Here is a 72,089-nt window from a genome sequence, read left to right as displayed (position 1 = left end):
TCTAGCCAATAAAGAAAGAACTGATTTCTAACCTAGATCCAAGGTTTCTTCATTGGAATTTCAACAACAACAGGGTATGTATGTATGTATGTATGTATGTATGTATGTATGTATGTATGTATGTATGTATGTATGTGTATGTATGTATGTATGTATGTATGTATGTATGAATGTATGTATGTATGTGTGTATGTATGTATGTTTTATGTATGCATTCTCATGCATATAGTTGCATATCTAGACATGTTCATATATATTTAAATTACAAACTTCTGGAAAGTTTTACAGATTTTTGCAGTTCCAGTGATGGATTGGATCTGTAAAAATCGGGAGAATAGTTCTCACGTGTAGAAGATATAAAATATTTACCACAAGTCATCACGTGACAAATTATCCATCCATCCATCTATCCATCTATCTATCTATCTATCTATCTATCTATCTATCTATCTATCTATCTATCTATCTGTCTGTCTGTCTGTCTATCTATCTGTCTGTCTGTCTGTCTGTCTGTCTGTCTGTCTGTCTATCGGCGTGAATGATGGGGAATGTTAGAGAAGATTGAAAAGTTGTCTGCATTGTTGAATGTGAGCGTTGTTGTATGAATCGAAGACTTGCGCATGCCCTGATATGATTTTGTTGCTTAATGATTATATGGAAGATGCGTGCAACATTTGTAGTTATGTTTAGGCCGAAAAGTGAGTTGAACCAGATGACTTTCCTTTTTTTTTTACTATTGGCTTGTGACGTGTTAGATATGTACTGTATTGTGCGTGTGAAAACACTTGCTTTTACGGCTTCAATGTAGAATAAAGATCAAATATCATAGTCGGATGGAATAAAATTTCTGGCGTATGTTGTTAGGTTTTTATTATCGATGTTGGACATTAATATATATATATATATATATATATATATATATAATATATATATATATATATATATATATATATATATATATATATATAATACATGCATAGAGGCATGCTTACATACATTTATACATATACACATGCACACGCGCACACACACATACATATGGGTAAATAATGGCGGGTAGTAAGAAGAGAGATGAGGTATTTCATATTTCATCCCAAGATTCAACTTCACAGCCAGTGATATAATAGTTTTCCCTTTTTTTTTTTAAACAGACGACAATTTCGTGTTCAAGCATTCGCAATAACCGTTAATAAATTGCATGTTTTTTTCATTTTATTTCATAATAATGGCCGACGCATTTAATTGCGATAAACATATTTCATGTCATTTAATCACAGAATGTGTGCACTCGACGCAGTCTATAAAACAATGTTTTATTATTATTATTATTATTGTTGTTGTTATCATCATTATTATTATTTCGCTAGCTCATGCTAATTTAGTTAGCAGGTATTTTTTCTTGAGGTCTGGTGACACCAAGTCTCCTCAGATCTCAAGAATCTTTCTTAGGATTCTTTTCTGCAGATCGACAATGCGAGCTTCAATTCCAATCTCTTTCAGTCTTTTAGGTGACAATTTTGGGGTTTTGTGCCAAGTGCACCAGTTACTACAGGAATAATTGTTGTCTTCGTCTTCCACAGACTCCTCAGCTCTCTGGCTAGATCCTGACATTTCTCTTTTTTTTTTTTTTTTTTTCAGTTTCTTTAATATCTGCTATCGAAAGGAATTGCAAAATCTATGATCGAACAGTTTGTTTATTTTGTCCTCTATAATCATATCTGGTCTTCATGCTTTATTACTATAGTCAGTCTTAATGGGGATGTCCACAAGATCCAGTAACTTTCATTTTCTATCCTATCCTCTGGTTCGTGTTCATAACCATTTTTCTGTTCCTTTGAAACCACACATTCGGCTAACATCCCATACACTCTTTTACCTACATAGTCATGTCTGTGCTTAGACATTAATATTTTTATTATTATTATTATTATTATTATTATTATTATTATTATTATTATTTTATTATTATTATATTGTTGTTGTTATCATCATTATTATTATTTCGCTAGCTCATGCTAATTTAGTTAGCAGGTATTTTTTCTTGAGGTCTGGTGACACCAAGTCTCCTCAGATCTCAAGAATCTTTCTTAGGATTCTTTTCTGCAGATCGACAATGCGAGCTTCAATTCCAATCTCTTTCAGTCTTTTAGGTGACAATTTTGGGGTTTTGTGCCAAGTGCACCAGTTACTACAGGAATAATTGTTGTCTTCGTCTTCCACAGACTCCTCAGCTCTCTGGCTAGATCCTGACATTTCTCTTTTTTTTTTTTTTTTTTCAGTTTCTTTAATATCTGCTATCGAAAGGAATTGCAAAATCTATGATCGAACAGTTTGTTTATTTTGTCCTCTATAATCATATCTGGTCTTCATGCTTTATTACTATAGTCAGTCTTAATGGGGATGTCCCACAAGATCCAGTAACTTTCATTTTCTATCCTATCCTCTGGTTCGTGTTCATAACCATTTTTCTGTTCCTTTGAAACCACACATTCGGCTAACATCCCATACACTCTTTTACCTACATAGTCATGTCTGTGCTTAGACATTAATATTTTTATTATTATTATTATTATTATTATTATTATTATTATTATTATTATTATTATTATTATTAGTATTAGTATTATTATTATTAAGGCGGCGAGCTGGTAGAATCGTTAGCACACTGAACGAAATGCTTAACGCCCGCCGCGTCGTTCTGAGTTCAAATTCAGCGGAGGTTGACTTTGCCTTTCATCCTTTCAGAGTCTATAAAATAAGTACCAGTTGAACACTGGGGTCAAGGTAATCGACTCATCCCCGCCTCCCCCCCAAAAAAAAAATTGTGATAAAAATTTGAAATAATGATAATTATTGTTATTATTATTTCTCTTTATCACAAATTTTGTTGGTGCTCCTGGAGTCTTGTATGCGTAGTGGGCTTACTACCTGCAGCCTTTGTATTTCGAAAGTTTCGCCGTTTCTTTTAGAGAAACGCTGTCATCTGTTTGTATTGATACATCGATTAGAAAGCATTTTTTCTTCATGATCTCTGACAACTATATCCGGCTTATTGGCCTTAATTTCTCTATCTGTGTGTATTAGTATATCCCAGAGTATGGTTACTTTCTCATTTTCTATGACCTTTTCTGGCGTGTGCCTTTACCATCTTTTTTCTGTTGTTATTCCATAGTGTTGGCATAGATTCCAGCGTATATAGGTCCCAACTCTGTCGTGTCTGTGAATATATTCCTTCTTAGCCAGGACTGGATCTCGATTAGAAAACAGTTCTTTCTCTATTGGCAAGAAATCTTGAAATAAACTGCATAATGACATACATACATACATACATACATACATACATACATACATAAAATGTAAGCACAGCAGACCTGATATAATGATTTGGGATAGAGAAGAGAAACTGGGAACAGTTGTGGAAATTAGCTGCCCAGTGGATGTTAACATAAAGCTGAAGATCAGTGAAAAACAGAACACTTATGCTGAACTATTGAGAAATCTGCAGTTACTCAATCCAGATTACAAGTTCAAATTTATACCTATCATTATTAGGACCCTGGGACATGTAACACACTGCCTAAATGCCAATCTTGAAAAATTAGGCTTCTCAAAACCAGAAATGAGAAAGCTAACTCGAAGACTACTGATCCAATCCATCACTGGAACTGTAAAAATCTGTAAAACTTTCCAGAAATTTATCATTTAAATGTATATATGAGCATGTCTAGATATGCAACAATATGCATAAGAATATATGCATAAAACAAAAAATACTAATCTGCACATATATACATACATAACCTGTTGTTGATGTTGAAATTCCAATGAAGGAACCTTGGATCTAGGTTAGAAACCGGTTCTTTCTCTATTGGCAAGAAATCTTGAAATAAAACTGAATAATGGCATACATACGTACATACATAAATACATACAAATATACATACATATACACACACGCACACATATATAATACATCCATACAAATACACACAAATATATTATCACACACAAATTTACATACAAGGAGTGCCGTTAAACATTTGAACCTAACTATGAACCCCTCGGAAGTTATCCAAACTTAGGTTTTTATTATGCCCTATTAGATAACAATACGCTGTTTTTATAGACTGCGTCGAGTGCACACATTCTGTGATTAAATGACATGAAATACGTTTATCACAATTAAATGTGTCGGCCATTATTACGAAATAAAATGAAAAAACATGCAATTTATTAACGGTTATTGCGAATGCCTGAACACGAAATTGTCGTCTGTTTAAAGAAAAGGGAAAAGTGTTATATCAGTGGCTGTGAAGTTGAATCTTGGGATGAAATATGAAATACCTCATCTCTTTTCTTACTACCCGCCATTATTTGACTATATATATATTTGCCTATATATATATATATTTATATATATATTGGAGTTAGAGGTTAGACAACCATCTAAGGGATAATAATTATCCAATATACTACTAGAGGGATACCTATTTATATTCAAAGGCTTAGTGTTGCAAGGCAATAGTACAATTGAATAATAGGCATAAGTAGAGGTAAATAAGAGTTTATCCAGAATTTATATAAGGCAAAGAAGAAAATGGAGAAAAGATTCAATTGACAAAGATCAGTAAGATTTATTTACTATAATCATAGGAATAAATAAATAAATAAATAAATATAGCTCCACTCTTACAGTTGCTTCTACTTTGGGGATCCAGTATGCTACAATTGACATATATAAAAATTGAACTCCAAAGCTTCATCAGAGAGTCATATATACATATACATATATATATATATATATATATATATATATATCTATATATATATATTATATATATATATATATATATATATATACTATATATATATTTATATTTATATACATATATATATTATATATATATATATATATATATATATATATAATATATATATAATATATATATTTATATTTATATATATATATATATATATATATATACATACATATGTACGTACGTCGTACGTACATAGTACATACGTACGTGCGTACGTACATACATACATACATACATACATACATACATACATACATACATACATACATACATACATACATACATACAATACATACATACATACATACATACATACATACATACATACATACATACATACATACATACATACACCATGCGTTTTGTTGATGTTTGAGCATATGCATATTACCAGTTTCGAGCGTAAAATTATTCTCTGAAGTTGAAAATTCACCATGATATATGTTCATTTGCATACATTTTTCACTTATATCTTTGTTCGTATATTATTGTTGATCATGCCATGCCATGAATATGTGTTATACATATGTCTGTAGCTAAGAATTCTAGCATGAGTTCCTTGGGTATATGTCTGTAATTTATCCAAGTTGGATAGGTAGAAAGCTGGGTAGGGGTCATGTTCGAAGTTTCAAAGTTTATATTGTTGTTTGTGTGTGCAAAAGGTGTAGCCTTTATCCCTATTGTTCAACATGTTTGTTGTTGATGTTATGATAATTAAATTCTCTGTTACAGAGGTTGCAATTACTGACTAGTCCCCAATATTTGTTAGCCTTAGGTACGGTGCACCAATTTATATGGGGGTTGTTCACACCTCTCTCTTTAAGGGGCCAAACCATGTAGTATAAATATGCTACATGTGCATGTCTTTTATTCTTGTCTTTAAACGAAACCAAGTGTTGCGTATGTCTTTCCTTGAAGATATTTCCATTCATTCCAATCCAGATTTCAGTGTTCCATTCGTACAAGTGATGCTAGCCTTGTACACCAGTTCTTTTTCCAGGCAACTTTATTCAGGAGACAGTTGTCGGTTTGTCTTAGACTGCGGCCATGCTGGGGCACCGCCTTGAAGATTCTTAGTCGAACGAATTGACTCTAGTCCTTTTTTAAGCCTGGTATTTATTTTTGCCGAACTTCTAAGTTATTGCGATGTAAACACACCAACAACTGTGGTCAAGTGGCGGTTGTAAGACAAACACTGACATAAAGACACACATACACACGCGCGCGCGCACACTCACTTACAAATACACACAGATACACACAAGCACACAATGAACACACACATTATATATATATATATATATATATATATATATATATATATATATATATATATATATTATATATATATATACGTTTAAATATTTGTTGTGCAAGATTTTTTATGTGAATTCGTGTGTTGAAACAGATATTGTTATATTTCGGAATGGTCATATTGCCAGTTTAGCCAATAAAAACACACGCACTATATATTTGGTGTTATTTTGCTTCAGTTATATTAATTATTTACATTAATCTTAATCTTATTTCGGCCAGAGTTCTTTCGTCACACTCCTGTGACCGCATCAGTGGTCCTTTGTTTTCTTCTTTCGTATTTGTGTCTCTCCTTACTAACCGTCAGCCATTTTGTATTTCTATTGTATGTCTTCATTTGCGCATGCTTATATCTCTATGTGCGTCTATGTTTATTTAGTGTGGGGGGGGATGCCTGTAATATTTGTATCTTCTGTTTATATACATTCATGTAATTTATATTTTGTTTTCCATATTATATATATATATGTATTCGCTCTTTTCTGTATTGTAAGAATGAATAAAAATTGTTGAAGGAAATATGTATGAAACAGTTATATTATCAAATTTCTTCATGGCTCCTTTGTATACTCTGATCCTTTCTTTATGGCTGTAACCTGAGAACTGCATGCGGTGAATGAAATACCGCATGCAGTTCTCAGGTTACAGCCATAAAGAAAGGATCAGAGTATACAAAGGAGCCATGAAGAAATTTGATAATATATTATGTAATGATAGGAATGGGATTTGCCCACTCTATAGGAACAAGTCATGGAACACTATAGAAAGGACAAAAAAGAAAATAGGGAAGGCCAACTCTTGGTATGATAGCCATAAATACCAGAGTGTCATGTTTGTTGACACCACCCCTGGAGGTGAACTGGCGTACCGCTTTAGAAGGACCCTAGATAAACTTAAACTAAGAATTAAGGTTGTTGAAAAGCCAGGCAACCCTATCAAATCTTTAATTGGTAGAACCTATCCTTTTAGTAAAACCCTCTGTACGGATAACTATTGCACTGTATGTAGATTTAGCCCACAAACAAACTGTAAAGCCAGAAATGTAGTCTATAGTATAAGATGTATAGAGGGACGATGCAGTAACAAGACAATAACATACGTAGGGGAAACGGCAAGAAGCATAGGAGAGCGGGTGAATGAACATTGGAGACAACTCAAGGAAGGTAAAAGCTCATCGATTCTGTACCAACACGCCGAACAGGAACACGGGGGATCAATCAATAACATAGATATTAAGATATTGTCCACACATAGAACAGATACAACAATTAGACAAATTACAGAAGCTACACATATAATAGAAAATAAACCTAGCCTGAATAGAAAACTAGAATGGAGCAATAGCACACACCACAACATATGACGATAGAGGATCCTGAAAACATAATAAATAAATACACAGATAAATAAACAAATAGAAATGAATAACTATATATATGTATATATGTCTATATATGTATATGAATGTATATATATGTATATATATATATATATATATATATTATATATATATATATATATATATATATATATATATATATATATATATATATATATATATGTATATGTGTATATATATGTGTATATGTATATATATATATTTTTTTTTTTCGATTAGATTTATTATTATTATTACTAATATTGTTGTTATACATACATACAAGCATATGTAATGATAATAATGGGTGGATGTAAACACATGAACAAAATTAGAACAAAAGCAACAACAACAAAAACAAAATACAAATTACATGAATGTATATAAACAGAAGATACAAATATTACAGGCATTCCCTACACACACACACTAAATAAACATAGACGCACATAGAGATATAAGCATGCGCAAATGAAGACATACAATTGAAATACAAAATGGCTGATGGTTAGTAAGGAGAGACACAAATACGAAAGAAGAAAACAAAGGACCACTGATGCGGTCACCGGAGTGTGACGAAAGAACTCTGGCCGAAATAAGATTAAGATTAATGTAAAAAATAAATATCACTGAAGCAAAATAACACCAAATATATAGTGCGTGTGTTTTTATTGGCTAAACTGGCAATATGACCATTCCGAAATATAACAATATATATAATATATATATATATATATTATATATATATATATATATATATATATATACACACACCAACACACGCGACTAGTTTCTTTCAGTTTCCGTCTACCAAATCCACGTAGATGCTGTGCACCAGGACTGAACCCGGACCCATGTGGCTGGAAAGCAAACTTCTTATCACATAGCCATACTTGCGCCTCCTTTTCTATTGAAAAGAAAATCCAGAATGGCCATTGAGAAACGAGATGGTTCCTAGGAAACTAGTTGGAAGCAGAAAATTTCCATGGGCTGAGAGAAACAATAGAATTCTCTGAACCTTGATCTGTTCACACATTAATAACAGATAACATTCGGTCTTATTTAAGACATGCCTTTCGTGAGAAACAGAGACATACAGTGGAGCTTCCAAGACATTTACCAAATTTTCTACAACTCGTCGCTGACAACTGACCGACTCATCTCTTTTGCTCTGATTCTGTCTTTTATCTTTTACTCTTTCTTAACCAAGTCGCAGGGAAATGCTGGATAACTGATGGGGGTTTTGGCAACCATACTTAATTCCTTTTATACACACTTTTGAATGAAGTAAGAATGAATTTTTTTTCGTTGTTTCATGAATAAACAGTTTGATGTGCACATGTTGTCAGTTCTCCTTGCTTCGTTATTGACTGTGATGAATTTTTCCTTGTGTTCACATATCCCAGAATAAACCAACTTTCATACATATTTCATATTTCACTTTACGTAACTGTTTCATACATATTTCCTTCAACAATTTTTATTCATTCTTACAATACAGAAAAGAGCGAATACATATATATATATAACTAGCAGTATCGCCCGGCGTTGCTCGGGTTTGTAAGGGAAATAACTATATAAGCATTTTTAGAGAGTTACTTCCCTTATAAATTCGGGCTTTCTTAGCCATTTTTGTTTTGGTGTCTTCAAGCCATGAAGTCGTTGTTCTAAAAGAACGCTGGTTTCCTTCACAACGCATTACGACGTTGATTTCTTTACACTCCCTTCCCCACAGCTTCACGAGGGAGGGAAGGGGGAGAAGCAAACAGGTGCAACTGTGAGCGTGGACGCCAACTCCGCCGCCATCGACATACGATGCATTTTATGCATTAAAATGGAATAAAAAATGATGTTAAATTATTTTTAAAATCGTAGACTCATCGTTGACGCGCGCTAATAGTCAGACGGGCTCGATATGAATCACGACTATAAGATACCCGAATTTGGTTAAACTGCACCGCAAAATGTGGGAGTAGTTAGGAATCTAAATCGAAGGGGACAGACACTCACACAACTAGAGTTTTATATATATAGATATGGAAAAGCACAAGCTGGATTACACCTTTCTCCAAATATACTTTGTGCTCTCAGAGCAAAATGGATTGACTGGTTTGCGAAGTTCTCTGTCGATATTAAGGATCATTTGGGATATCAAAAGGTACAGAACAGTATCTGCTGTTAGTTTGTTACGATTAGATATTCTTTAGAAATGTCCGAAATGATCGTGTTGGAGCTTCTCGTTACAGCTAAGGAAACAAATTTTGGTTTTCATACCATTTCTTATAAATTGAATTTCATAACATCCGACAATTTGTCAAAGTTACTCTGAAAACTGTTTGAGCCAAAGTTTCGTATAGTACAGACAAAATTTGAAATCATAATTTCAAATATAATCGCTCCACGTTTTTAATTTGAACTTTGCTAAAGACCTAACAGAGGAAAACTTTGAGAGAATTTTTATGGATGCTTCGGATCGAAAAGATGTTTAAATGATACTTTATATTCTTTAATATTACATCCTTGGACAAAGGCTACAACTCAAATTTTTGGATCTGTGCACTGTTCCATTTGAGACGAGTGAGATCCTGACAAACACCTTAGCCTCAGATATTGGCACTCACGAGTTGATGAGAAACTTCGTTGGATTTTGTAGAGACAAACTGCAACTCAAAAACTTTGGTGGTGTGAAACGTAAAGGCAAGAACAGCATAATTTATCCGGTTAAAAACCAAACTTGAAAACGGCCTTGTTGGTATTGGCTAGGTTGCACACATGATGCACAACTGTTTTCGAACTGTTACCAACTGATATTGAGGCACTTATTGTGATAATTTTCAAATATTCTTACATCTGCACCTTTTGGTCAGGCGAAAGACTGTGTGATTAAACAATGGAGAAATAGTTTGACCAAGTGTCCAGCAGTCTACAGTTAAGATCAACAAAAGGATCGGAAAGCAAATTATAAATATTGATCGATTATTTGACGAATCTGTTATTGCAAAGAGCTTTTGAGATTCTAAGGCAGAATTGTAGATAACACAATTTTTAAGCAAGAAGAAAAGTGTCATTTACTTTATTTGTTCATTGCGAAGAAAAACACATGTTAGTAAATTTAAATGAAGTAGAATACATTCTTTGTGTTCCTGGTATTTCTGCACCAGTTGAATGAGTGTTTTCTGAGGTACAATATTGCATGGTTAGACGAGAGGAGTAATAGGATAGAAGCTACATCTCGGGTCTTTTTGATGACTAAAATAAGCATTCCACTAAGCTGCTCAGAATTTCTTTTAAAAATTAAAAATGACTATGAATTTCTTATCTACGAAGGTTCAAGTGAAAAATATGGAATATTGATGAATAAATTTAATATCACTTGACAATAAAAACATGCGTTCAGTTAAATTTATTTTTAAATGCTATTGTTATTTTCGACAGGTAGTAATTTTATCTTGTACTTATTCTTGGTGCAAGTTTTGAAGAGTGCAGCTCGATTTTAACAGTAATTTTTTCAAAGCTATATTTTTTTCAATGCTATGTCCTCCATTTTTTTGTGTTAGATTTCTTAACACCCAACCAACAGACATTTTAGTCGTGTTCAAATATTCAAAGAAATGATTCGATCAACCATCGCTAAATCAACTCGCAGTGTGTCCTATCTCTCGTACCACCATACTCGTCTACATTCTTTCATAGGGATCATTCTCGGGATCTCTTCTTAACAACAACAATCAACACCCTAACGTTTGACTGTTGCGCATGAAGAACAGTATATGCGGATCGGACGATAAGTGTAAGCCTGTGTCAACGGTGGTTCCGAAATTCCGAGCCGGAAACTGCAGCCTAGATGACGAGTCTCATCCTGAAAGATCTGTAGAGCTCGACGAGGACGTCCTGCAAACCCTGGTGAAACAAAATCCCATCGTAACTGTTGAGGAACTAACAGAGAAGCTTGGATTTGGTCATTCAACCATTTATCGATAACTGTGTGCCATCGAAAAAGTCAGCAAATTGGATCAATGGATTCCTCACAAACTTTCCGAGTCTAATCGCTCGCAGAGAACGAATGTGTGCTCTCCTTTGTTGTTACCTCTCACGAATGAATCTTTTTTGGGACCGAATAGTGACTGGTGACGAGAAATGGGTTCTCTATAAAAATGTCAAGTGCCGAAGACAATGAATAGGGAAGGGAGAAACACCAGCACACCAGGCTAAAAATGGTCTTCACCCACGTAAAGTATTGTTTTCTGTTTGGTGGGATATGAAAGGTTTAGTCCACTTTGAACTTTTAAATGGAAACCAAACGATAAAAAAGGAGATCTACTGCGAACAGTTTGAGCGGTTCAAGTCAGCGCTAGAAGAAAAATGACCATCTTTGATTTCAAGACGGAAGGTGTTCTTCTATCAGGATAATGCTCGGCCACATACAGCAAGGATGACATTCGAAAGGCTGGAGCAATTTGAATGCCAAACAAAGCTCCACCCACCATATTCACCAGACTTTGCAGTATCTAATCATCATTTATTCCACAGTCTTCAAAATCATTTGGACGGAAAAAATATGAATTCTGTAGACGAGATCAGAACAGTACTGGAGGAGTATTTTTCATCATGGACAGTGGATTTTGAAAGAAGGACCTTGCAAGTCTACCAGATAAGATGGAAGAATAGTGTAGAAAATGAAGGATAGTATATTTTAGATTAAAAAAGAACTTTATCTTAATTTTGAAAAAAGAATTATTTTTAAAAACCACATTATTTTGGGGATGACCCAACACACACACACACACACACACATATATATACATATATATATATATGTATGTATGTATGTATGTATGTATGTATGTATGTATGTATGTATGTATATGTATCTATATATATACCTATATGTATATACGTATTTATGTGTGTGTGTGTGTGTGGTGTGTGTGTGTGTGTGTGTGTGTGTGTGTGTGTGTGTTTATGCATGAGTTCGTTTTATCATCTTCCTATCATTCATGCCTCCATCATTCTCCTACCTATACTGTATTATTCTGCTGCTGTAATTAATGAAAGCAGAACTTGTTACTACATACAATATCATATCACCATTTTTGTCCTACCAGCCACCACTCTCTCACTCCCTCTCTCTTCCTCTTTCCCCCATTTGTCATTCTTATTCTCATGCAACATCACATTTGTTTGTCATTCACTTCATTTACATGCACTCTTGTACGCATCTCTCTCTCTCTCTCTCTCTCTCTCTCTCTCTCTCTCTCTCTCTCTCTCTCTCTCTCTCTCTCTCTTCACACTTTTGCAGCCTTGCCCACCGTTCTTGGTTCTTCACTTTCGACGATTTCTTCTTTTCACCTCCATGGATACAGTACCAATTATAAAGCGGTCTTTTGCCACTGTTGTATCTGTTTTTGTACGACAGTTGTCGATTATGATGATGATGATGATGATGATATTTTTATGCAGCATATTACATGGTAAAGAAGAAAATATTTTCAAGCTTAAGAAACGAAATTAAATTCAGTTGAACGGCAGCTCCTATTCTCCGTATTTAACAAAACTGCCACTATGTTTCTCGGTACGAGTCTATTAGCTCCATACTAATCGCCAAAAATGGTCATAATGTAAGACATTGCAAAATATTAAAAACTTGCACGTGACATTACGTTGTGTAACAAATATTTATATACAAAGTTTTGTTTATAAACAGCTGTTTATTAGCGAGAGGTACGTATTCACTAAATCTTCTGGCGATTCGTATTATTTTTCAGGAAAATTCATAACACTTGTAATTTCTATGGCAACGTAAATTCTATGGTTATACGTCGTTATTATACGAATATGTTTAAAATTTGTCAGTGCGCTTTGCGTGACTTGAAAAATCAACATCGGTAATTATTTTATTGTCGGTTTACACTCTTGAAATGATCAAAAATTGAAGCAATTGACGATAAGCTGACGAAAATCAGAATCAGGAAATCAGAAAATTGAAGTATCGCGCTGTTATTGAATTTTTGACTTTGGAGAAGATTGCACAGCGGGAAGTCTATGATTGCATGCAAAACGTGTACAATGAGGACTGTTCTTCATACGCAACAGTCAAACGTTAGGGTGTTGACTGTTGTTGTTAAGAAGAGATCCCGAAAATGAATCGCCTGAGAGAAACATTGATGAGTATCCTATGAAAGAATGTAGATGAGTATGGTGGTACGAGAGAGGACACTGTGAATTGATTTAGCGATGGTTGATCGAATCATTTTTTGGTGAAAATGTCTGTTCGTTGGGTGTTAAGAATTCTAACTCAAAAGAATTAAGGAAAGCAGAGCGTGATTTTTTTAAATACAATCTTATATTTAAGCTTAATATTTGGGCTCTATTCGGGTAATGATTATTTTTTCCTACTTTTAGCACAAGGTCAACAATTTTATGGTGAGGTGCATGTTGATTACATCGATCCTAATGCTCAGGTGATACCTTATTTTATCAACTCCGAAAGAACGAAAGTCAAAATAGACCTCGCCCGGCATTTGTACTTAGACCATAAAAAGCCGGAAGAAATGCTGCTAAGCATTTTATGCGGCACGGTAAGGACTCTGCCAGTTCGCCATCTTTGCTGTTCGTTTTGGTTCCTCACTTAACGTAGTTTTGTCGCCTATATTTAGTTCACATTTTATTTCTTTATAAAGGCATTCAGAGTTCCTGGTTTCACCTACTACAGTTATTTTCTTTTCTAATTTCACGTTAGATTTGTAGCAACTTTTTTCACTTTGTTCGAAATTTTAATCTTGTGACTTGAGAATCTCCATAGCTCTTTTGAATATATCAAAAAGCTTCGTGAATCCTTTAAAGGGTGATGGAATAAACAGGAGTTTCCATCTCTAGATCCCCTCCAGCTTTTGCGTGGTGTTTGAATTAATTCATAATGATTTAATTCAAAAGTTTTTATGACTAGAGAGTAACGGAGAGAACGTGGTGACATCAACTCGCTAACTAAATGACTGCAGGCATGAACGAACTTGCACGCACACATTACCGATGCAATTAACCTTTTTTTATATTTAAATGCACTCATTATGAATGTTTTGCATTTATTTTGTGCAACTATTAAGTTTTTATTTAAGCAAGATATTGATGTGTGTGTGTGTGCGCACACATACACCGGAAATCGAAGTAAAAGGAGATGGGTGTTTTTTCTACACTTCCACTATATTCGTGTACATACGTTTACGTGATTATGGATGTGTGTGTGTGTGTGTGTGTGTGTGTGTGTGTGTGTGTATGTGTGTTTATGTTTATTTATATATGCATCTATCTATCTGCGTGTACGTGTATCCATAAATGTGTGTAGTGTTACTTTGCATTAGTCGCTTAGTCCCTTCCGTATTCTCTCTCTCTCTTCATGTCTCCCTCCTCTCTTTCTCTCTCTCTCTCTCTCTCTCTCTCTCTCTCTCTCTCTCTCTCTCTCTCCCTTGCCAGCTGCACCACCGCCAACAACGCTTCAAATTGGATTCTTTACCCTCAATAGGTAATCCTTTGACGAGCTATCTGCGGCGTAATCTGACGCCGGAGAAGTTTTGATGTAACACCGGCGCTGCGTGGTTGTTGGATGGATTTATTACGTAGGTGAACTATTTTAGTTTTTACCTTCCTATTTCCTCGGGAATGTTGAATGTCATGCGAAGAGATTTCTTTATGGAGATATTTCTTTAATTGACTCATAATAATGTTCCTAGTATAAACTGCTAAGCACTACACTTTAAAAACTTCTAATTTGTGGGTATCTTTACATTTTAAGGCTTACGTTTTCATAGTGTAGCGTGGCTCGGTGATATCCTCTCTGTTTGAGAGATATATTAGAAATGATCTTATGTTAGATAGCAACCATCTTCGGCTATTTGGACCCTGTTGTGTCCACTGCTCTGATTAGTTGGCATTGGCGTAGTTTGTCTCTTGACTTATTTCGCGCCAATGTGTGAACCAATCAATCAGAGCCTTCCAATAAGGTCCTGTGACACTGTTTTTCTGATGCCGTGTTTTAAGCCACCTAAACCCTTTAAAAAGGCTAGATCGACAGACTATCATTCATCTTAGGTTCTGGTCTTTCTAAGGACTAACCTCTGACTACAGAGCGACACAACCATGTTCCAGCGACCAGACCAGCCAGTTCCTGCTCCAGCCGCGACGAGACCAACATGCAGCAACACAACGACGCCTTTCTTCACCGTCGCCATCACCATCGTCGACTTCACTTTGACGCCGTCATTACCACCGTCGCCTTAGCTTATCGACATCACCAACATGTCTACGTACACAGCAACTCGCTCAGGTTTAACATTACATGCTGGTGAACAGCTCAGTCAGCCTGCGAGAATTTTCTGCACCAAGTGACTCGGCACAGCATTGAAGCCATAACCGCTACACGACATGTGTTCAACCAGCATCTGCACTTGTGATCACCGACCTCCTTGAGATAGAACGAACTACTATTGTGTAACCTTACTACAAACTGGTAAATTAACTCCATCTTGTCTGAAATATCCCGGGAGACTCATTCTATGCTCTGTATTGTATTCTGTCTCACATGCATACACCTTGTTTGTACTTCTGTCGCACACACGAACACACAGACACAAACACTTGTCGCACGCACTCATACACTCCATTTTGCTAGCACTCATACACACTCTTATTGTACACATCTGTAAATAAAGACTTCTTTCTCTCAAACACTAGAACGGTTGTGTCGTCTTTCTTATTCCTTTTGGCACTTATTCTTTATACCATGTCTTTTGCTTCTTCTTAGTACGGCGACCGTGCGGCGTTAAAAAGGAGATATTTCTGTCACCAACTCCTTTACGTACGGTCGTTTTACTACAATAGAATACGTTGAGGCTTTTTGAAAAGTAAGGACATTGCGCAGCTTAATTTCGAGTCTCTGGTTTGGGTTCTTGTTTCTTACTCTTCAAAATATTATCGATGCTAATGCTACTTCTCTTTTCACATCTTCTGGTACATATGTCGAGAAAAAACAAATTCTGTAACGTGTTTACATCTCCATTTATTTATTTCCAAGTAAAAAGGATGTTGTACTTAATTGTCGTTTATTTTCGTGGACCATTTTAAAAAATATTCACCGTTTAGCTGTTTTGATGAACATTTTCAATTCGTCATTGGTTGTGAAGATGAAGATTGTGTTGTCAGCCACCTATTAAATATTTATGGAAAAGCATATACACTCGCACACATACATACATACATATATATATATATATATATATATATATATATGTTGTTGTTGTTGTTGTTGTTATGGCTATCATTGTTGTTATTATTGTTATCATTGTTGTTGTTATTATCATTGTTATCATCATCATCATCATTATTATAGAGCTGTCATAATGTGAACCCTTTGTGTGTTTGTGTTTAGTTTATGCAGCGGAGACTACACACACACATATCAGCCGAAATGTTGTGTTAACAACAAACAAGATGAGGACAAAATATCTGTCAAAAAATGTAAATAACGTAAATAATGTACCTTCCTTAAAGCCTTTCACCAGATGGCATCGATGGTAACTTTAAAGTCGACGAAGTCGAAGTGTAAGGACAATTAATGTTCTTTTGCTTTTTCAATTTCCTACTTCACTATAACAATGATGCCAACTTCATTTCTGCTATGTCTAAAACCAAACTAACTTTCTGCCAATCATCATTTCGGCTTTAGATGCAGTTTGTCGAGGAGGGAACTACTAAGAACTTCTATTCGCATCTTGCAGTTTTCGGGGTTTCTTGCCCATTTGCCCATTATTCTGCGGTTACTAGCACACAAACCTAAACTCCTAGTGACTTTCCTCTTTTCTATCTTTAGCACTTGAACCGACCATATCCGACCTAAATATTCTGGCCAGATCCGTCCTCTCATACCTACCCTACATTGTTATTCTAAAAATAAACAATCACATCATCGAAACCTCGAAACTACGAGCGTTGACAGAATGATCTGAATGCTAAAGGGTTCTCGTCCTGCTCTGATTACTTCCATAGTTATGACATCAGCACTGGAGTTTTCTGCTTTTTCATTCTTTCTATTACGTTCATTTTATTTCTTGTTTTATTACAATATTTCTACTCGAGTAGGGCAGCGAGCTGGCAGAATCGTTAGCACCTCGGGCGAAACGCTCATCAGTATTTCATCTGTCGCTACGTTCTGAGTTCAAATTCCGCCGAGGTCGACTTTGCCTTTCATCCTTTCGGGGTCGATTAAATAAGTACCAATTACGCACTGGGGTCGATATGATCGACTTAATCCGTTTGTCCGTCCTTGTTTGTCCTCTCTTTGTTTAGCCCCTTGTGGGTAGTAAAGAAATAGGTATGTCGTCTGCCGCTACGTTCTGAGTTCAAATTCCACCGTGGTCGACTTTGCCTTTCATCCTTTCGGGGTCGATTGAATAAGTACCAATTACGCACTGGGGGTCGATGTAATCGACTTAATCCCTTTGTCTGCCCTTGTTTGTCACCTCTATGTTTAGCCCCCTGTGGGCAATAAAGAAATAAATATTTTTACACGAGTTGTCGCATCAAATAGATTATGTAAGATTGTCGGTGTTACCTCCATATAATGTGAAAACTTGGAACTGAGATGTTGCATCAAGTGATGCTTTCAACACTGAAGTACCTCAGCAGTGTCCGTCTGTAGGTTACATCATCTGTGTCTATTTTTCTTCAGCCGTGTCCGTATGTGCGTAGGATACCCGCTTTATCTTTGATTGTAAATTATATATTTTCCTGCTCTTTCTCTCTGCTTCTTTGATTGACTTGTTAGAGCTGGGACAATTATTGTTTTTGAAGTCAGCTTCCGGTCATTTATTTTGTAGGGTTTTCGCTCTTACAGTGATTTTTTTTTTTAATTTTAACTTTTAATTGTTCCATAATTCAACGAAGAGAAGGAAACAAAAGACAACCAAACACACAATCAAAGAGACTCCGGAAGAAACAATTATTATTATTATTATTATTATTATTATTATTATTATTATTATTATTATTATTCTATGTTTGACTTTTGCTTTATATTCGTACAAGTTGGCTCCAAGTCTCACCCAGAGACCTCAAGAGACAACAGGGTTGGAAGTTCATGTTGTTGTTATGCCTAGTGTGCCATATATTTGGGGGTGGGGATGTTGTACTAATGAATGTCTAAACCGAAAATTATGTTTGTTTTAAACCTTGAGATTACATAGAGAGTATTTTGCGTAGGATATGAGCAGTTCCCATGAGCACTATCTTTTGAACTTCTGCCATTTTTGGGTTTCCTGGTATCTGAGTTAGGTAGCTATCAGCCCCTTTTGCTATCATTCCCAGGGCACCTATGACAACAGGTATTGTTTTAGTCTTCAGCTTCCACATTTTGCTGATTTCTATTTCAAGATCTTTATATTTGCTTAGTTTTTGGTAGGTCTTGACAGATACGTTTATATCGATTGGGACAGTCATATCAATGAGGAGGCATGTTCTTTGTTTGAAGTCTTTCAATATGATGTCTGGCCTATTTGCATCTATCTTCCTGTCAGTTTGAATGGTGAAGTTCCAGAGGAGTGAGATGTGGTCATTTTCAAGCACTGGGGGTGGTTTGTGTTCCCACCAGTTTTTTTCATGGGGCAAATCCAGGTTTTTACAGATTACCCAGTGAATATATTGTGCAGCTCTATCGTGCCTGTTGAGATACTCTGTAGGCGCTAGAAGACTGCACTTGGAGACCACATGGTCAATGGTTTCATTTTGTTGCTTGCATACACGACACGTTGGACTGCTTCTGATCTTTAATATGTTGGCCTGGTAGTTTCTTGTTGGTAGGCATTGATCTTGAGCTGCTATGATAAACCCCTCTGTTTCAGATTTTAAGCCAGAGGCCATTAGCCATTGATGGGTCAGGGCTTTGTCGATATCTGCATTATTCGCTCTCTTTGGGTATTTGCCATAGAGAGGTTTTTCTTGCCATTTATTATTCAGAATATCTAAGGCCGCAGTTTTGGCACGGGTTTTCATGCGCCTAGCTTATTATTATTATTATTATTATTATTATTATTATTATTATTATTATTATTATTACTATTATTATTATTACTATAACTATTATTATTATTGTTGTTGTTGTTGTTGTTGTTGCTGTTGTTGTTGTTATGGCTATCATTGTTGTTATTATTGTTATCATTGTTGTTGTTATTATTATCATTGTTATCATCATCATCATCATTATTATAGAGCTGTCAGAATCGTTAGCACGCTGGGAAAAAGGCTTAGTGGTATTTCATGGTAGATTATTATTATTATTATTATTATTATTATTATTATTATTATTATTATTATTATTATTATTATTATTATTATTATTATTATTATTATTATTATTATTATTATTATTATTATTATTATTATTATTATTATTATTATTATTATTATTATTATTATCATTATTGACACTGGCGTAAAATATAGGACTCCCAGTATACCCATCATGACTACATGTTTGATAAGGGTACATCAGGCACGTGCATCATAACCGTATGTGCGTGACATTGTGATCTCATATCAAGATAAACAGCGCATAACCTTGCAGGGCTTAGTTAGAATTTTCTTCAGGTCGAGTAACCCATCCCGCTCAAAAGGTCCATGAATAAGGGTTGTTTAAGGATGTTGAACGAAACACCTATGTTTCCAAAGGTGAATTATTCAAACACCAAAAAATTCCTCTCAACACATGGCTATGATGCTCCCCCACTACTTCTGCTTGTGATCAAAGACGCACATATCGTAAGCCGCTAAGGGACATGCTCAACTGGTTAAGGTCAAACAACTGACAAGCAAATCTGTGGTATTGAGCAGAATATTTGCTGTAGCCCATCTTTTATAGACGAAACAATATACATGATAACACTTCCAATCAGTTAAGATCAGAATCCATGAGAGCCACTGCATTATTATTATTATTATTATTATTATTATTATTATTATTATTATTATTATTATTAGGATAATAATAATACGACAGAAATGTTCGTGACGTATCACAATACTATGACAGAACTATTTCACCACAATTGGCTCTGCTCTCTTCAATATCGTGGCAGACATACATAAAGGAGGAAAATGACTTCACGGCATTCAAGCGATCCCTAGATGATTACCTCCAACAAATACCAGATAAACCACCCATACCCAGATATGTCTCTGAAAACAATAACCCTCTGCTTGAATGGGCTACGGTTCCCCAGAGCTGACTGTGTATGTCTTCCAGGTGGTGCTATTAAATTAGACATGGCCTGAGAAACTTCGACTGAAACTTATCTAAGTAATCTAATCTATGCTGTAACCTTTTAATCAAAGCATGACAACGTGGGTAGGGGATAAGATCTTAACATTTCTGATGGTCTTAAGTATAAAAAACATTGTTAAAGATTTATATAGAACTACATTCAGAGTATGTCTATAAGCTATTGTGTTTAGACCTGGTTTCTATCCTCAAACTCAAGTTTTAGGTAATTATTTCATTTTAGTTGTATGGTGAAACTAGCTTGCTGTTGTCATTGATGTATTATAACTACTTCAGATGATTCCGGTTTTTAAAGGTCTTTTCTTAATCATATGGCTGTGTTATTTTTTTTTAACCACGCCAAGAAGGTTATGTTTTTGCCGGCGTTGGTTTGAGATATTGGACGATTTTCAGCATGCGTGTATATGGGTGGAAATGAGCTGCTTGGCAGAGGTCTGCGCTCTCCGAGTGCCTTTCTAGTTATCTATTGTTTTTGCACAGATTCTAACGCTGGAGATGTACTACGGTGCCAGCTGTTCGCTCCAAGTGAACTAAGGTAACACCCCTTATTTTTCGAGCACCATACGAATATTCGAGCGGTTCCCATTATTATTATAATTATTATTATTACTATAATAATAATAATAATAATAATAATAATAATAATAATAATAATAATAATAATAATATTATTATTATTATGATTATTATTATTATTATCATTATTGTTATTATTATTAAGGCGGCAAGCTGGCAAAATCATTAGCACGCCGGGGAAATGCTTCGCGGCATTTTGTCTGTCCTTACGTTCTGAGTTCAAATTCCGCCGAGGTCGACTTTGCTTTTCATCCTTTCGGGGTCGATAAGGTAAGTACCAGTTGCGTACTGGGGTGGATGTAATCGACTAGTCCCTTCCCCAAAATTTCAGGCCTTGTACCTATAGTAGAAACGATTATTATTATTATTATTGAGTGAGAGAGCAGTTCATGCCATCAAAGTGACACTGGGGTAAAATATACGAAGCCCAATATACCCATCATGACTACCCGTCTGATAAAGGTACACCAGGCACATGCATCACAACCATATGTGCGCGACATGGTGATCTCATATCAAGATAAACAGCACATGACCTTGCAGGTGGGGTCCAGTTAGAATTTTCTTCAGGTTGAGTAGCCCATCCCGCTCAAAAGGTCCCTGAATAAGGGTTGTTTAAGGATGTTGAAAGAACCACCCATGTTTCCAGAGGTGAATTATTCAAACCCCAAACAATCCCTCTCAACACATGGCTATGATGCTCCCCCACTACTTCTGCTCGTGATCAGAGATGCACATATCGTCAGCCACTAAGGGACATGCTCAACTGGTTAAGGTCAAACAACTGACAAGCAAATCTGTGGTATTGAGCAGAATATTTGCTGTAGACCATCTTTTATACCAAGACAAAACAATGTACATGATAACACTTCCAATCAGTTAAGATCAGAAGCCATGAGAGCCACTGCCTGGTACTGCATCAGGGCATTTATTATTATTATTATTATTATTATTATTATTATTATTATTATTATATTATTATTATTGAGAGAGCAGCGCATGCCATCAAAGTGACAGTGGGGTGAAATATACGCAGCCCAGTATACCCATCATGAGTACCCGTCATGAGGGTACACCAGGCACATGCATCACAACGATATGTGCGCGATATGGTGAACTCATATCAAGATAAACAGTGCATGACCTAGCAGGTGGGGCCCAGTTAGAATTTTCTTCGGGTCGAGTAGCACATGCTGCTTGGCAGAATCGTTAATACGCCGGGCAAAATGCTTAATGGCTTTTCGTCCGTCTCTAAGTACTGAGTTCAAATTCCGCCACGGTCAACTTTGCCCTTCATCCTTTCGGGGTCAACAAATTAAGTACCAGTGAAACACTGGGGTTGATGTAATCGACCTGTCCACACCGCTAAAACCACTGGCTTTTCTCCGAAATTTTAAGCAACTATTATCATTAATTACTGACTTCGCCACCCTGCCACTACCGACACACCCGTATTTACTGTATACATTACATGGAGTCCTTGACCTGGCGATCTCATGCCAACACCGACCACCACCCGTATTTATTATTACACCATGTGTTTCTGGTTAGGCTAACTATGCCAGTACTCACTCACTCACACACACACACGCACACACGCACACACGTTTTAACCCATACCACTTCTCTCTGTAGCAATGACTGCATTAGTAGCACAGCAATGTTAGTACGGCAACAGTAGCAACAGCGGCAGCAATAGTAGTAGCAGTAGTAGCAGCAACACTAGTAGCAGCTTTTATTGTAGTTGTGGTAGAGGTTATTTGCGTTGTTTTAGTGGCAATTGCTGGAACTGCAGTGGTATCCCTTGGTTAGTATCGAAACCACAAACGTATGGTACGCAGCTGTTGCCTGCGTACCACTATCTGTTGTATTCCAATGATGTTCCACTATTTGTTGTATTCCCATGATCAGTATTGAACCCACACACCTCTGGTACGCAGCTGTACTCTGTTGTGATCCATTAATTACAGAATAGTTGATAGATTACCACATGCCAATAACACCCCCGGTGTTCTCCCATCTCATTCATTATTTAACCTTTAATTAACAATAATTAACCGAAAATTATAACGTTTTTTTGGTTATATTTTTATTATAATTATGTGAGGTTTCTGGTGCTGTTGTGAATTGGCAAAGTTGCTTGTGCATCGATTAATGTACGCTACACAGTTTCTTCTTTAACTCTTGGTCTATGTTCAAGTCCGATGGAGGTCGTCTCCGTTTTTATATTCTGGTTTTCAGTTGCAATGGTTAATAAATAAAACACCTGTCCAGAACTGAGGTCGATTATCTTTTTGCTACTCGACGCCTCTCCCTCCCTCCCTCTCTCTCTCTCTCTCTCTCTCTCTCATATATATATATATGTATGACAATTAGTTGGATACCGGGGGTGAAGTCTGCTCCGCATCTCATCAGTTATTAAAACAATACGCTATCTTGCAAAACAAAAGCATAACGTTTTGTCTTAATAAGTGTTGAGATACCGGAGTAGACTTCAGCCCCGATATCCGAAACTCTGAGTTTTATCATGACAACCAACTAATTGTCACATATAGATAAATTCCTCTATTTTACATAATATCGAGGTCTCATTCATTCTTTTGCTGTCATATTATTATTATTATTATCTATTAATATATATATCAACAATGATAATAATAACGATTATTACGAAGTTACATATTATTTACAATTATGTACGTGGCACCTTGGGCAGGTGTCTTCAACTATAGTCACAGGCCAAACAAACTCTTGTGAATGGATTTGGTAGACGGAAACTGAAAGAAGCCCATCGTATAGATATATATATATGTTTGTGTGTGTGTGTTTGTCTGCCCCCAACATGGCGTGACAACCGATGCTGGTGTGTTTACGTCCCCGTAATCTAGCAGTTCGGCTAAATACACCGATAGAATAAGGATTAAGCTTACAAAGAATAAGTGCTGGGGTTCATTTGCTCGACCAAAGGCGATGCTCCAGCATGGCCGCAGTTAAATGACTGAAACAAGTCAAAGAGTAAAAGAATAAAAGAATACACATACACACACAGAGACACACACACGGTGCGATGGGTAAATTGTCGCCATTTTATATTCTTAATTTCGCGAATGTGCATTGTTTGTTTTTGATTTTGTCGACTATACAGGATAGTAGGATCAGTTGGGCACCGTCTCTGAGAAAACAAAATAACAGCACCATGATGCAATTCACTCTACCAGAACTTTGGGAATGACATGCTATACTGCATGGAATTCACGCTCGAAGCTCAAATACCAGCATTTCTTAGCGTTTGGGTGTCAATCTCAAGAAAGTGTATGTACCGAGTGTGATAAAAATCAAACATCCAGTCAACACCGTGGTGTTTGGAGTCGTCACTAGTGATGGCGGCGTTATCCCCACCACCACCACCAAATGACCTTTCAGCACACGATTTCACATCTGAAATCTTTCAAAACAAATACATAATGTATATATATATATATATATATATATATATATATATATATATATATATATGTAAAAGTTAAAAAAAACACAAACTGGGACAAGAACGTGAAACATTTAGAAGACGACAAAAAAACATACAGACGGGACTTTCGAAGCTCTCAGTCATCAGTCAAGAACCAGATCATCTTCGCAATTTCGGCTGATTAATCTTAAGATTGCTCCGATCTGGGCAGCCACCAAGGGAAATCTAAGCCAAAAGCATTAGATTCCTTGGAAGAAAACCTCGAAAGTATACAACACGGTGACGGAAAAACGGACGATGTTACTCGAAAAAAAAATTCAAAAATACGTAAAAACAATAACGATAGCACGAATAAGAATACAAAATAACGTAAAAACAGTAATAACGAAACCAGGACGTCAGGACAAGCGTCTTTCGACAGGACGAGTTGAGTATAGGGCTGGCTGTGGAAAAAGTGCCTGAAGGCAACGGACACAAACAAATACGTGTTGCCACACAGACTACTTGATGCGAAAAGGCAGTAGTAGCTGGCTGGTCACGTGAGCACAAAAAAGGAGAAAGGGACAGATGAAGAGAGAAAGAAGGGGAACAAGGGAGAAGCAAGAGAGGGAAAGGGACAGGTCAAGTGGGGTATAAGGTCTGAGAAGCAGAGAAATGTGGGAGAGGGGGGACGGAGGAAGAGAGAAAGAAAGAAGGGGAACAAGGGAGAAGAAAGAGAGGGAAAGAGACAGAACAAGGGGAGTGCAAAGGGTGAAGGCAGAGAAATGTAGGAGAGGGGGGGAAAAAGAGACAGTGTAGTAGAGTCGTACCAATGTTAGAGAGTAATATACTTACGTATAGGGTCAAAAGGTAGGATACGTAGCCGCCATGTATATATGTAAAAGTTTAAAAAAACACAAACTGGGACAAGAACATATATATATATATATGTACAAATTGAGATAGGGGTTGTAAATGCAACCCTCTATGGGATAACATATATCCAATATACTGCTAGCGAAGTACCCAACAAAGTTAATACATAAATGTTAAGAATTGCGATGCAATTAATTCATTTACTGTATTATATGGGCAAAGGTAAAATGTTTTACTACAAATTCATAATACAAAATAAGAAAATGGAGAAATACATCCAAATCAAATATCAATTACCAGATAATACCCAATCACATACTTTATTAAACCACCGGTGGTTTAATAAAGTATGTGATTGGGTATAATCTGGTAATTGATATTTGATTTGGATGTATTTCTCCGTTTTCTTATTTTGTATATATATATATATATATATATGTATGTGTGTGTGTGTGTGTGTGTGTGTATGTATATATGTATGCATGTATGTATCTATGTATGTATGTATATGCATATATGTATGCTTTTAATACGTATGTGCGTGTACATGCATGTGTGAGTGTGAGTGGCTTCATGTATAACTTGGCGTTGCCTTTCATCCTTTCCGGGTCGATAAATTGAGTACCAGTTACGCACTGGGGTCGATCTAATCGACTGGCCTCTTCCCCCAAAATTTCGAGCCTTGTACCTGGAGTATACTGACCCCCGAATATTTAATGTGCATGTGTGTGTGCGTGTATGTGTGTGTGTATGTATGTGTGTGTGTGTGTATGTATGGGTGTGTGTCTGTGTGTGTGTCTGTGTGTGTGTCTGTGTGTGTGTCTGTGTGTGTGTGTGTGTGTGTGTGTGTGTGTGTGTGTGTGTGTGTGGCCAGAGTGTTATTGTTAACAAGTCATATGTTTATGCGTCTGAGTTTACTGTTGTATAATTTATGTAAATGAAGGTACGTGGCTTAGTGGTTAGGCGCATTCGGCTGATGATCATAAGGCTGTGAGTTCATTCCTGTCAACGCGTTGTATTCTTGAGCAAGACAATTTATTTCACTTTACTCCAGTACACTCAGCTGGCAAAAATGAGTAGTACCTGTATTTCAAAGGCCCAGACTTGTCACACTGTGTCGCGCTGAATCTCTTTGAAAAGAACGTTAGGGACACACGTGTCTGTGGAGTGCTCAGCCACTTGCACGTTAATTTCACGAGCAGGCTGTTCCGTTGATCGGATCAACTGGAACCCTCGTCGTCGTAACCGACGGAGTGACACAATATATATATATATATATATATATATATATATATATATATATATATATATATATATGCATATATAACCCGAGAAGAAATGGTCTATATCGTGATGATTGTTTACTTTACCTCCAAAATGTTTCCAACCAAAAGGTACAAAAAGTTAAGAATAGCTTAGTTAATTTTTTCAGTAGAATGGGCTTAAAAAATCGTTTTTGATGACGATCTGACGAAGGCCAACTTTTTAGATATTACGCTTAATTTACACAGTGACTCTTACTTCCCATATCATAAACCGTTGACCAATCTTAAGTACATTAGCAAATTTAGTAATCATCCTGGAGCAATTACTAAGAATTTAGTTAAGAATATTTCATTTAGATTATCAAAATTATCTGCTAATGTTGATATTTTCAATAATAACGCTGAATTCTATAACTCTGCCTTAATCAAAGCAGGTTATACAGAAAAAATTTTCTACATTGATTCTGCTCAGTCTAATTGTAAATTCAATAATGTAGATAAGATTTCTAGTCGTAAAAGAATTATTGATAACAAACATAACTTACGCACCGATACAAAGCGAATGAAGGCAGATAACCCTTATTTAATCCCCTATTATAGATCTAAAAGTAAATATAACACCTTCAAAAGTAATTACGCTATGAATACTAGTAAAAATATTTGGTTAATAATCCCTTACGGGAGACAAATTAAATCTAATCTCCCACTGCTGTTTCGTCAAGCTATTGCTAGGAATTTTCTAAACAATTCTAGATATTACTCTATAATTAATTCACATAAGGTTAGGATAGGTTTTTCAAACACAAAAAATCTCTGCAAATTATATCTTCTCATAATAACAAACTGTTAAATATTAATACATTTACTAATACTAACATTAATTTAGCTAATACCATCAAATATTAATAACAAGGTTATTGTATCTGAAGTCAATTCCAATAGAATTAAGTTTATGTCAAGTAACTCTAAGGTTAAAAATTCTATATACCAGTGTATAATCAGTACTCGTAATAAAGTACGATTTTACATTGGAAGCACATCGTTAGAGTTATCTAAAAGAATTTCTATCCTTTACTCAACATTTAGGGATATAAATAAACGGAATAGTACCGGTCTCAGAAAACTGATTTGGGATTTAAAAGACCACAATGAACAATTTCATTTAGAATGATTGATCCTCTCAGTTTCGATACCATATGACAAAGGCAAGAAATTCTGTCTTCTCTGCAATTCTGAGCTATTTTTCATTATTTTTTCTAAAAATACTCTAGTAAACACGGTTATAGAGCGAGCATACAGATGTAAGCATTGGCAAAAACATACATTTAGTGCATATAAGTAGTCTCTATCATTATATATAATTTAAACTTTAATTTCCTTTATATTTAACATTCACTATTAATATCCCTACTCTTTCTGTTAGCTACTTATGACGTTATATCATATAACGTTTTTTTAAACAATATTAATAGCGTTCTGTCAATCGCTATACAAATCCATCATTTTTTGCTAAAATGTCGTATTGACGAGTTTCGTTTTTTTTCACTTTCCCGAAGAGAAGATTGCATTGTTTATACCATTTATTCTTTTGAATAGTATCAGTGGAATTTTCGAAACATGTGTCGAAAGTAAAAATATTTGTTTACACCTGCGTTAACTCCATTTTTTATTCATATATATATATATATATATATATATATATATATATATATATATATGCGTAAGCATACACACATACATATGCCTTATAGCAAAATAGCAAATAAAGAAATTATTTCTTTACAATTTATACTTTTCCTTCCGATTTCTTCTTTCATCTTTCCTTCCTGTTTTCTTTTTCTTTGAATAGCAACGTTCCTTTAGGCGGAGAGGGGGAGGCTGTATGGTAGGAGTAGGCTTACTGTGGTAATGAGAAGTCGAGTACTGTAGAAATGAACCTACTGTGTGTTTGTGAGTGCGCGTGCGCGCGTGTCGGGGGGGGGGGGCGTCCCCAGCATTTCAATGTCTCCCGAGCCGAACTCTCAACCCTTTGATGCCTCCAATGCTATCAAGCCATCATCATTAAACCGCCTCCAACCTCATTGTCCGTAGCCCACGCACCCTTTCATATATTTCCCTAAAAATCCACAAACCCAACAACCCTGGTCGCCCCTCTGAACTTCTCTCTAAATGCCTCTTGTCCTCTCTATAAATTGGTTCTCGTTCGTGGGTGAATTTTACCATCAAGTCTCGGGGAATAGTCATGGGAACGAGAGACCATCAAGTCTCGGGAGTGTCCATATTCGTTGGCCTTGTTGAGGCCCAGCTATTCACTCAGTTCATCGGTTCCATTCGTGAGCTATATGGTCGTTACACTAACGGCGCGACCTGACCTTCCTGCAAACAACTCGACTCCTTCCTCTCTTTCATCCAGTCTTTCCAGCCTGATTTTGAATTCTCCTGTTTTGTCTCCGACGCCTCTATTTATTTCTCGATGTTTTGGTTATCACTCACCTCTCCTCTCCTGGCACCGAACCTGACTCCTTCCTGTACTCTCGCTCACGTTGCCGCACCTGTCCCTACCCTTCCAACACCATTACACTCACCAGCACCCACCACTGCCCCTACCACATCACAGATTCATTCACTTGCACCTCTAGCAACGTCGTTCACTGCATCCTCTGCTCTCTCTCTCTCTCTCTCTCTTTCTCTCTCTCTCTCTCTCTCTCTCTCTCTCATTCATTGTATCTTGAACATCTTCGGGACATCAGAGTCGGAAATATCACCCCGGTCGCGTATCACCGCCACTCGACTGGTCATTCGCCACATCTGTGTCTGTGTGTCCGGACTGGCTTTGTACAGAGGCCACCCGGATTCCCCCCTCCGTAGAGAGCAGAAATTTATATTCTCTCTTCATTCTTCTGTTTCACTTCGTCGTCTCTCTTGACCTAAACCCACCTCCACACACCATACACGTCCCACCTTCCGCTGCGTATCATCCTCTACCCTACACATCTCTACACCGTTATATTCAGTAATAATAATAATAATAATAATAATAATAATAATAATAATAATAATAATAATAATAATAATAATAATAATAATAGTAATAGTAATAATAATAATAATAATAATAATAATAATAATAATAATAATAATAATAATAATAACATTGAAAAATACCTTAGGAATGAAAACCCAGGTTCAAAATTTCCCCAAGACACCTGATGAAGGCTGGATGATATATCAGTTGAAACGTTGTGTTAACAACAAACAAGACGAGGACAAATATCCGTCAAAAGTGAATAATGTACATAATTCCTCATCTCTTAAATATAGAATTGTAACGATGGAATAATAATAAATAGGAATGATAAAAGCTTCTTCATGGCAAAAATGGGTCGAAACAGCGTCATACAATAGGAGGTGCAATACATACCTAAGGAAAATGAGGACACTGTTGCTGAAGGAAGAAAAATGTGAGAACTAATAATAACTCCGCTGTCAGAATCAAAGAAGTTATATCATGTAACATCAGACGGAAAAATTCATTCAAATGTCATAACAACTGCATGGTAAGAAATGTGGTTTACGAATGTGAAGTAAAAAAAGGGTACACAGAAATACCAGAGGCACCATGCAAAATCGTCTGCGCAACCATTTTTTCCAATATAACCAAAAGGCACTCTACATCATTATCTAACTTCATCTGGAAGCTCAAACAGAATGGAGTGGAGCATTCGACTAACTGATCTATAAAAAACAAAACGGATCTTTTTCCTTTGAACGGCAGATCGAGGAATTAAATTTTTGTAACTAAACACTTTCAAACGAAATATTCACCACCGATAGTTGTTGTTGACAAACAACTGCAGTAATTTCATTCAGCTGAATACACGTCATTGATTGGTTGAAATTACCGAAATACGACAACTTTAACTCGAAATAACTTTGAAAATAGAAACTTTTCTCAACAACACTAAGAGTAAATGATCTTTTATATGACACATTCTACCAGTGTCCGAACTGCCTTTCAAAGGGAAATGATCCAACGAAACAAAACATGAAACGCTAGACCATACAATATAACATCGCGGGTGTGTAACTTATGTCAAGAGGAAACCCTGGACATCACATCCAGAGAAAATATAATTAATTGACATTTCAAAGTAATTATATCATGCAAGCATAAAACCAAGGCATCATTCCTAGAATACGAAAAGAACAGAACAGAAAAACTCTTACCGCCATTGGCATTTAATGGAACAAGAGAACATATAAACCAACTAAACAAAACAAAACAAAAAACAAATAATAACAAAATATTATTTTCCAATACTTTATACTATATCATTATACCGCCAGAAGTAATTAGAAGGACCCTTTAAGAGAGCACAATTTGTCGACTTAAACAATGAACTTCAACACCAGAATTTACTGTTTACTTCCCGACCCTACATCTGAATTCATTGAGGAAGCGTCTGCTGTGATTAAGGTCAAACGAATGAACTATACTGCCCATCCCGACATCTGCAGAAACAAATTTCAAAACAAGTCTAGCCTCACCACACACTCTTCTCTCTCCTTTATCATTACCATTCCTTTTTCTCTTTCCATCGCCTCCCTATCAATTATACACAAAACTGCCTACATACACCAATCAAGCTTTTGATTGGTGAAAATTGATAAGCATCCTTCGGTTATACATTCGTTGCTTCCAACGTTAGTGCCATATCCCCCAATGAAATGAGCACATGAACTATAATCCACCCGATGTCCATGGATACTACGGTCTGAGCTATAAACATCTCAAGAATACGAACTAGGATAAAAAAGAAACGCGATTTGTGCAAACGCGCGTAGTGATGCGTTAAAATGTTTATAAATTCCATCCATGAATTATTATCATCATTATCATCATCATCATCATCATCATCATCATCATCATCATCATTATTATTATTATTATTATTATTATTATTATTATTATTATTATTATTTATCCTATATTATATCGGCACAACTCAGTACAACCCTGCAAAACTGCTATTGCAAGTTGGTATCATTAGTTAGGCTGTATCCGACATAATAAAATAAGGGTTTCTATATACTTACTCAAAAACGTTTCCCGTAAAGGACGTGTATACATGTATATATATTGGGTCATCCCGTAAATAATGCGGTTTTTTTCAATTGCATGAATTAAAAGTCACAGGGGGACAGGATCAACTACCTGCATCAAATTGCCATAAAAGCAGGTAGTAATTTCACCTTGTATTTATTCTTAGTGCAAGTTTTGAAGAGTGCAGTTCGATGTTAATAGTTATTTTTTCAAAGCTATAATGCGAGTGGCAAAGGAGCATATTTGGCATATTTTGCTTTATGAATTCAATAAAGGCAACATCATAGCGAAAAGTGCGAGGAATATTAATGCAGTATATGGGGATTGGACAATATGCGTAAGCGAATGTCAACGGTGGTTCAAGAAATTCCGAGCCGGAAACTACAGCCTAGAAGACGAGCCTCGTACTGGAAGATATGTAGAGCTCGACGAGGGCGTTTTGAAAACTCTGGTGGAACAAAATCCCATCGTAACTGTTGAGGAACTAGCAGAGAAGCTTGGATTTGTTTATTCAACCACTCATCAACACCTGTGTTGTTTTTTTTTTCAATGTATTCACACAAAAGCAGGGGATAAACAAGTATATCATTTTTCTATATAGTCTCCTTCCTTTTCGATACACTTAGTCCAGCGGTCCACAAGTTTGCGTACTCCCTCCAAGAAGAGGGTTTTCAGTTGGTCGTGCAACCATTTATGCACTGCTTCCTTCACAGCTTCATCCATAGGAAATCGACGACGTCGTAAACCATCTTTGGACGGTCCAAAGATATGATAGACTAAGCTGTTTGCAGGGTGTTTCAGCACCTCAAAACCCAATCGGTTAATGGTTTCAACGGTCTGGGCGTTGTCATGCAACAAAACTTTCTTCGACGACAGGCTTCGGCGTTTGGTGCGAATTGCTAGCTTCAGTTTGTTGGCCAGTAAAGCACTGTATCTTGCAATGTTGATCGTACACCACTTTTCCAAAGAAATCGAATCACTGCTCTTTGTTCTTCTTTGGTGCTTACTGCTAGTGGAGCGGCCATCCTTACACTGTAAAGCGAGAAAGAAAAACAGCGCGATCAGGTTCAAACTTCGTGACCACAATACCACCGCAATAGTAGCAGTGTGACCACAAGAGTACCGAGTATAAGCACGCATGCGCAGAAGGCAGTGTGACAATAATAAAGGTATGTCATGGCAAAAGTGCGGTAATTTTTGACTTACCCTCGTATATATATGATTCAAAATCGTACAAAAACCAAAGAACAAGTGGGAGAAAAACAAAGGTGGTATATCAATTTGACACTCAGGAATAATGGAAGAGTCGTTGACGTTTCGAACCTATGCTATTCTACACAAAGGAAAGAAAGCTGATGGAGAGTGGGGGAAACGTGTCTGAATTAACGGTTGCACAAGTTGAACTAACCTGAAGAAAGGAAGTTATTGGAGACAAGGGTGGCGAGGGAGACAACAGCAACCTGTCTAAAGTGTGCGCTCGCAAGTATGTGAGTGTATGTGAGGATAATGTGTGCGTGCGCATATGTGTGTGTGGGCGAGTGCATGCGTATGAATATATGTGTGAGTAAACAAATGCGTGCGCGCAGGGAGTGGTGTGTGCGTATGTGGACGTTTGCATATGTGTTGGAGTGTGCGAGGCTATCTAACGTATATGAATGAGGTTATCAATTGTGTGTGTGCGTGTGTGTGTATGTGTGTGTGCAAACGTATGTAAGTAGCAACAAATGTGTGCGCGTAGCATGTGTTCTCCCGTGTGTGTTCTTGTGTCGTTTTTAGGTGTGTGTGTGGATGTAAAAATGTAATCGGTCATACTGTTGTGTGTGTGTGTGTATTATGTGTGTTTATGCATGAATATTGTGTATGTGTGTTACAGTTTTATATTTAAGAGATGAGGAATTATATACATTATTTACATTATTTACATTTGACGGATATTTGTCCTCATCTTGTTTGTTGTTAACACAACGTTTCGGCTGATATACCATCCAGCCTTCATCAGGTGTCTTGGGGAAATTTCGAACCTGGGTTCTCATTCCTAAGGTACTTTTCGATGTTGTTGTTGTTATTATTATTATTATTATTATTATTATTATTATTATTATTATTATTATTATTCAGGTCACTACCTGGAATCGAACTCGGAATCTTGGGGTTAGTAGTCCGCGCTCTTAACCACTAGGCCCTCGGGCATATGGCGTAGTGCTTAATAGCGCGGGCTACTAACCCCAAGATTCCGAGTTCGATTCAAAGCAGTGACCTGAATAATAATAATAACAATAATAACAACAACAACAACAACAACAACAATAATAATAATAATAACAAAAACATCGGAAAAATACCTTAGGAATGAGAACCCAAGTTCGAAGGTTCGAAATTTCCCCAAGACAGATGAAGGCTGGACAGTATATAATGTAAATAATGTACATTCCATCGTTGTTTTTGTTTTCATCTGCGGTTTTTCTGTAAGCCCCCTCTTGTTTTATCCCACTGACTTTTAAGCTATTTAAGTTGTGTATGTAGTATTCAAGACTGTACGATGTCGCATCTGCTAATTTCGTATTATGTCTGTTGATAATTTTGTGATATTTGCAAGAATTTGGGAAGTGATTATCTAAAGCTGAGAAAAATTCCTGACCTATTTGGGATTTTATTTGTGAATTGAAAAAGTATTATTACTACATATATAGATACATATATTATTTATGTATATATATATGTGTGTGTGTGTGTGTGTGTGTGTGTGTGTGTGTGTGCGTGTGTGTGTGTGTGTCTGTCTGTCTGTGTGTGGGGGGAGGTCTGTGTGTGTGTGTGCATGTATATTGAAAAGGTTGCAAGACGCAAACGGAAATCTTAGGATTTTAGGCACTCAAAGAGAATGACTCTCCCCAGACACAACAGAATATGCTTCAACACTCGAACTCACATAAAGAATCTTGCAAACCAAATCCCAAAACGAAATATATATATATATATATATATATACATGTAGAGGTAGGTACGTACATATATATATATGCATATGTTTTATTTATTAATATATTTTATATATATATATATACCGGTGAGTCGAAATTTCGAAGTTATTGAAAAAATTATATATATATATCTAGGCGCTGGGGTGGCTGTGTGGTAAGAGGCTTTCTTACCAACCACATGGTTGCGGGTTCAGTCCCACTGCGTGGCACCTTGGGCAAGTGCTTCTAAGTTTAGGGTATGGGTTGAGAGAAAGAGATTATGAAAAAAGTATTTTGATCTGATACTAGAATGTTCAGTGTGCCGTGTAAAGAAAGGAGTAAAAACACGCGACATAATCAGGTCACAACATGCATTGATTGAAGTTTTTCTTACTGTTAATCAAGATTATTTTGTACATAAGTTTGTTTTGTGGTATTTTATGGTTTGCGGATAGATGTTTATAAATATAACCTCTTCGATTTGTCACACAACGTAAGTCATAAAAAAAGTCGAAGCTAGCAGTTTCCTTTTAAGAGATTTTTAACTGTACATTTATAAAAAGGTTTGGAATGAAAAGATTACGGAACTAAAATACATTTCTTGAACCAATCTGTTTCTGCCGTTACAATTTATACTTTTATAACTGCAGACATCTACAGCCATGTAACTGGAATTCAGTATTATATATATCCAGATAAATGTGTATCAATGATGCATTTTCCGTAGAGATATGTATATATATATATATATATATATATATTATATATATATATATGGATGGATGGAAGCACTCCGTCGGTTACGACGACGAGGGTTCCGGCTGATCCGAATCAACGGAACAGCCTGCTCGTGAAATTAACGTGTAAGTGGCTGAGCACTCCACAGACACATGTACCCTTAACGTAGTTCTCGGGGATATTCAGCGTGACACAGAGAGTGACAAGGCCGGCCTTTTTGAAATACAGGTACAACAGAAACAGGAAGTAAGAGTGAGAGAAAGTTGTGGTGAGAGAGTACAGCAGGGAGCTTTATGTGTTTTCGCTCAATAAACACTCACAACGACCGGTCTGGGAATCGAAACTGCGATCCTATGACCGCGAGTCCGCTGCCCTAACCACTGGGCCATTGCGCCTCCACATATATATATATATATATATATAGACAGACAGATAGATAGATAGATAGATAGATAGATAGATAGATAGATAGATAGATAGATAGATAGATAGATAAATAGTTAGATAGATATAGTTATCAACAAGCTAACATGGCAGTCCAGAAAAATAGGACACCTTCGAACAGGCAGTCAACAGCGACGCCTGCTGGGTCCGACTACTCCACATTGATAAGGGGCAAATACCCTGAAACTAGTCTGTGGATGTCTGAACCACCATGGGGAAGTTGCTGACCTCCCCTGTTCGAAGGTTGTAATTAACACAGGTTTGTGTGGTGTCTTACATAGCTAACTAGAAGCGATGCTCTCTTGGACCTATTCAACAGCAGCATTCATCCTATTTTCCTGGACTGCTGGCAATAACTATTAATACCCAATATTGCTGCCGTAGTCTCCTTTAGAGAGACTTAGAAATAATAATAATAATAATAATAATAATAATAATAATAATAATAATAATAATAATATATATATATATACATATACAGACAGATAGATATACATACATACATATATATATATATAATGTTCACAACATATGTACGTGTGTGTATATATATAATTTATATATATATATATATATATATAATATATGCATATATACATACATATATTACATACCTACATATATATGTATATATACATGTATATATGGGTACAGGACATAAAAAAACTTTGAACACAATGAGAAGCGAAAACATAAAAACAAAAACATAGAAATCGATCTTTTTTCGAACAACGAAAAAAACAACAGAGAAACCAGACATGCAACAAAGAAAATTCCCCTCCATCAGTTGTCCTTGTTTCATCCACTCCGCGTGACGAAGGCAAGGACAATACGCGACTTTGTTGAAACAGTCCTTCCCGCAAAGCAAATAAATTTGGGATTTTTTGCGGAGGGTGAAAGTGGTAACAAAAACCGGACAGTGAGAACAAGACAGTAAAAACAAGCGGTGAGGTCTGTTAAGCCAAGACGACAGAAAAATTATTATGAACGCTAGGAGGACGAGCTTATGAGAGTGTGTATGTATACGTTTACAATTTGACAAATTGAGAAAAAGAATAAGGATAACTCAGCAAGTTGTATGCAAGCAATGGAGCCCGCCTGGGTGTCTCTTCTGATGTTTCTCATAAAACGTTATTTCTTTGCTTATGTCTTCCAATAAATTCTGCTGAATTATCCTTTTTTCTTCTTGTCTCGATTTTTCAAGCAAACAGGCACATATTGTACCTTGACTGTTAATATAACTATAAACATATTCTTTTATTTGTTTCAGCCTTTTGACTGCGGCCATGCTGGAGCACCGCCTTTAGTCGAGCAAATAGACCCCAGGACTTGTTCTTTGTAAGCCTGATACTTATTCTATCAGTCTCTTTTGCTGAACCGGTTGTCAAGCGGTGTTGGACACACACACACACACACACACACACACACACACACATATATATATATATAATATATATATATATATATATATATATATATATATATATATATATATATATATATATAATATATATATATATATATATAGGACGGGCTTCTTTCAGTTTCCGTCTACCGAATCCACTCACAAATCTTTGGTCGGCTCGTGGCTATAATAAAGGACACTTGCCCAAGGTACCACGCAGTAAGACTGAACCCGGAACCATGTAGTTGCGAAGCAAGCTTCTTCCATCGCAGTTATTATCGAAAAGATTTTCTTCCAAAGAGATCACATAAGGCAGTTTCTACAGTTTATATGTCAGTGCATGTATGTGTATGTTACAAATTGATTCTTAAAATCATTATGCGCACATTATGTGTGTGTGTCTGTGTTTATATTTTGTTTGCGTGTGTTTGATAGCTTAAAGGGAGAGAGAGGTAAGGGAACAGCTGCTCTTTGATGTTGTACTTTTAATGAAAAAGACTATAAATTAAATTCGATCAATTCTTTCTTTTAAGTGGTTTCTTTCGCCACCGTTAATATTTTCGCGTGTATCAGTGACTGACAGTTGATATTGTGATGTAGTAAAAGTCGCCATCCACTAGTCATGCTACTTACTAGAAATACGAGTAAAATCTCCCTCAAGTAACATTTCACCATCTTGAAATGGAATGTATGTGGATTTGTGAAGGCAGCAAATTGACAGAATCGTTAGGCCCTTGGGGAAAAAAATGTTTAGCAGCATTTCTTCCTGCCTTTTAAGTTCTGAGCTCAGTATCGCCAAGGTCAATTTTGTTTTCCATCCCTTCAGGGACGATAAAACGGAGAACCAGCCGAATACTAGGATTTATATAATGAATTTGTCTCCTAACCTCAAAATAACTGGCCTTGAACCCGGCAACGGTCTAGCGTCCCATTCAGGGGGAACATTATATTATCGGTCATTTATACTCCATGAAAATCGAGTGACTGTCCATATAAAACCTGAGGCTCACGATTTTTTTTTATATGAAAATATAGTCCTAGGTATACAAAAGTACCAGATGGGAATAACTGGAATGCTCTTTGATCATACATCTGCTCTGGCATGGTTGTCTTGGGGTTAAACAACTATCGTCTGCTGGTGACATGTTAAAATATCAATTTCAAATTGTTTGTCCGTTTATACTGTTAACTTTTATATAAAGCTAGCTGACTCCGTACCGTCAAAAATGACGGCTAATAGTAGTATTTTATATATAGATAAGGTACAAAACCAAATTTTGAGTTTAATAATTCTTTTATTACCAAATTTTTTGCGAAAAATCTATCTGCAACTAACATTCCTTGACTGCCTGTTTCAATAGAATTTTAAAGTTTTCCTTCTTTCTTGTCCGACTTAAGGCCACATAAAGTTGACTGTGAGTAAATAGGGAAGCTGGCAAGTAAATACCAAATACACAGAGTTGAAACGCTGTCTGATTTTTCTTTTCAACGTTGAATGTTCACCATCCCACTTCCATTGCACACACATTCACATACCTTCCTTTTACACACACACGCATATACTCACACAGAGTTGAAACGCGATTTGATTCTTTTTTCATCCTAGATTTTCCATCATACCACTACCAAGTTTGCCATCACCCCTTCCTTCCTTCCTTCCTTCCTTCCTTCCTTCCTTCCTTCATTCATTCATTCCTTATTCATCTATCTCCTCTTCTTTTCTCATTCAAATGTTGTGATGGAGAAAAACACAAGAGTATTATTATAATAGAAGATATATTCAGTTTAAATACATCAGTGTCATCGAAAGAATTAGGTTAAAAATCAATAATTTTCACTCTAATCTCAGTTTCAGAAAAATATATGGCATGTTCGGTAAATACTTGGGTAATTAATAGAAATTTGGGTGATCTTTCCCAGCGAAAGCTTAGTAAATAATAACCTTATAATATTGCTTAAATAAAACTGTTTATTTCTGAAACTTTCAATGTATACATTGTTCAGTATTTATATTTACTTAGATGACTTTGTAGTGAAGCATGTTAGCACTATTTTGTGGTGGCGGTATAGCACAGTCGTGCTATGCCCATTTCATCCAATTACTGCTGGCTGCGGAAGGATACATGTAGCAACTTCCGCACAGCAGTGAAGCGCGCCTTTTTCAAGCGCAAAAGTTAGATGCTGATAGAACTTTGAGTCGGAAACACCAGTTGCTGATTGAACAACCAGATGACAAGACACGTCGCTGATTTAACGCCAATTAGTAAACATCATTTTTACTACCTTGGGATTTCTATTTCCCTTCGCAACTAAACTACACTCATTAGATTTTTGCATCAATTTACACCTTGCAGCTCTTAACTACCTCGGAAGTTATGGGTGAATTAATTTATGTCTCACATTACACCCTGTTTAACTTTAGCATTACCTTGTGATATACTTTCTACTATGTTATGTGTGAATGGTGTCGGTCAATTTGTCGTCGGTTAATTCGTCCCCGGGCAGTTCGTCGTTGGTCAATTCGTCCCAGGTCAATTCGTCGAGATCATAGGAAAAATCGAAGAACGAATATCTGAATTTTAAAAAAAACGTTTATTTGAAGGTTTGCTGTATTACATATTTATTTTTTCCTAAAGTTTAAGATTGTCTGCAATTGCTTTTAGAAAAATAATTCTGCTATGACATTCTTTATACGCAGGTTCATATCTCTGTATTTTTTCTTTTGGCATGGTTCTCCTCCTTGCATAAATTTCTGCAATTTGGTACTGGCAAACCTTTCCTCACATTTAATCACATCAATAAATTTCCAAGTACTTGGATGGCTGATAATCACTGTGTTTTTCAGCGACCTGTGTTAGGCTTCTAAACTATTTGTAGTACCAGCAATCCCTGTCATACTTCGATCCCAAACATTCCATATAGGTAATAGAAATGGCGGTTCAAGGCATCGCCTCCTCTGTCCTCTTCCTCTAGGTGGTCCTATATAATTATTTTCAAAATAGGATACAATTTGACTGAGGAATATCATCATCATCTACAAGTTGTTCATATCCATCTGCAACATCATTAGCTGGCTGTAAAACAAGGGCAACAAAACACCGCATTTTGGGACTAAAACTGTCATCTTCATGATATCTGCATTTTAGTCCTTCTTGCACGACATGCTTGTACACATTTTGTCCTAAATGAAACAAGCAGCATGCCAAATATGACCTCAGAAACGATTCCAGAAATCCATTATGTGCTGCTTTTTCGAAATCCATAATTATATTATAAGGTCCCTCATTCTATAGTAATTCATTTATTTTGGCAAAAAGTCTACTATATGTTTTGAGTTTTGTCAGAGAGCAATGTGAACAATCGTGGGACATTAAAATTATCAATTTGAATGTGAAGTATATATAACTGAAAAAATATACTAGAGCAGCTCTTTAATGTTCCATCTGTCACCCAGTTCTTGTACTGTTTTAACTGTCGAAGTGCTTCGTCACTTGCAAATACTAGTTATTCGTTTTGAATCTTCCATCCCGCTGTTATACTTTAAAAACGTTTCATCATTGTCAAGGTACAAGTATTCACTTGGAATGGAAAACCCAACATTTGTAAGTGGGGGGTGGGCAGGAGTGCTGGAATCAACTTGCCTCCGACGTCTAATATTCCTATTAAGCTGTGCAAACGGATGTATTTGCGACAATGTAGAGTGGTTTAAATTCTGAACTTCACTAGCGATAATTGAGAGCGGAGCATCACGAGATGAAATAGACTTTGATATTTGAAACTATTATCCTTGCATTTACCTCTACAGTAGTTGAAGCGTGATTATGGATCCCAGTCATCTTAAGGTCTTTATAGTTTCATCTGTATGAAGCCTCGCCTTGCATACATGATTTTCGCACCTCCAGTATATCTTCAATCCATCTGCATTCTGCTTATTTTTTGTGCATGTATAATTTTCTTAATCGACCACTTAGATTTTTCCTTTCTCTGAAGTTATGATCTTGCAAGCAGTCATGTTGATGGGCAAGCGTATTGAATAAATTTAATTCGATTTACTTGAAAATATTTGTTCGTAAACTGTTCAGCGCAGAAACTTGAGAGAAGAGGTGGGTTAAAGAAAGGAAAAAAATATCTAAAATTGCCCAACGACAATTTTAATTCTAAAATGATTGTTCTAAACTTTCCCTCGAAAACCACATTTAAGAGTATTTGGGGACGAATTGACCTGGAAATGAATTGATCAACGACGGATTGATCGGGGTCTAATTAACCGACGACGAAATAACCAGGAACGAATTGTCCTAGCACCGTGTGAACTACCATCAAGGAATAGATTGTTATATTTGATCTAATCATACATTTCTAACACACACAATAAAATATACAGCACTAAATTGATGATCCGAACGTTGAAATATTTTTTCAGGAAATATTTCACCTCCAAATATATATATATATTTGTAATAAGTTATTCAGCAAATGTTTCCAATATGGCTACCTCTTTTCTTCATTATACTGTAGTCATGCCTTACGCTTGCGCAGCCGAACTCAACGCGAATGTCTCGCCTCATTTTGGATGAATTTTTTTGGCTTGCCATAATGTAATATTCGATTCTGGTTGAAGTTATGCCGTTTCATTCTTCACCGCACTGGACTACTGCCTCAACTCACCTAGCTTCTCCAGACCCGCCGCATGGAGAATGATTTCGTTTCACTTGCACATGCTTAACTCAGGTTTTCAACGCTGGGAAACACTCTCTCTACAGCATCCCTCCTTGCACACCGTGTCTCCGATGCAAAGCATTTGCCTGTAATTGATGCATCAGACACTGCAACCGGTGCTATTTTACAGTCCTTTCATCAGCATATGACAAGATCTGGTTCATTAAAAAAAAAATTTATGGTCGTCAGAATAACTGCCATAAAAAGTCAATAAGAGTAAACGTTTGAAAAGTAACTAAATCAGAGATTCTCATTCATTTTTTACCTATGAACTCTTTGATTACTATTCTACTCTGGGGGATCCCCATTGTCTTTCCATGTTTAAAACTAGTTTTATAGAATCTCCTTTCAAAATTCCTCTTTTGTTTTACGGACATTAACTTGTGACGGTTAAACCATGTAAAACGCCGGAGAAAGACATTTAGCAGTTTCTTGCAATAGATACCGATACATATAACTAACTCAATTTTTTTTCAAAGGCCCTTAAAATACTGTTGTAGATCCCCACCACCACCAAATTACTATTTTGTTGCTCGGACCCCCAAAAATTTTATATGGACCTTCAGGGGCAATATGGAGCCCGAGTTAGAACCACTAGTCCAAATGAATAAGGTCTTGAAAAGATAATCAACTACGTAGATAATTTATCAAATGCAAACAAACTATAATACTTGTGGCAAACAAAATTTGCAAAGTGAAATAACTGTAAAACGAAACGAAAATACTTAATTGTTAACGGCCGAATTTATAAGTACCTACTTATGGGTAGATACCATATTGAATTATAATTTTTATATCGTCCATGGTTTCATTAGCCGAATGCTGTCTGAGTAGAATTAATAATTTAACTAATGATTTTTATCTTATGACTACGGCTGTGAATTTAATTCATCAACATTTATTGTTTTTACTGAATTAAGAGCGTTAGCGTTCTCATTGACGTTTACAAGAATTTGTTTGTAGACATGAGTTACTTTAAGAGAAACCAGTTTTAATGTTCTTCATACAACCTCATTCTTTATATTCATTATCTATATATGCATGCGCCATATATACGCGCACCTATGCATGAATGTATGTAAGTATGGATCATGATTTGGGCCAGTGAGATGGTGCAGAGGCCACTAGGATTTTGGGACACTGTCATAACCTCTGATGAGTCCAAATTTGCTGTATTTCCTGACAGTGGTCGAGTGTGGGTCTGGAAACTCTGTGATCAAGAATTTGATGTGAAAAGATTGCAGTCAACAATCAAACACGGCAGCTATTCTGTGATGGTCTGGGGAGCAATTTGGAGCAATGGTTGATCAGGGCTGGTGGAGTGTGAGGGAAACATAAACTCAAATACATGTCCGTATTGCAGAAAGAACTCCTTCCAATCTTCTCCAATGGTGAAATGATTAAAGAAGACTATTTATGGATGATGGGGTTCCTTGTCACACGCTTAAAATGACCCAAGATTTGCTGGATGAGAATGGCATTAAAAAGCTTCCATTGCCAACCCAGTCACCAGATGTGAACCCTATTGAACACCTATAGGACATAATGGACAGGACACTTCATGAAAAGAACAGGAAAGCATCTTCAAAGCCAGTTCTTTTGAGATTAACTGCATGAAACTTAGCAAGAAATTCCGCTAGAGAATAGTCACCATCTGATCAGTAATATGCCTAATAGGGTCCTTGCATTGAAAAATGCAAAGGGCATATCTACTAAATATTAAATATTTACGTTATAACAATTAATAAATAATATGAATAAATAATTTCAAATTTAAATAAATTTTAATGATTATAAGGGTGTCTATTTACTTCTGTCATGTGTGTGTGTCCGTCCGGATGGCGGTGGATTGCCGGAAACGTTAGCTCAACCTGAATCTGTTATCCTCCGAAGAGAAAACGCTCGGACACTTGTGTATGTGTGTGTGTGTGCGTGCGTGCTTGCGTGTGTGCGTGTGCGTGTGTATATATTTCTGTGTGTCTTTGCGCGCGTATTTTTTAAAGTCTTATTTGAAGCCTAAAGAACTTATCAGAAAACACAATTCTTCACAAAAAAGCAATGTCCTGATTAATTCTGTCAAACACAATCACTGCAAAATTCTTTACGCAGGAACTTATCTTATCTGCGGCTGAATCTGTTTTTAAGATGCTCGCTTCGAGAGTTGCATTCCCTCGCGTTCGGTAAAAATGTGTTTATTATTATAGTTTTAACTTTAAGAGTCCCTCGTAGCGTGAGGCATTTATGTATAATAATGCCCTTAATATAAATAATATATCTATAATATAAATTGGACATGGGCGTTCGTTGTATTCTTTCGTGTCTTGAGGTTCACAGCCCAACGGGTGGGTGGATTCGCGTGAAAAATGGCACACATATGGAGACAGATGCATGCATTGGAATGCGGTTAGTATTTTTTTCTTAGTCCCCATACTTACAGAGAAAATCTATTAAAACTTTTCTAATGGAATTCCCGTTTGTTCCGCCATTATAACAACCAGTTGCTCACACAGCAGGCATATACCATTTCGCTAGCAACAAAGGGAGTACAGGATGACAGTCAGCCAAAGCTTTCGTTATACTGTCTCTCTTCTTTCACCTCTTTGTGGGGTTTACCTTAAAAGACGTCAATCATCACGACACACACCTTCACTCACTCACTCTATCTCTCTTTATCCCCCTCTTTCTCTCTCACATACACATGCGCAAGCACAGAGGCACGCACGCACACACACACACGTCCATTTTAAATATCTTCTTTCGGTTTCTGCTCTCTGCAAATAAACAGAAACAGACTACGTACAAATACCTCAATCATCATGACACACACCTTCACTCACTCTCTCCTTACCACCCTCTTTCTCTCTCACATACACATGCGTAACCACGCACGCACGCACACACACACACACACACACAACACACACACACACGCACACACACACACACACACATACGCACACACACACACATACACACGTCCATTTTATATATCTTCTTTCAATTTCTGTTCTCTGCAAATAAAATTTTTACGGATACAACTGCTTACAAAAATAGGGATTAATGTATAATTTCTTTATATGTTCATAATTAAATAAATGTTTTAATGATTAGACAGAGGTCCAATTCAATAGCTCTCAGAAACAGACTACGTACAATTTGGTTCTACACAACACCTGAATCTGTTTTCTGGCAAGGGTGGGAGAGAATCAGGGAATTTTCATATAGCTGGAGGCTCCAATCGAAACAGGGGACCAGAAATGATAAGGCTGACAAACGCTGTTATAGATTATTCCTAACCGAAAACGATGACAGCCATATCACCCAAACAGAGCGGGTGAAACTGGGCTTAGCTGCTAGTATATATATATATATATATATTACATATATGTATAAAACTTACACACACATATATATATACATTGATAGGTTTTGACCAATACTGGCCCAGGCCATGTCTAACTAAATAGCATCACTAGGGAAAGTCATTCAAATCACGAATCGGACAACATGGCCCACTTGAAGAGAGATATGTTGTTTATGGAGACATATCCAATATATATATATATAAACACACACACACATACATACATACACATAGATTTATACATCAACATATAAATCAATGTGTAAAAACACATACATATCCATATACTTATATGCATTTAGGTCTACAATTGAACAAATAAACTAATTACAAGTTAAATAATTCTATACACAATTATATATATATATATAATGTTTATATATATATATATATATTATATATATATATATATATGTATGTGTGTGTGTGTGTGTGTGTGTATACATATATATAGTATATGTATATATACATATACATATATATATAAATATATGAAAGAATGGAGTTGAACGACGAATTAACAAAATTCTTTTATTTTCAACATATGTTTCGAAGGCTGCATATTCCTAATTGCGAAGGAATAAGGAGTATTTTATGCAAAAACTGTCCGACGAACGGCAACGGGAAACTCAGAGTAACAGGTTTTGTTGAATTTTCTGCTGCTTTAAATAAAGCATATTACTCTACCACTGGTATTTGAGTACTCTTTTTTCCACCTTGTTTCACATTTATGTGTTTACTCCGATATATATATATATATATATATATATATATATATATATATATATATATATATATATACATATACTATACACACACACATACATACATACATACATATATATATATATATATATATATATATATATATATATATATATATATATATACACATATAGTATACACACACACACACACATAATTAACTGCCACCCTGTTTAACCGGTTTGATACAAGCGCTGGGCTTTCACAGTGTAGTAGAATCCACAATATTCGGTTTGTAGACGTGTTTCTCTCCTTCCCTTCCTCTCTCTCTCTCTCTCTCTCTCTCTCTCTCTCTGTTTCTCTCTCTCTCTCTTTCTCTCCCTTTCTTTCCACACACACTTACACACACACACACACACACACACACACACACACTTAAAATATTAAAATATCGGGCGAAATGGGATATGACCTAGTCTCGCGTATTGTTAATCAGGTGGTCTACGATACATCTACACCCAACGATGGGTGTAGCAGTATCGTAGTCAACCGCTAAAAATGCAAAGGTGATACCTTAAACAGAAATAATTAGAGACATCAGATTACTGGACCAGGTGATGAAAGTCACAGGAAGGGTCATAACTCAATTAATTAGGAAGAGAGCATATATGGGATACAATTTGGATTTGTGACAGGCAGAAACACCACTGATGCTATCCTTCAGGTGAAACAGCTGCAAGAGAAATACTTGGCCGAAAATATGTATTTGGCTTTTGTTGACATGGAGAAAGCCTTTGACAGGGTTCTCTACTCCCTTATCTGGCAGACAATGCGAAAGCTTGAGATAGATGAGTGGTTGGTGAGAGTTGTACAAGCCATATATAGAGATGCTGTCAGTAAGATGAGAGTTGCCAATGAGTGTAGTAAGGAATTTAGTGTACAAGTAGGGATTCACCAGGGATCGGTTCTCAGCCCTCTCTTGTTTATCAATGTCCTCGAAGCTATAACAGGAATTTAAGAGAGGTACCATTGGGAGCCTCTCTATGTCAATGACCTTGTTCTTGTGGATGAATCACTACGAGAACTAGAGAAGAAATTTCAGGTACGGAAACAAAGTCTGGAATCAAAGGGCCTTTAGCAAAGACCAAAGTATTGATAAGTAGGAAAACAGACAAATTACGGCTCCCTTCAGGGAGATGGCCCTGCTCAATGAAAAAGTGTCAGGAAAAACTCCATAAGGCGCACCCAGTGAAAGCTATAGACACATAAGAGCTGCAACGGTATCACTGGAAGATTAACAGAGAAAATAGTCTTTACATCTTGAAAATGTGCAGGCCCATCAAACACCAGGAATGCACAAAATATAAACTCTTCAATCAGAAAAGTTCCTTAGAAGTAGTAGACAGCTTCCGTTATTTAGATGACCAAATTAGCAGTGGTGGAAGTTATTCTGAAAACAATAGCTGCTAGAATAAAAATGGGCTGGGCAAAGTTCAGAGCACTACTAACTCTGTTAGTAACGAAGGGCCTTTCCCTCAGAGTGAAAATCAAATTGTATGTTGCTTGTGTGCGAACAGCTATGCTACATGGCATTGAGACATGGGCTGTAAAGACATGCGAAGACTAGAAATGAATTAAGACAGCATGCTCCGCTGGATGGGTAATGTCAGCGTGCATTTACGACAGAGTGTAGATGATTTGAGAGCAAAAACTGTGTATGCAGAGTATCTGAAATAGTATCTGGTACGGTCATGTAATGTGTTTGAATGAAAACAGTTGTAACAAGAAGTGTGACTCTCTCATTCTGGACAGAATGTATGGAAGAGGTAGACCCATGAAGATGTGGAATGCAGTAGTGAGAAAGAATCTTCAGGTGTTAGGCCTCACAGAGAGGATGACAAGGGACCTAAACTTCTGGAGGTTTGCTGTGCTTGAAAAGGCACGTCAAGCTAAGTAAAATCGTGGTTGTCCTTACATACAGGCATGTCTCCTGCGTCCCTCTTCAGCCGAGCGATCCGAGTCTCATGGGCTCATGGCTGCCGGTGCCATGTAAATGCACCCATGCCCGTGCAGCGTAAAATCACCTAATACACTCTGTAAAATGGTTGGCGTTAGGAAGGGCATCCAGCCGTAGAAACCATGCCAACACAGGGAACCCGAGTAGCTCTTCAGCTGACCAGCTCCTGTCAAACTGGCATGGAAAACGGAGTTAAATGATGATGATGATGATGATGACGATACTACATATACATATATTTATATGTTTGTATTCATATACACGTATATACCTACTTATATGTAAACACGCGCACTTATATAATGTTTTAGAAATATATCTTTGAGAATATAATATTAGAGTTGTTAAAATTGCATTAAAAAAGCGCTTTTTGCACGTCCGCATTGGAAACATTATGTTTATTTATGCTGCTATAAAAGCAGCGAAGTTATCGATGCAACTATATGTCACCTTTACTTTGTTCCTATTGACGATCTTGTAGGGTATATGTACTAGGGGGACTATTTATTTATATAGTTTAAAGAACCATGGCAATATTAGAACGGGCATTTTAACATGCTGTCTGTAGAGTATTCTATCTTGCAATGCATCATTGTAATAATGGGCTGTAGAATTCTATGACTTCTCTCCAGAAGACAAACGTCACATATATTGCAAAATATTTTTCTTAGGATTGGTAAGAGATGGTTGGAATTTATATCATTAAACTGCAATTTCTCGTTAGGCTTTACTCTCAGATGATTTGAGGAAAATTAGATTCCTACCAACTACAAGTATTTGAAGAATCAGAAGCATGAAATTTAGCGGTGACACTCATGAAGCCACCATTTTCTTTTTATTTTACATCTCTATGCATGTGTACGTATGTGCGTATGTGGTTGTGTGTGCATTTATGCTTGTACACACACCGACACACACACACCGACACCCACACACCGACACCCACACACCGACACCCACACACCCACACAAACAAACAATCACACACACACACACACACACACACACACACACACACACACACACACACACACACACGCACACACACGAACGCACACACACATATATCGGTGGAGAAAAAAGAAGAATCTTGTCATCTTAATCTGCGCAGATTAAAATGACATGTTGGCATTTATGTACTTATGTATATATGTATGTACGTATGTATGTACGTATGTATGTATGTATGTATGTATGTATGTATGTATGTATGTATGTATGTATGTATGTATGTATGTATGTATGCACATATCTACACACACTCACACATATATACACACACACACACACACACACACACACACACACACACACACACACATTCACAAGAAGGGAGATTATTTCTTTTTCTCTTCTGAAAACTTTAAAATCAATGATCGTATATCTGTTTACACTTCGTAATCATTTTTTTTTAAATTAGAGACGTCAGCGCTTCTTCGTTTCTAAGATTCCATTACAGAGCAAGTATCTGTCTTGCAAAATGTATATGTTTTCCGGGTCAAAAACTGAAAGTGCTTCTTCTTTGTAAAGCAAAACAAAACAAAAAAATCGCAAGTATTTTTGAAAGACCAGGAAATCCTTCGCTAAATCTATTTCTGTAAATCTCACAGTTTCAGGCGCTCATCTGAACTTGAATTGCATGGAAGATAATTTACTAGGGAAATGTGCTGTAGTTTCAATGACAGTCTTTTGCAATAAACTCTTTTGATACACTTTCACAGACATCCGTTTGTGTAATGCAGGTCTTCACCATAAACAACAAGTCGAATGTGATAAACCTTTAATTTTGCAGAACCTTTTATTTTGCATTGTGTCTTGTGTATTTGCTGTGTTATCGTTGCAACCTTGTATGAATTAACACTCGATATACCTGAGTAGCTAACAAGCATGTTTTGCTCACATTAATAATGCATTTTATTAATTTATTTTGTAAATAAAGTTGCTAGAATGGAAACATTACAAGGGATGTTTAATAATGTCTCGCAGGTGTTCTAAAGTTCATTATTCGTATTTTATTCCTGGATGGTTTCATTTTGTAGGAAAACACTTTCACTACGTTCTTTTGACCAATTAAGCGCTTTTAATTTCATGTGGACCTCGTTACGCTGAAGCACCGAAATGACTTATGCTCGACGTTTCTCGCTTAAAATGACAAGTGACTGCCTTTATTGTTGTTGTTGAGCAAGATGTGACATTCTTAATCACGCAATCACGCAACCACGTAACACCTCTATTAAATGAAATATATACCTGAAATAAATTGTGCGCGCGCGCGCGTGTGTATGCGTGTGTGTATGCGAGTGAGTGTATACGCGTGTGTGTATGTGTGTGGGTGTGTATGTGGGTGTGTATGTGGGCGTGTATGTGTATATGTATGTGTGTGTATGTATGTGTGTATGCGTGTATGTGGGTGTGTATATGTGTATGTATGTGTGTGTAAGTGTGTGTATGTATGTGTGTATGCGCGTATGTGTGTGTGTGTGAGTGGAAGACATATTTGCTATTCCAAAACACAATTATTGTTAATCATACGTTTATCATTTGGTGTTAAATTTGTTGCCGTGCCAACAGCGATCGGGTCAGTGACACAGTTCCACAGCAAATGGCTGGAGACACACAAAGACCAGGGGCTTATATATAAGCTCACAGACTTTGTGTGATTCTCAATGCGTAATACTCGTAATCGTTTTGGCTTCGACACACTGTCTGCGATTAAACCACTTCTCAGAAAAATTCATCTCCGAAATATATAATTGTCAGAGAGAACGTGAAATAATACGTTTCTGTGGCGGTAGATCACGAATCAGATAAAGCTATAAACAATAATGTGTAAATACTTGGCCTTAAAAAGTATTAGAAAAAGTGTAAGGATACCCGTGAGGCTCGAACTCACGTCTCCCGTAAACGTTTCCCGTCCTCTCAAAGTTTATACATTTTTATGACTCCAACGTCATGCAACTCTCGTTGGTAAGAATAAAGTTTCAATAAAAGATAAAGTCGATGGCTTATGCCTGTCACGTTTACAAGCAATACGGTTTCAGTCCTATGAGACGTTTTCGACTTTTTCTATCCAGGGAATGTTTTTAACCCAATATTTGCACGCTATGATTTATAACCTTATGTACTTCGAGATCTACTATTCCAAAAATTATATATATATTCTCTTATTCTTTTATTAATTTCAGTCATTTGACTGCGGCCATGTTGGAGCACCGCCTTTAGTCGAACAGATCGACCCCAGGACTTATTCTTTGTGAGCCTAATACTTATTCTTTCAGCTTCTTAGTGCCAGACCGCTAGGTTACGGCGACGTAGACACACCTCCATCAGTTGTCAAGCGATGGTGGAGGGACAAACTCAGACAGACACACACACATATATATACGGCGGGCTTCTTTCAGTTTCCGTCGACCAAGTCCACTCACAAGGCTTTGGTCGGACCGAGGCTATAGTAGAAGACACTTGCTCCAGGTGCCACACAGTAGCACTGAAACCGGAACCATGTGCTTGGTAAACAAGCTACTTACCACACAACACTCCTGCGCCTCTGTGTGTGTGTGTGTGTGTGTGTGTACGGATAAGAAAAACAACTGATGAAGGGTCGTTCTTTGTGTTGTTTTCCATTTGTTTCTTTCGTTGCTTGCAAAGAAAGTTCATATTCCATGTCTTCGTACTTCGTATTTTTTGTTGTTTACGTTTTATGACGTCCTGTGCCTACATATGCATATGTATATACGTATACACATGTAAGTATGTAGGTATACGTAGGTTTGTACATATATATATATATATATATATATATATATATATATATATATATACGTGTGTGTATGTGTGTGTGTGTGTGTGTGTGTGGAGGCGCAATGGTCCAATAGTTAGGGCAGCGACTCGCGGTCGTAGGATCGCGGTTTCGATTCCTAGACCGGGCGTTGTGAGTGTATATCGAGCGAAAACACCTAAAGCTGCACGAGGATCTGGCGGGGGGCTGAGGGGTGGCGAACCATGCTGTACACTTTCACCACAACTTTCCCTCACTCTTTCTTCCTGTTTCTGTCGTAGCCTTGTCACGTGAATCTCCCCGGGAACTACGTAAAGAGTACACGTGTCTGTGGAGTGCTCAGCCACTTACACGTTAATTTCACGAGCAGGATGTTCCATTGATCGGATCAACTGGAACCCTCGTCGTCGTAACCGACTGAGTGTCACGATATATATATATATATATATATATATATATATATATATATACTAGCAGCATAGCCCGGCGTTGCCCGGGTATGTAAGAGCCCCTAGTAGGCAACAACTAATCCCAATCTAGTCCTTTCCCTCTAGGGAACGAAGGCACATGTGTAGGTTGCAATTTCTTCTCTTCACTCCCAAATAACTATCAAACAGATATCGATAATTCAACCCAACCAATTCCTACCAGGAAGAAATTACATTCGAGACTTTACCCCAACACCGCCACTTCTGCTAATAGCTGCTGCAGCCGCAAGTTATTCGAATACTTTTTTTGTTTACACTTTCTTTATAACTACCACCCCAAATGTTTTACCTTAAATTTTTGACGTACCCTAAGAATCCTCGGACGCTACTTGCAAACTCTTGGTTTATTATAAACCGCTTTTGTCGTGTGCACCAAAAAATCCTTTTCCATTCGTTTGTTCAGTTTGGTCACTTTTGACTTTTTCGTTGTTGTCACTCACATTGCTGCCCGCTTTTTTGCCATTTTTGTACATTTTTATACATTTTGGGATACTTACCCCACGTGTTCCGAGAGTTAAAAAGGTCGAGTTGCGTCCCCTAGACAGTCTGTAGAAAATGTGTTGCATATAAAAAGCTTAGATTCTCCACCCATGTCGAATTTATCGATTTTTTTTCAGAATTAGGGGAACTTTTCAAAATTTTCGCTGCGTTAGTTTTGAACTATGACATAGGGCTACGTGTGTGTCAAGTTTCATCAGAATCGGTTGAAAGCCGTGGTCAGGGTGAGGGTACAACCTGACAGACACACAGACGGACAAACTGCCGTTTATATATATATATATATATATATATTCACACAAATATAAGAGAGAATCCACTATGTGGACGCTCTTGCGCTAAAAATAGATCCGCAATGGTCTCAACCACCAAGAATTGTTCTCAAGGATTCTCTCTTATATTTGTGTATTAATATTTACTGAATCCTAGTTTTTATGCGCTAAACCACTTGGTGTTAAATTGATGTTATTAAATTAATATCCAATTTTTTCACCCTTATTTTATATATATATATATATAGCTATGTGTGTGACTTTGTGTCTGTGTTTGTCCCCCATCACCACTTGACAATCAGTGTTGGTGGGTTTATGTCTGTCCTCATAACTTAGCACTTCAGCAAAATAGACTGATAGAATAAGTACTGGGCTTTAATAAATAATAAGTGCTGGGGTGGATTCATTCAACTGAAAAAAATAAATTATTCTAGGTGGTGCCCCAGCATGGCCACAGTCAAATGACTGAAACAAGTAAAAGAAAAAATAAGCCATTTTCCGAAATCCTTCATTGTTTTAATTTGTTTTTTTATTGATGAGTATAGTTGGTATCAGAATGTAGATGAGTATACATGGTATCAAATTATTGATGAGTATGCGTGGTATCTAATACTGGATGAGTATACTTGGTATCAGATTGTAGATGAGTATACTTGGAATCAGAATGGAGATGAGTATACATGCTATCAAATTATTCATGAGTATACGTGGTATCTAATTCTAGATGAGTATACTTGGTATCAGATTGTAGATGAGTATACTTGGTATCAGATTCTAGATGAGTATAGTTGGTATGAGATTGTAGATGAGTATACTTGGTATCAGAATGTAGATGAGTATAACTGGTATCAGATTATTGATGAGTATACATGGTATCTAATTCTAGATGAGTATACTTGGCATCAGATTATAGATGAGTATAGTTGGTATGAGATTGTAGATGAGTATACTTGGTATCAGAATGTAGATGAGTATACATGGTATCAAATTATTGATGAGTATACTTGGTATCATATTCTAGATGAGTATACTTGCTAACAGAATGTAGATGAGTATAGCTGGTATCAGATTCTAGATGAGTATAGTTGGTATGAGATTGTAGATGAGTATACTTGGTATCACATTCTAGATGAGTATAGTTGGTATGAGATTGTAGATGAGTATACTTGGTATCAGAATGTAGATGAGTATACGTGGTATTAAATTATTGATGAGTATACTTGGTTTCAAATTCTAGATGAGTATACTTGGTATCAGATTGTAGATGAGTATACTTGGTATCAGATTCTAGATGAGTATAGTTGGTATGAGATTGTAGATGAGTATACATGGTATCAGAATGTAGATGAGTATACATGGTATCAAATTATTGATGAGTATACTTGGTATCAAATTCTAGATGAGTATACTTGGTATCAGATTCTAGATGAGTATACTTGGTATCAGTTTCTAGATGAGTATACTTGGTATCAGATTATAGATGAGTATAGTGGGTATGAGATTGTAGATGAGTATACTTGGTATCAGAATGTAGATGAGTATACATGGTATTAAATTATTGATGAGTATACTTGGTTTCAAATTCTAGATGAGTATACTTGGTATCAGATTGTAGATGAGGATACTTGGTATCAGATTCTAGATGAGTATAGTTGGTATGAGATTGTAGATGAGTATACATGGTATCAGAATGTAGATGAGTATACATGGTATCAAATTATTGATGAGTATACTTGGTATCAAATTCTAGATGAGTATACTTGGTATCAGATTCTAGATGAGTATACTTGGTATCAGTTTCTAGATGAGAATACTTGGTATCAGATTATAGATGAGTATAGTTGGTATGAGATTGTAGATGAGTATACTTGGTATCAGAATGTAGATGAGTATACATGGTATCAAATTAATGATGAGTATACGTGGTATTAGATTGTAGATAAGTATACTTGGTATCAGAATGTAGATGAGTATACATGGTATCAAATTATTGATAAGTATACTTGGTATCTAATTCTAGATGAGTATACTTGGTATCACATTGTAGATGAGTATAGTTGGTATCAGATCTAGATGAGTATAGTTGGTATGAGATTGTAGATGAGTACACTTGGTATCACAATGTAGATGAGTATACATGGTATCAAATTATTGATGAGTATACTTTGTATCTAATTCTAGATGAGTATACTTGGTATCAGATTGTATATGAGTATACTTGGTATCAGATTATAGATGAGTATAGTTGGTATAAGATTGTAGATGAGTATACTTGGTATCACATTCTAGATGAGTATAGTTGTATGAGATTATAGATGAGTATACTTGGTATCAGAATGTAGATGAGTATACATGGTATCAAATTAATGATGAGTATACGCGGTATCAAATTCTAGATGAGTATACGCGGTATCAGATTGTAGATGAGTATACTTGGTATCAGATTATAGATGAGTATAGTTGGTATGAGATTGTAGATGAGTATACTTGGTATCAGAATATAGATGAGTATACATGGTATCAAATTATTGATGAGTATACTTGGTATCTAATTCTAGATGAGTATACTTAGTATCAGATTGTAGATGAGTATACTTAGTATCAGATTATAGATGAGTATAGTTGGTATGAGATTGTAGATGAGAATACTTGGTATCAGATTCTAGATGAATATAGTTGGTATGAGATTATAGATGAGTTTACTTGGTATCAGAATGTAGATGAGTATACATGGTATCAAATTAATGATGAGTATACGTGGTATCAAAATCTAGATGAGTATACTTGGTATCAGATTGTAGATGAGTATACTTAGTATTAAATTCTAGATGAGCATAGTTGGCATGAGATTGTAGATGAGTATACTTGGTATCAGAATGTAGATGAGTATACATGGTATCAAATTAATGATGAGTATACGTGGTATCAAATTCTAGATGAGTATACATGGTATCTGATTGTAGATGAGTATACTTGGTATCAGATTCTAGATGAGTATAGTTTTTATGAGATTGTAGCTGAGTATACTTGGTATCAGAATGTAGACGAGTATACGTAGTATCAAATTATTGATATGTATACGTGATATCTAATTCTAGATGAGTATACTTTGTATCAGATTGTAGATGAGTATAGTTGATATGAGATTGTAGATGAGTATACTTATTATCAGAATGTAGAAGAATATACATGGTATCAATTATTGATGAGTATACTTGGTATCTAATTCTAAATGAGTATCCTTGGTATCAGATTGTAGATGAGTATACTTGGTATCAGATTGTAGATGAGTATAGTTCGTATGAGATTGAAGATGAGTATACTTCATATCAGAATGTAGATGAGTATACATGGTACCAAATTATTGATGAGTATACTTGGTATCTAATTCTAGATGAGTATACTTGGTGTCAGATTGTAGATGAGTATACTTGGTATTAGATTGTAGACGAGTATAGTTGGTATAAGATTGTAGATGAGTATACTTGGTATCAGAATGTAGATGAGTATACTTGGTATCAGAATGTAGATGAGTATACATGGTATCAAATTAATGATGAGTATACTTTGTATCAAATTCTAGATGAGTATACTTGGTATCATATTGTAGATGAGTATACTTGGTATCAAATTATAGATGAGTATAGTTGGTATGAGATTGTAGATGAGTATACTTGATATCAGAATGTAGATGAGTATACGTGGTATCAAATTATTGATGAGTATACTTGGTATCTAATTCTAGATGAGTATACTTGGTGTCAGATTGTAGATGAATATACATGGTATTAGATTGTAGACGAGTATAGTTGGTATAAGATTGTAGATGAGTATACTTGGTATCAGAATGTAGATGAGTATACATGGTATCAAATTAATGATGGGTATACGTGGTATCAAATTCTAGATTAGTATACTTGGTATCAGATTCTAGATGAGTATAGTTGGTATGAGATTGTAGATGAGTATACTTGGTATCAGATTATAGAAGAGTATAGTTTGTATGAGATTGTAGATGAGTATACGTGGTATCAGAATGTAGATGAGTATACATGGTATCAAATTATTGATGAGTATACGTGGGATCTAATTCTAGATGAGTATACTTGGTGTCAGATTCTAGATGAGTATACTTGGTATCAGAATGTAAATGAGTATACATGGTATCAAATTAATGATGAGTATACGTTGTATCAAATTCTAGATGAGTATACTTGGTATCAGATTGTAGATGAGTATAGATGGTATGAGATTGCAGATGAGTATACTTGGTATCAGAATGTAGATGAGTATACATGGTATCAAATTATTGATGAGTATCCTTGGTAACTAATTATAGATGAGTATAATTTGTATCAGATTGTAGATGAGTATAGTTGGTATCAGATTGTAGATGGGTATACTTGGTATCAGATTATAGATGAGTATAGTTGGTATAAGATTGTAGATGAGTATACTTGGTATCAGATTGTAGATGAGTATAGTTGGTATGAGATTGTAGATGAGTACACTTGGTATCAGAATGTAGATGAGTATACATGGTATCAAATTATTGATGAGTATCCTTGGTATCTAATTCTAGATGAGTATACTTGGTATCAGAATGTAGATGAGTATACATGGTATAAAATTATTGATGAGTATACTTGGTATCTAATTCTAGATGAGTATACTTGGTATCAGAATGTAGATGAGTATACTTGGTATCAGATTGTAGATGAGTATAGTTGGTATGAGATAGTACATGAGTATACTCGGTATCAGAATGTAAATGAGTATACATGGTATCAAATTAATGATGAGTATACGTGGTATCAAATTCTAGATGAGTATACTTGGTATCAGATTATACATGAGTATAGTTCGTTTGAGATTGTAGATGAGTATACTTGGTATCAGAATGTAGATGAGTATACTTGGTATCAAATTATTGAGTATACGTGGTATCTATTTCTAGATGAGTATACTTTGTATCAGAATGTAGATGAGTATACATGGTATCAAATTAATGATGAGTATACGCGGTATCAAATTCTAGATGAGTATACGCGGTATCAGATTGTAGATGAGTATACTTGGTATCAGATTATAGATGAGTATAGTTGGTATGAGATTGTAGATGAGTATACTTGGTATCAGAATATAGATGAGTATACATGGTATCAAATTATTGATGAGTATACTTGGTATCTAATTCTAGATGAGTATACTTAGTATCAGATTGTAGATGAGTATACTTAGTATCAGATTATAGATGAGTATAGTTGGTATGAGATTGTAGATGAGAATACTTGGTATCAGATTCTAGATGAATATAGTTGGTATGAGATTATAGATGAGTTTACTTGGTATCAGAATGTAGATGAGTATACATGGTATCAATTAATGATGAGTATACGTGGTATCAAAATCTAGATGAGTATACTTGGTATCAGATTGTAGATGAGTATACTTAGTATTAAATTCTAGATGAGCATAGTTGGCATGAGATTGTAGATGAGTATACTTGGTATCAGAATGTAGATGAGTATACATGGTATCAAATTAATGATGAGTATACGTGGTATCAAATTCTAGATGAGTATACATGGTATCTGATTGTAGATGAGTATACTGGTATCAATTCTAGATGAGTATAGTTTTTATGAGATTGTAGCTGAGTATACTTGGTATCAGAATGTAGACGAGTATACGTAGTATCAAATTATTGATATGTATACGTGATATCTAATTCTAGATGAGTATACTTTGTATCAGATTGTAGATGAGTATAGTTGATATGAGATTGTAGATGAGTATACTTATTATCAGAATGTAGAAGAATATACATGGTATCAAATTATTGATGAGTATACTTGGTATCTAATTCTAAATGAGTATCCTTGGTATCAGATTGTAGATGAGTATACTTGGTATCAGATTGTAGATGAGTATAGTTCGTATGAGATTGAAGATGAGTATACTTCATATCAGAATGTAGATGAGTATACATGGTACCAAATTATTGATGAGTATACTTGGTATCTAATTCTAGATGAGTATACTTGGTGTCAGATTGTAGATGAGTATACTTGGTATTAGATTGTAGACGAGTATAGTTGGTATAAGATTGTAGATGAGTATACTTGGTATCAGAATGTAGATGAGTATACTTGGTATCAGAATGTAGATGAGTATACATGGTATCAAATTAATGATGAGTATACTTTGTATCAAATTCTAGATGAGTATACTTGGTATCATATTGTAGATGAGTATACTTGGTATCAATTATAGATGAGTATAGTTGGTATGAGATTGTAGATGAGTATACTTGATATCAGAATGTAGATGAGTATACGTGGTATCAAATTATTGATGAGTATACTTGGTATCTAATTCTAGATGAGTATACTTGGTGTCAATTGTAGATGAGTATACTTGGTATTAGATTGTAGATGAGTATAGTTGGTATCAGATTGTAGATGAGTATACTTGGTATCAGAATGTAGATGAGTATACTTGATATCAGAATGTAGATGAGTATACGTGGTATCAAATTATTGATGAGTATACTTGGTATCAAATTCTAGATGAGTATACTTGGTATCATATTGTAGATGAGTATACTTGGTATCAATTATAGATGAGTATAGTTGGTATGAGATTGTAGATGAGTATACTTGATATCAGAATGTAGATGAGTATACGTGGTATCAAATTATTGATGAGTATACTTGGTATCTAATTCTAGATGAGTATACTTGGTGTCAGATTGTAGATGAATATACATGGTATTAGATTGTAGACGAGTATAGTTGGTATAGATTGTAGATGAGTATACTTGGTATCAGAATGTAGATGAGTATACATGGTATCAAATAATGATGAGTATACGTGGTATCAAATTCTAGATTAGTATACTTGGTATCAGATTCTAGATGAGTATAGTTGGTATGAGATTGTAGATGAGTATACTTGGTATCAGATTATAGAAGAGTATAGTTTGTATGAGATTGTAGATGAGTATACGTGGTATCAGAATGTAGATGAGTATACATGGTATCAAATTATTGATGAGTATACGTGGGATCTAATTCTAGATGAGTATACTTGGTGTCAGATTCTAGATGAGTATACTTGGTATCAGAATGTAGATGAGTATACATGGTATCAAATTATGATGAGTATACGTTGTATCAAATTCTAGATGAGTATACTTGGTATCAGATTGTAGATGAGTATAGATGGTATGAGATTGCAGATGAGTATACTTGGTATCAGAATGTAGATGAGTATACATGGTATCAAATTATTGATGAGTATCCTTGGTAACTAATTATAGATGAGTATAATTTGTATCAGATTGTAGATGAGTATAGTTGGTATCAGATTGTAGATGGGTATACTTGGTATCATATTGTAGATGAGTATAGTTGGTATAAGATTGTAGATGAGTATACTTGGTATCAGATTGTAGATGAGTATAGTTGGTATGAGATTGTAGATGAGTACACTTGGTATCAGAATGTAGATGAGTATACATGGTATCAAATTATTGATGAGTATCCTTGGTATCTAATTCTAGATGAGTATACTTGGTATCAGAATGTAGATGAGTATACATGGTATCAAATTAATGATGAGTATACTTGGTATCTAATTCTAGATGAGTATACTTGGTATCAGAATGTAGATGAGTATACTGGTATCAGATTGTAGATGAGTTAGTTGGTATGAGATAGTACATGAGTATACTCGGTATCAGAATGTAATGAGTATACATGGTATCAAATTAATGATGAGTATACGTGGTATCAAATTCTAGATGAGTATACTTGGTATCAGATTATACATGAGTATAGTTCGTTTGAGATTGTAGATGAGTATACTTGGTATCAGAATGTAGATGAGTATACTTGGTATCAAATTATTGAGTATACGTGGTATCTATTTCTAGATGAGTATACTTTGTATCAGAATGTACATGAGTATACATGGTATCAATTATTGGTGAGTATACTTGGTATCTAATTCTAGATGAGTATACTTGGTATCAAATGTAGATGAGTATACATGGTATCAATTATTGATGAGTATCCTTTCTATCTAATTCTAGATGAGTATACTTGGTATCAGAATGTAGATGAGTATACATGGTATCAAATTATTGATGAGTATCCTTGGTATCTAATTCTAGATGAGTATACTTGGTATCAGAATGTAGATGTTATACATGGTATCAAATTATTGTGATGAGTATCCTTTCTATCTAATTCTAGATGAGTATACTTGGTATCAGAATGTAGATGAGTATACATGGTATCAAATATTGATGTTTATCCTTGGTATCTAATTCTAGATGAGTACACTTGGTATCAGAATGTAGATGAGTATACATGGTATCAAATTATTCATGAGTATCCTTTGTATCTAATTCTAGATGAGTATACATGGTATCAGAATGTAGATGAGTATACATGGTATCAAATTATTGATGAGTATCCTTGGTATCTAATTGTAGATGAGTATACTTGGTGACAGAATGTAGATGAGTATACATGGTATCAAATTATTGAAGCGTATCCTTGGTATCTAATTCTAGATGAGTATACATGGTATCATAATATAGATGAGTATACATGGTATCAAATTATTGATGAGTATCTTTGGTATCCAATTCTAGATGAGTATATTTGGTATCAGAATGTAGATGAGTATAGATGGTATCAAATTAATGATGAGTATACTTGGTATCTAATTCTAGATGAATGTACTTGGTATCAGAATGTAGATGAGTATACATGGTATCAAATTATTGATGAGTATACTTGGTATCTAATTCTAGATGAGTATACTTGGTATCAGAATGTAGATGAGTATACATGGTATCAGATTATAGATGTGTATAGTTGGTATAAGATTGTAGATGAGTATACTTGGTATCAGAATGTAGATGAGTATACATGATATCAAATTGTTGATGAGTATACCTTGTATCTAATTCTAGATGTTATACTTGGTATCATATTGTATATGAATATAGTTGGTATCAATTGTAGATGAGTATACTTGGTATCAATTATAGATGAGTAGAGTTGGTATAAGATTGTAGATGAGTATACTTGGTATGAGATTGTAGATGAGTATAGTTGGTATGAGATTGTAGATGAGTACACTTGGTATCAGAATGTAGATGTGTATACATGGTATCAAATTATTGATGAGTATACTTGGTATCTAATTCTTCATGAGTATACTTGGTATCCGATTGTAGATGAGTATACATGGTATCAAATTATTGATGAGTATCCTTGTTATCTAATTCTAGATGAGTGTACTTGGTATCAGAATGTAGATGAGTATACATGGTATCAAATTATGATGAGTATCCTTGGTATCTAATTGTAGATGAGTATACTTGGTGACAGAATGTAGATGAGTATACATGGTATCAAATTATTGAAGCGTATCCTTGGTATCTAATTCTAGATGAGTATACATGGTATCATAATATAGATGAGTATACATGGTATCAAATTATTGATGAGTATCTTTGGTATCCAATTCTAGATGAGTATATTTGGTATCAGAATGTAGATGAGTATAGATGGTATCAAATTAATGATGAGTATACTTGGTATCTAATTCTAGATGAATGTACTTGGTATCAGAATGTAGATGAGTATACATGGTATCAAATTATTGATGAGTATACTTGGTATCTAATTCTAGATGAGTATACTTGGTATCAGAATGTAGATGAGTATACATGGTATCAGATTATAGATGTGTATAGTTGGTATAAGATTGTAGATGAGTATACTTGGTATCAGAATGTAGATGAGTATACATGATATCAAATTGTTGATGAGTATACTGGTATCTAATTCTAGATGAGTATACTTGGTATCATATTGTATATGAATATAGTTGGTATCAGATTGTAGATGAGTATACTTGGTATCAGATTATAGATGAGTATAGTTGGTATAAGATTGTAGATGAGTACTTGGTATCAGATTGTAGATGAGTATAGTTGGTATGAGATTGTAGATGAGTACACTTGGTATCAGAATGTAGATGTGTATACATGGTATCAAATTATTGATGAGTATACTTGGTATCTAATTCTTCATGAGTATACTTGGTATCCGATTGTAGATGAGTATACATGGTATCAAATTATTGATGAGTATCCTTGTTATCTAATTCTAGATGAGTGTACTTGGTATCAGAATGTAGATGAGTATACATGGTATCAAATTATTGATGAGTATCCTTGGTATCTAATTCTAGATGAGTATACTTGGTATCAGATTGTAGATGAGTATACATGGTATCAGATTTTTGATGTGTATACTTGGTATCTAATTCTAGATCAGTACACTTGGTATCAGAATGTAGATGAGTATACATGGTATCAAATTATTGATGAGTATAGATGGTATGAGATTGTATATGGGTATACTTGGTATCAGAATGTAGATGAGTATACATGGTATCAAATTATTGATGAGTATACTTGGTATCTAATTCTAGATGAGTATACTTGGTATCAGAATGTACATGAGTATACATGGTATCAAATTATTGATGAGTATCCTTGGTATCTATTTCTAGATGAGTATACTTGGTATCAGAATGTAGATGAGTATACATGGTATCAATTATTGATGAGTATAGATGGTATGAGATTGTATATGGGTATACTTGGTATCAGAATGTAGATGAGTATACATGGTATCAAATTATTGATGAGTATACTTAGTATCTAATTCTAGATGAGTATACTTGGTATCAGAATGTAGATGAGAATACATGGTATCAAATTATTGATGAGTATCCTTGGTATCTATTTCTAGATGAGTATACTTGGTATCAGAATGTAGATGAGTATACATGGTATCAAATTATTGATGAGTATCCTTGGTATCTAATTTCTAGATGCGTATACTTGGTATCAGAATGTAGATGAGTATAAATGGTATCAAATTCTAGATGAGCATACTTGGTATCAGAATGTAGATGAGTGTACTTGGTATCAAATTATTGATGAGTATCCTTGGTATCTAATTCTAGATGAGTATACTTGGTATCAGAATGTAGATGAGTATACATGGTATCAAATTATTGATGAGTATCCTTGGTATCTAATTCTAGATGAGTATACTTGGTATCAAATTATTGATGAGTATCCTTGGTATCTAATTCTAGATGAGTATACTTGGTATCAGATTGTAGATGAGTATAGATGGTATGAGATTGCAGATGAGTATACTTGGTATCAGAATGTAGATGAGTATACATGGTATCAAATTATTGATGAGTATCCTTGGTAACTAATTATAGATGAGTATAATTTGTATCAGATTGTAGATGAGTATAGTTGGTATCAGATTGTAGATGGGTATACTTGGTATCAGATTATAGATGAGTATAGTTGGTATAAGATTGTAGATGAGTATACTTGGTATCAGATTGTAGATGAGTATAGTTGGTATGAGATTGTAGATGAGTACACTTGGTATCAGAATGTAGATGAGTATACATGGTATCAAATTATTGATGAGTATCCTTGGTATCTAATTCTAGATGAGTATACTTGGTATCAGAATGTAGATGAGTATACATGGTATAAAATTATTGATGAGTATACTTGGTATCTAATTCTAGATGAGTATACTTGGTATCAGAATGTAGATGAGTATACTTGGTATCAGATTGTAGATGAGTATAGTTGGTATGAGATAGTACATGAGTATACTCGGTATCAGAATGTAAATGAGTATACATGGTATCAAATTAATGATGAGTATACGTGGTATCAAATTCTAGATGAGTATACTTGGTATCAGATTATACATGAGTATAGTTCGTTTGAGATTGTAGATGAGTATACTTGGTATCAGAATGTAGATGAGTATACTTGGTATCAAATTATTGAGTATACGTGGTATCTATTTCTAGATGAGTATACTTTGTATCAGAATGTACATGAGTATACATGGTATCAAATTATTGGTGAGTATACTTGGTATCTAATTCTAGATGAGTATACTTGGTATCAGAATGTAGATGAGTATACATGGTATCAAATTATTGATGAGTATCCTTTCTATCTAATTCTAGATGAGTATACTTGGTATCAGAATGTAGATGAGTATACATGGTATCAAATTATTGATGAGTATCCTTGGTATCTAATTCTAGATGAGTATACTTGGTATCAGAATGTAGATGAGTATACATGGTATCAAATTATTGATGAGTATCCTTTCTATCTAATTCTAGATGAGTATACTTGGTATCAGAATGTAGATGAGTATACATGGTATCAAATTATTGATGTGTATCCTTGGTATCTAATTCTAGATGAGTACACTTGGTATCAGAATGTAGATGAGTATACATGGTATCAAATTATTCATGAGTATCCTTTGTATCTAATTCTAGATGAGTATACATGGTATCAGAATGTAGATGAGTATACATGGTATCAAATTATTGATGAGTATCCTTGGTATCTAATTGTAGATGAGTATACTTGGTGACAGAATGTAGATGAGTATACATGGTATCAATTATTGAAGCGTATCCTTGGTATCTAATTCTAGATGAGTATACATGGTATCATAATATAGATGAGTATACATGGTATCAAATTATGATGAGTATCTTGGTATCCAATTCTAGATGAGTATATTTGGTATCAGAATGTAGATGAGTATAGATGGTATCAATTAATGATGAGTATACTTGGTATCTAATTCTAGATGAATGTACTTGGTATCAGAATGTAGATGAGTATACATGGTATCAAATTATTGATGAGTATACTTGGTATCTAATTCTAGATGAGTATACTTGGTATCAGAATGTAGATGAGTATACATGGTATCAGATTATAGATGTGTATAGTTGGTATAAGATTGTAGATGAGTATACTTGGTATCAGAATGTAGATGAGTATACATGATATCAAATTGTTGATGAGTATACCTTGTATCTAATTCTAGATGAGTATACTTGGTATCATATTGTATATGAATATAGTTGGTATCAGATTGTAGATGAGTATACTTGGTATCAGATTATAGATGAGTATAGTTGGTATAAGATTGTAGATGAGTATACTTGGTATGAGATTGTAGATGAGTATAGTTGGTATGAGATTGTAGATGAGTACACTTGGTATCAGAATGTAGATGTGTATACATGGTATCAAATTATTGATGAGTATACTTGGTATCTAATTCTTCATGAGTATACTTGGTATCCGATTGTAGATGAGTATACATGGTATCAAATTATTGATGAGTATCCTTGTTATCTAATTCTAGATGAGTGTACTTGGTATCAGAATGTAGATGAGTATACATGGTATCAAATTATTGATGAGTATCCTTGGTATCTAATTCTAGATGAGTATACTTGGTATCATATTGTATATGAATATAGTTGGTATCAGATTGTAGATGAGTATACTTGGTATCTAATTCTAGATCAGTACACTTGGTATCAGAATGTAGATGAGTATACATGGTATCAAATTATTGATGAGTATAGATGGTATGAGATTGTATATGGTATACTTGGTATCAGAATGTAGATGAGTATACATGGTATCAAATTATTGATGAGTATACTTGGTATCTAATTCTAGATGAGTATCCTTGGTATCAGAATGTACATGAGTATACATGGTATCAAATTATTGATGAGTATACTTGGTATCTAATTCTTCATGAGTATACTTGGTATCCGATTGTAGATGAGTATACATGGTATCAATTATTGATGAGTATCCTTGTTATCTAATTCTAGATGAGTGTACTTGGTATCAGAATGTAGATGAGTATACATGGTATCAATTATTGATGAGTATCCTGGTATCTAATTCTAGATGAGTATACTTGGTATCAGATTGTAGATGAGTATACATGGTATCAGATTTTTGATGTGTATACTTGGTATCTAATTCTAGATCAGTACACTTGGTATCAGAATGTAGATGAGTATACATGGTATCAAATTATTGATGAGTATAGATGGTATGAGATTGTATATGGGTATACTTGGTATCAGAATGTAGATGAGTATACATGGTATCAAATTATTGATGAGTATACTTGGTATCTAATTCTAGATGAGTATCCTTGGTATCAGAATGTACATGAGTATACATGGTATCAAATTATTGATGAGTATACTTGGTATCTAATTCTTCATGAGTATACTTGGTATCCGATTGTAGATGAGTATACATGGTATCAAATTATTGATGAGTATCCTTGTTATCTAATTCTAGATGAGTGTACTTGGTATCAGAATGTAGATGAGTATACATGGTATCAAATTATTGATGAGTATCCTTGGTATCTAATTCTAGATGAGTATACTTGGTATCAGATGTAGATGAGTATACATGGTATCAGATTTTTGATGTGTATACTTGTATCTAATTCTAGATCAGTACACTTGGTATCAGAATGTAGATGAGTATACATGGTATCAAATTATTGATGAGTATAGATGGTATGAGATTGTATATGGTATACTTGGTATCAGAATGTAGATGAGTATACATGGTATCAAATTATTGATGAGTATACTTGGTATCTAATTCTAGATGAGTATCCTTGGTATCAGAATGTACATGAGTATACATGGTATCAAATTATTGATGAGTATCCTTGGTATCTATTTCTAGATGAGTATACTTGGTATCAGAATGTAGATGAGTATACATGGTATCAAATTATTGATGAGTATAGATGGTATGAGATTGTATATGGGTATACTTGGTATCAGAATGTAGATGAGTATACATGGTATCAAATTATTGATGAGTATACTTAGTATCTAATTCTAGATGAGTATACTTGGTATCAGAATGTAGATGAGAATACATGGTATCAAATTATTGATGAGTATCCTTGGTATCTATTTCTAGATGAGTATACTTGGTATCAGAATGTAGATGAGTATACATGGTATCAAATTATTGATGAGTATCCTTGGTATCTAATTTCTAGATGCGTATACTTGGTATCAGAATGTAGATGAGTATACATGGTATCAAATTCTAGATGAGCATACTTGGTATCAGAATGTAGATGAGTGTACTTGGTATCAAATTATTGATGAGTATCCTTGGTATCTAATTCTAGATGAGTATACTTGGTATCAGAATGTAGATGAGTATACATGGTATCAAATTATTGATGAGTATCCTTGGTATCTAATTCTAGATGAGTATACTTGGTATCAAATTATTGATGAGTATCCTTGGTATCTAATTCTAGATGAGTATACTTGGTATCAGAATGTAGATGAGTATACATGGTATCAAATTTTTGATGAGTATCCTTGGTATCTAATTCTAGATGAGAGTACTTGGTATCAGATTGTAGATGAGTACACTTGGTATCAGATTATAGATGAGTATAGTTCGTATGAGATTGTAGATGAGTATACATGGTATCAAATTATTGATGAGTATCCTTGGTATCTATTTCTAGATGAGTATACTTGGTATCAGAATGTAGATGAGTATATATGGTATCAAATTATTGATGAGTATCCTTGGTATCTATTTCTAGATGAGTATACTTGGTATCAGAATGTAGATGAGTATACATGGTATCAAATTATTGATGAGTATACTTTGTATCTAATTTCTAGATGCGTATACTTGGTATCAGAATGTAGATGAGTTTACATGGCATCAAATTCTAGATGAGCATACTTGGTATCAGAATGTAGATGAGTGTACATGGTGTCAAATTATTGATGAGTATCCTTGGTATCTAATCCTAGATGAGTATACTTGGTATCAGAATGTAGATGAGTATACATGGTATCAAATTATTGATGAGTATCCTTGGTATCTAATTCTAGATGAGTATACTTGGTATCAAATTATTGATGAGTATCCTTGGTATCTAATTCTAGATGAGTATACTTGGTATCAGAATGTAGATGAGTATACATGGTATCAAATTATTGATGAGTATCCTTGGTATCTAATTCTAGATGAGAGTCCTTGGTATCAGATTGTAGATGAGTACACTTGGTATCAGATTATAGATGAGCATAGTTTGTATGAGATTGTAGATGAGTATACTTGGTATCAGAATGTAGATGAGTATACATGGCATCAAATTATTGATGAGTATCCTTGGTATCTATTTCTAGATGAGTATACTTGGTATCAGATTGTAGATGAGTACACTTGGTATTAGATTATAGATGAGTATAGTTTGTATGAGATTGTAAATGAATATACTTGGTATCAGAATGTAGTTGAGTATACATGGTATCAAATTAATGATGAGTATACGTGGTATCTAATTCTAGATGAAATTATATGACGTAACTGAAAGAAGAGAAAAGTTCTAAACTTCCAGATGGAGCCGTCATCAGAGAGAGACAGAGACACACAGAGACAGTATATTTTCTTGTAAGACTGAATGTATATATATTAAGGGCACAGAGTTAGAGGGGTAACAAGAAATAGTGTAGAATATCTGGAAGGAAAAACAGAAAAGAATTTAGAACACGTCGATGTAGGGTCACAAGAGTTGGTTGGGAGCCAGTGATCAAAACGAAAGCATAATCAACAGGAACGCTGGTACATTTGAAAATTTGAAAATGAAAGAAGTTGAGGAAGTTAGATTCGATAGAAAAATAAAGATACTTATTCCAAGCATTCTGTATTTACTCTGACGTTGATATTTTGCTGTAGTTACAAACCACGAGTTTTGGTTTTTTCTATGTCCATAATAATATATCTGCAATTAGTTTGTGTGTCTTATCTAAGTTACTGTTGCTTAACTCATTCATGATCGGCTCTGTTCAAACTGAGAAATGATCAACGGAGTTTTAACGGTCGTCCATCCATCTTCTCTGCCCACTGTTTCTGAGAGGATAGCGGTGTTGTGCCCTCTGGAACTTACTTCAAATCCCACCAATCAACTATGCCTTTCATTCATAGTGTCGATAGAATAAAGTAACAGTTGTGTACCCCAGTATCGAGACACCATTTTCCTTGAACGTGTGGTTCTGTGCCTATTTCAAAGGGTACATGTGTCTGTGGAGTGCTCAGCCACTTACACGTTAATTTCACGAGCAGGCTGTTCCGTTGATTCGGATCAACCGGAATCCTCGTCGTCGTAACCGACGGAGTGCTTCCATCCATGTTATCGCTCTTGTGGTTTTATGGGTTGGAGGGGGCTGTTTCTATGCTCGGTGTATGTTGAGTATGAGTGTCAATGTGTCTGTGTGTCAATGTGTCAATGTGTCTGTGCATTCGTAAATATGTTAGGCGATCTTTCGTCTCTAGTAGACATTTCCGTCGATTTCCGTAAAAATTTTTTTTTTTCACATATGGGCTTGCGGGAACTTTTGAAGTAATATACATACACTAGCAGTATCGCCCGGCGTTGCTCGGGTTTGTAAGGGAAATAACTATATAAGCATTTTTAGAGAGTTACTTCCCTTATAGATGCCAATTCGGGCTTTCTTAGCCATTTCTGTTTTGGTGTCTTCAAGCCATGAAGTCGTTGTTCTAAAAGAACGCTGGTCTCCTTGACAACGCTTTACGACGTTGATTTCCTTACACTCCCTTCACCACAGCTTCACGAGGGAGGGAAGAAGGGGGAGAAGCAAACAGGTGCAGGTGTGACCGTGGACGCCAACTCCGCTGCCATCGACACACGAAAAATTATGCATTAAAAAATGATGTTAAATTATTTTTAAAATCGTAGACTCATCGTAGACGCGCGCTAATACTCAGACGGGCTCGATATGAATCACGACTATAAGATACCCGAATTTGGTTAAACTGCACCGCAAAATGTGGGAGAAGTTAGGAATCTAAATCGAAGGGGACAGACACTCACACAACTACAGTTTTATATATATATATATATATATATATATATATATATATATTATATATATATATATATATATATAATATATATATATATATATATATGTATGTATGTATGTATGTATGTATGTATGTTGGCAGAGCTGTACAATTTAAATCCACGTGTCCAACATTAATTGCTCTTCTTTATGGAAATGTTTTTGTAATTACTAGAAACACGTTTCAAAATTCTATTTTTTTTATAAATTTTTGACAGTCCTTAAGCTCTTCCTTTCAAATTAACAAACCGAAAGTAACTTTTCCATTTCTGAGATTGTCTTTTCTTTCTTTCTTTCTTTCATTTTTTGTAGTTTCAGCTCAGAGCTGAGGCCATGCTGGGGCACCGCCTAACTTCTTTCTCTAAATTAGATGTACATGACATGAAAGTATATTCTTCTATTCTTTTATTCTTTTACTTGTTTCAGTCATTTGACAGCGGCCATACTGGAGCACCGCATTTAGTCGAACAAATCACCCCAGGACTTATTCTTTGTATATAATATATACGACGGGCTTCTTTCAGTTTCCGTTGACCAGATCCACTCACAAGGCTTTGGTGAGCCCGAGGCTATAGTAGAAGACACTTACCCAAGGAGCCACGCAGTGGGACTGAATCCGGAACCATGTGGTTGGGAAGCAAGCTTCTTACGACAAGGTTACACCTGCACCTGTAAAAGGATAA

Source organism: Octopus sinensis, linkage group LG9, assembly GCF_006345805.1.
Source record: "Octopus sinensis linkage group LG9, ASM634580v1, whole genome shotgun sequence".
Lineage (NCBI taxonomy): Eukaryota > Metazoa > Mollusca > Cephalopoda > Octopoda > Octopodidae > Octopus > Octopus sinensis.
Note: the sequence above shows the minus strand (reverse complement) of the source record.